This window comes from Carica papaya, chromosome 7 (assembly GCF_054855325.1).
Source record: "Carica papaya isolate Zhongbai chromosome 7, ASM5485532v1, whole genome shotgun sequence".
NCBI classification, from domain to species: Eukaryota; Viridiplantae; Streptophyta; class Magnoliopsida; order Brassicales; family Caricaceae; genus Carica; species Carica papaya.
This window is the reverse complement of record NC_142315.1, coordinates 21903998-21975374: the sequence shown is the minus strand read 5'-3', so window position 1 is coordinate 21975374 and position 71377 is coordinate 21903998. Positions and strand designations below refer to the sequence as shown.

Genomic DNA, 71377 nt, shown 5'->3' with positions numbered 1-71377 from the left:
AATGAAATTGCATCCATCACGGGAACAAAGAGGAGGATTTTGTTGCTCCTGATGTGATCTTCCGAATTTATTATCATCCTTTTTCCACCTTCAACCCACGAAAATACTTACGAACATTATTTAATTACTTAAAATTCAGAGGAATCTGCCCTCTTGATCACTTTGTGAACTGAATATATATATATATATATATGTGTGTGTGTGTGGGTAATTAAAACAACGTCCTTGCTCCTTCCTTCTTTTGAAATTTTAGAACTAACGCATTTCTGTATAAGCTCTAAATTTTTTTCCTACATTTTCTGGATTTGTCTTCTGTAACCAGGTTTTGCTCTGCGGACGCCATAGATAATGTTCTGCCAGAAGAAAACAATGAAAAGAATTTGTCGAATTATATTTGTTTTTACGTTTAATTCCTCTCATTTTTCTGGATTTCAAAATAAAATTTGTGAAATTTTCAATCCTTGGATTCTTTTCCGGCTTTAATAATTATAATCTACGAAAGCTACTCCCTTTTGAAACAACATAAAACTCTTTATTTTGCAAATTTAGTGCAATTAAAATAATTTTATCATTTTAAGAAGTGCAGAATAATTTTTCAAAAAAAAATCTATATATATATATATATATTTTTTTTTTTTTCTTTTCTCTTATAAATAATCTCGTTTGCAAACACAATTAGTTCTAATTTTATCCAATTATAAAAGAAATTTCTAGAAAACATAAGCTACATAAAATTCATATGCTGGATAAACAAGATACAATAAAGATTCAACTTTCGTGATGCATTCATTTGTTCATTTCAACTAGTGCACTATGCACATGCTTGATTTTGCGAAGGTTATATCGATTAAGCCTAAGGAAATTGCTCTAAGAAAGCACGGGTTACTGCATTAGGCAAAAACAAATAAAATATATATTGTAACGTCCACTAATTTTATAATAATAATTATTATTATTATTATTTTTTATTTATTTTATTTAATTTATTTTATAATTTTTGAATTTTAATTGATTTATTTAATTTAATTTAATTTAATTTAATAAAAATAAAATAATAATAATGATAAAATTGGGTAAAAATATTATTTGGATTTAATTGAAATTGATTTTGGGAAAAATGGGTGAAAATTTAGATTCTGGGGGTATTTTTGAAAAGAAAATCGGAAACCGGGAGTCAAAACGCAATTTAGAAAAATTACACCCCGTCAGCGCCACGTCAGCAGCCACGTCAGCGGCCCAGTCAGCAGTCCTGGCCAACCAGGACCTGTCGCGTGGCAAGACCACGTCGACCCAGGAACGGGCCACGTGGACGATCCGCGTGCGCGCGATCGGACAGCCCAGATGCGTCCCCGCGCGCACGGACGACCCAGATCAAGCATGCGCACGGACGGCCCAGATGCACGCGCACGGACGGCCCAGATTCAATCAAATACGAACGGCTCATATTTAATCAAGATGGACAGCTGTGATTAAAAGGCAAAATGGTATAAATAAAATCCCCACACATGACCACAAAAACCCTAGCCGCCTGCCCTCGCCGAAGAAGACGAACCAGACGCCGGAGGAGCCGGCCGCCGCCACCCGCCGCCGCACCAGGAGTTTTCCGACTGCCGATCGAGGTAAATTTCATACCCCTGGCTCGTTTTTTAATGTTGAGTTCCCCTGTGGCCAAATCGGAGCCAAAATCCTGGCCAAACAGCCGGAAAACACGGCCGAAACCCAGCGGCGCCGCCGCGCCCCTCCTCGATTTTTGCCTCCGATGAGCCCCTTCCCGGCCTCCGTTTGATCCAATTTTTATATCACCGTGATCACCATTCTTTTCTCTACAGGTTGATCGGAGCCAAATCACCAAAACACGAACCTCGCCGGAGAGCTGCTGCACCCGAGAACACCGCCGCCGGTAAGTTTCGGCTTTTCGTAAAATTTTTGGCCCCCCGAGGGCCCTAGGGTTGTTTTATCGCAGGGACTGATGCAAGTGTGGCCGAATTCGGCCAGAAACGGCAGAAAATGGCCAACCCGAGGCTAATCGCCGCCGCTTGCGGCGGCGCAGTCGCCAGAGCACGGCGAAGCCGCCGTGCCGGAATTTCGATATTGGCCGAAAGGGGCCCTGGGTCTAATTTGGAATTTTTGGGACACGTGCAGGTACTACTAGTGCGTTTCAGTTCCTCGGAAAAAATTCAGGAAAAATTAGGGACAGCCTGTAGGCGCACTGTAGAGCCGTATTCGGACCCCGAAACAAGTAAGGACCCCTCACCCTATTTCCTATCACGGTATTAAAGTTCAATAAATGATAAAACGGTATTTCATGAATCAATAGATGTGTGAAATTGTTTAAGGTCGCTAATGGAGCCCGAGTCTGGTGTGTTTATCGGTCAGCTGTTGTTTGGCCTATTTTATAGTTTTAAATGCAGTATGAGGTATGATATTTTCATTTCATAGTTTCGTGTACATATATCACTGTTTTATTGATTATAGGTTGAATGACTGAGAACCCGATGTTGTATGTTGTCTTGTTTGGCATAAATTACTGGTTTGCTTGTTTGTGTGTGATTTGATGATGCTGACTGAGGAAAAAGGGGAATAAAAAGTTATGTAAATTGATAATTATATAATGTGGTCAGCTTGACTAGATATCCTGGGAGATGGTGGACGGACCAGTCCGTAGGGAACCCTACCGGGATTGTAGTCTCTCATACCGGACGAGATATGGAGACCTTATGTGTTTTGGCGCCCATACCGGACGGGATATGGGGACGGCCCGTTTCACCCTCATATCGGACGGGGTATTGAGGTTTATAGTTTTGGCGCTCATACCGGACGGGGTATGGGGACGACCTTGGAATCTGATTACAAGTGTTAAGGGTTCACGGGTAGCGGGACCCTTATGGATCCCCATGGATACTAGTAGGCTGGTAAATGAGGAAAAATATGTTGTGTAATGATTGAAATGCAAAAGGCGTGATAAGTATTATGTTATACAGTTCATATGATTTCATGATGATGATAATGTTATTGTTTTCGTATATTGTTTTATGAATTTCACCGAGGTAAGTGGATAGTAAAGGATTTTATTATTGATAAAAAAATTTATTGTAAATTATGCTCCATTGGTTTTTTTGTGTTTTCTACCCACCTTTACCTCCGTGACGGTGAAATAGTGTGATGTCTTTACTGGGCTGGTGTAGCTCATTCCTTATTTAATCATTTCATATCAGGAAGACATTGTTTCCGAGCCCGTTCCGCAGGAAGATGGCGAAGGGGACACCTGAAGACTCCGTAGTTATATTTATACCTTTTATTTTCGAGTTTCTCTTTTAGTTAGTTTGTTCTTTTATATTTTGAGCACGTTTTTTATTTTAGTGTAAGGGATGTTAATCAAAAAATTTTATTACGCTTCCGCATTTAACCTTTTTAATACACATATTTCATTTTAAAATTCTAGAGCCGTTACATATATCATAGATCTTGTAATGAAATAGTAAACATTAAATTATAAAAAAAAAAAGTGCCAAATTTTCAAAAGACTTGACTTCAAAGTAGTATATTCCAACTTTAAAACAATTATCTCAGAGTGCTCGTGTATCAAGTTTAATCCGTCAGAACGAGCATCCTCTGCAACAAGAACGTATGATGGTAGAAATTGTACACTAAAATTTTCAACAAGGAAGCCAAATCCTAGAAAAGCCCAACAGGATCTGGGAGGACGAATTTGGACATATCCAAGGGGTTTAGAAACCAAGAAGGGCAAAGAGTTTGTCTCTTGACCAATTAATATTTTTCTATCAATATGAAGGGTGCCAAAATCAAACCAACACTCCATAATTAAATTTTTTTTTTTTGGTTCCAGTCGAAGCAAAAACTGAAGCTTCTTACCTTATGGGCTCTCAAGCAAACAAACAAAGATCAGTCATTATATATAATAATGTGGACAAATACCTCCCAGCTGACAGTTCTTGTTTTGCCTTTCTTTTTCTATGCATCGAAATCAACATTCGATGTATCTCAAAAACAGAGATTTCTTTTCTTCATTTTTTTAACCTTATGTGTTTTCTTTTTTCTTTTGGGCCCGTAGTCATTCTCAAAACCCACATGCAAGTTCACAGTTCAATTAAAAAAAAAAAAAGGGAACAAAAAACAAAGGCTTATATTATTACATAAAACATTAAGCGACTTTCCATAGGCGCTCATACAAGCAAATGGAAACAAACAGGTACATGCAATAAAAACGAAGGAACTGAGTAGGAATTTTTAGTTAGCACAAGCGTGGCTTCTTGGTGGCAGAACCATGGTCACGCCCGGCCAACAAAAGTTGTCAAAACAGTACTTTTCTCCCCTCTTTCATTGCTCTACCCTTAACACATCTTCATCACCCGTATTCACAAAAACAACACTTACCCACCTCCCTTGCCTTAAAACTCACATGGCAAACACACAGGTTTCAAAGCGTAATTTTGATTTTGACCCACAAAAGGAAACAATAAAAAGAGAGGGAAAAAGAATCTAATCAATCACCATGATGGAGATGTGCATGGAGTACCTGATGACGACGATGAAATGCCGTTGTTACTGTTAGAATCACTGCCAGAAGTTCCCAGGGAACCGGCGTCTCTAAGTGAAATAGAACAAGCCTCTGCCGGGAGCTTCTTCATTGGCGACAATGGAGGTGTTATTGGCAAACCGACAGCAGAGATTGGCTGAGCTATCTCTTCATCACCAGAAGAGCCGCTTTCTTCTTCTTCTGGTTCTTCTAAATGTGAAGGTGACGAGTCTGGGGTTTCAAAGGGTGTATCTGCCCTGCTCGGCCTGCACGCCTCATTATCGTAAATAGGATTAGATATGTAAACAACATGTTCCACGCCATCATCACCACCACCACCACTGCCACCACAAGCTTTCTCCTTGGTAGCACTGCTACTGCTGCAACCTTGAATTGGGATTTCCTGGATTAGTTGAGGTGAAGTTCCAAAGGACGTCGATGCAGATGAAGGAGATAGAATTCCAATCTGACGAGGGCTTGTGTTCAAACACTCTTTTGCATGGAATTGAAGGACTTGATGAAATTTGGAGCGTCCGTTTTTGGCTTCTCTGGGAGAAACTTGGGGGAACAGGAAGCTTCTTGGGGCATGAAGCACACCCTGTGCATAGAAGCTACTGAGAGGACTGGCTGCTTGATTGTCGGAGTCTTGAGGATGAAAAGAGGAACACAGAAAGGAGACTGGCGTTGTTGCAGCTGTAGCGGTGGTGGTTGAAGTGGAGTGGGACGTGGGGAGCCTGACCCTGCGCCTACGTAGTAAAAGAGAGCAGTATAGCTCAGCTAAAAGCACCAAGACCAGGCCCGACACTATGGCCAAGCTTATTACCATCATCAGAGTTGCCCCCATTATCACCTTGGACGAGCTCTTCATCTTTCTTGGCGTTTCGCCTGTGTGTGTGATGACTGTGGAGGAGAGTGAAGAAGACTGTGAAGTAAGAGGCAGTAAGAGGAGTGAGATGAAATAATAATATTAAAAATAAGAGGGTAAAAGGAACTTTTTTTTTTGGCGGGAAACAGTTTCTTACCTTTTGACAATGAAAGGAGATGGGAAGCGAATCTTTGAGTCGCATATGGAGCCTGGGGAATGGTCTGAGCTGCTGGTGGCTTTCTCTGACATTCAAGGCTATAGTCGTCATTTCATAGCAACATGGTAGTTAGTATGTTGAATGTGGTTTCCATCATTACCATCTCTACTCGAAACTGACAATAGAACTGGGATTCATAAGCCAACGGAAATATGACGTTTTAACATTTTATATACTCCGCCCTATAAAATCCTCGCTTCCAAGATATAACATCATCAGTCTAAATCAGGGCAAGATAAGATTTCAACTGAGTACAAAACCATAACCAAATAAATAAATAAGGAAACAGTAAGTAATCACTATTATAATGTGGAATTCTAATACAACAGCAGCAGTTCCAGCGTAGCTTGTATGTGTCAGCCAAACAGAGAACCTGAATAACATGCAATGATACAAATTACTACAATCAACGCTCTCTGGGATTGAATTGACGATATAGGCTACATACACCTGCCGTTATCCATAAATTGGAAAGCAGAATATATACTGATTACTGAATAACAACAATTTCTGGTGCAGGTCAACCTGTAAATCTCCCGCTCATCACTGTGATTAGCTGAAAACCCAACTAAAAGCTTGGTACCAGACCAGCTCCTTAAAACAAATGTGTGTAATAGATTACAATAGAACACAAGCCTGTTAATGTCTCGCTCATTGCTGCGATCGGCTGAAAGCCCAACTAAAAGCTTGGTCCAAGTAAGAACCAGACCAGCTCTTTAAAACAAATGTGTAACAGATTACAATAGAACACAAGCATATTGATGACGCAAATATATTGATCCTGGTCTCTCAGTGCCTTTACCTCCCTTTCAGTGCTGCAAATTGAGCAGCCAGATCATCATAATCTGGTAACTTGGGATGCACATGCCGCGCTGCATTTGACCTATCTGGCTGGAATGAAGCAGCACGAGCAAATACCTTTTTCACTTCAGATGGACCAGTTTGTTCACGAGGAAGGGAAATTGATCGGCCAGGGGGAGGAACTGTCTCCAGCATGTCATCTGACCCATTTCTGTTGCCATTCTGTGGGAATTCTCCACCTTCATGTGGGCCATGTGAATGATGACCTTTAGACTTATTTCTCATCTTCCCCTGTTCATATGATGAAGGTTTCTTACTGTAGTGCATCAACAACTTATCTATTATTCTTTCCTCTTCATCATTTTGATAATGCTCATCATCAAACAGGATTTGCAGGCCTCGCCTTGAGTTTTCCCTTCTCCTGCTTCGTGGCTTTCTCTTCATCAGTCCCATATCTTCACCGTTGCCAATATCGTCATGATTAGATGATGATTTTGAGTGTCTTCTTCTCATAGATCTTGGTCTTGGTAGGGGGTTGCCAATGTCACCACCTGGATAGCTAGGATCTTTCTCATAACCATGGCTGTCTACTTTTACAGGTCCAGTGACCTGTCTATCATTACCAGAATGACTGGATCCAACTTCAACCCTCTCACACCTACCAGCATAAGGTCTGTTTTGGCTTGGAGTATCTTCGGGTGGCACATTACCTTCAAAAGTGGAACTTGAATGAGCAAATGCTCCATCTTTGCTGTCTCTCGCCTTCACACTAGGCTTAACATAAGGAGGAGGGAGGGCATTATTAACTTTGGGCTTTAGTTTAGTTATATCCTCCTGATCTTTTCTCATTAAATCTGCATTGTTGTATTTGACAGCACTGTTATCACCACCATAATGGTTTCCAAAGTTGCTCTTTAGCTGGAGTCCTGCAGGATGAGTAATATCTGGCTTTCCATGAGGTAGAAGTTCCTGGCCGTGTTTTACAAGGACTGCATTGTCCCTTTTATCCCTACCATCAGGCAGCTTAGATTCAGCATCATTTCTTTCCCTCCTCCTCGAGGAGCTTGATCTAGTCGGTTGTAAGGAAGCATCCTCCACATTCCAAGCTTCATGCTTTCTAACATTGACTTGCCGCGCTCCTTGGAACAAAACATCATGGTTGTCCTTTATCAGAAGGTTTTCTTCTGGGTCATAAACTGGCCGATGCCAATCATTTGAGACTTCCTGCCTCGATTGAGAAACAACTTCACTTCTTTTTAAGACATTGTCCTCTTTGCTATTCCACAACCTTTGCCCATCAATAGCATGCTCTGGCCTTCCTTTGGATGAAACATTGTGTTTATTTCCTTTTGAAATGATATCCTTCACATTAATTGATTTATTTTCATCTTCATTGCCACTAAGAGAGCCATAATGTTTATGTTCGTTCTGCAAAATGATCACAGAAAATTATGAGTTTGAATGTGGAAGGGGCCCGATAAAATGGAGGCTCAACAAGAGGCAACAAGAATATCCAAGTATTTCACAAGAAAAGGAAAAAGGACCTATTTCATGATCTGGTACAGGGGCAAAATAGAGAAAGCATTAAATTGAATTAAATAAGAACCATCAAGAGCTCTTGATTTATCCTGTATTTCAGTCCCTAATAAAAACATTCATAATGAACAAAGCATGAAGAGAGTCATACCTGCATGAACGCATTAGGTCTGGACATCCTCAGCTCAAACGCCTTGGAGTCCCATGCTATGGAGAACTCTGCCGCTATATCCTCCATTAACTTTACTTTCTTCTCCATTGAGAAAGTCTTTGATGATAAATTATCAACAAACTGCCAATAAAGAAAATAGCTGGTTAACCATAGATTTTACAATTATATAGAACTATGATTTTTCAGCTGCAGTGAATATTTTGACAATACCTCTTGATTCACAAACAATTCCAGTGAATCTCCATATTTTTCTTGAAATATATGCCTTAGATCACGCAGCTCCGGTAAATCAGAAAATCCAGCAGCTGCAGACATTAAGGACGATATGGCCTCCCGACATTCTTCAGGGCATTCACTACAAAGATGACAGTTCTTTTAGAGAGAATATAAGGATATAATTAATAGACGAATCAATTAGTTTTATTTTCAATAAAGAGAATAATCAAGCCAGAGTCGTGCCAATTTACAGTAAAAAAACTGCTGATACTCCAAACAACTGCAACTAACTCACTGAAATGCATAGCTTGGAAGCATGCATCTTTATTATTACTGTTAAGGCAACTTTCCAAGGAAAAAGAATCCATATTTCTTGTTTATCCGTGAGTTAAGTGATGGTATATTAATAGCACATATTGCAGGTATAAAGTAAACATATGAACAATATAAGATTTAAGCACAAATTTCATAAGAAATTAGAGAACACAATAGATAACTTCCTTTCTAAATACTGAATATTTGAGCATGGCATCTGATGCCACAGAATTCGCAATGCATTGAAGAAGGTAGTCCAGAGGACAGAAAATTGTTTCATTGTTGACTAACCTCTCTCCCTTCTATCATCCATTTTGTACAATAATGATATTCTACCAATATATCACGATAGCAATGGACATAGATGAGCTTAAGAGCTCAAGAAAACAATACTCATATATTTCTGTTTAACACCATAAGCAAATATATAGCCTTAACTACTAGTTTGTTTTGGGCATCTTACAGTCCTAGTGTGTGAGAAACAACAATTTCTTGATGGATCCGGAGAGAAATCCTTACTTCTGTTTTTGCATGACTGATAGATGCTTCAATACAACATCGCAACATTTTTCAACAAAATCAATGTTCCACGAAAGCCTCAATTCGTCTAGAAGTCCTCCAGCCTGTTTCACCAACTCGCAAAACAACAGCCGTTTGCAATGCTTATTTAAGACACAGAAACAAGAGAAGGAAAAGACACAAGAAGAACAAAACTGAATTGCTAGAATCTGTGAAGATCGGAATCTTGACAGAACAAAGCTATGTATTCTGCTTCGGTTTAAAATCTTGATTCATTTTCTTGAGATGATCTTTCTAGAACAAAAAAACTACATAAATCAAAATGAGTAAAAATTCCAATTCAAAATTCAAAGTTGAAAAACTGCCATTATTTTACTCTTGCCACTTTTTCTGATAAACCAAAAGGAAAAAACGAAATGGCAAATTAAAAAAAAAAACAAATAGAATCCAAAAGAAGGGAACGGATGACAGACAAACTTAGATTGATAAAATTTACAATAGAAAAAATAGAAGAAAAATTACCCTCCCGTAAGCATTGATGTCCAGTCCATTAGACATCAGATCAGCTATGTCTTTCTTTAGAAACTTGAGCGTAGCGTTCCTCTTCCTCCGCAGCATATCGATCCTGCTTTTCGTCGGTTTAATCAACGATTTGCTACAACGACAGAAAAAAAAAAGTAGAAATCAAATTATATAACTAAACAAATGAAGACACAATTATATGTAACATGAATGTGTGAATATGAATGTATATGAACGTATATCGACAAAAAAGAGAGACAAGGAGAGAGCATAAACCATTTGGAGGAGAAACCACGGCCTAAGAGTCCGTCCAGCATTTTCAATGCCTATCTTCAGCGTTCTCCGATGAATTCGATTCGGTAGCTTAAGGATATGAGCTCTAAAAGGAAATTATGAAATCGTGAGATCGGCCATTGTAGAAAGAAACTCGCAGAGTGTGTGTCTGTGTGTGTGTCTGTGTGTGAGACAGAGAGAGAGAAAGAGAGCGATGACTAAGCTCGCATGGATATAGAGAGAGAGAGAGAGAGCACCACAGAGTGCGTTTTTAGACCCTATTTCGAATACCACTGACTCCTGCGTTGATGACTGAACCAAAGGCACATGCTCTTTACTTACGATAATGACCTTGACCTTTTATTCAAAGACGAGGAATCAAAGTGAAATGATAGTTCCTTAAATTTAACGTTATAAGGGTAATATCGGAAATAAAGATATTTTGATAGGATGCGAAAGTGACGCCGAATATGTATGATAATGGGGAAGGGTAGCCGTTGGATGCGATGACTTGTTCGGCAGATGGGTTGAGTCGTGACTCCTGATCGATGGAATCTGGTGAGCTGGAAAACAACTTGTTCAGCCGCAGTGGCAGGTTATTACCTACTATTTGTCTTTTTCTGCGAGTTCGCGGACGGTTATTGCTTGGCCTCTGTTGGTTTTGGTCAAGACAGTGAAGATTGGGTTCACTGGCTCAGCACCGTTGTGGCAGTAACTAAATACATGTTCCTAACATTCTATCTATCATTAAGTTTAATCTTATATTTCTTTTATATCACCGGATTCAATTCAGTTTATGTCACAATAATTAAATTCCTTTTTTTCTGATTATATACTAAAGTTTATTATTTAACTAAAAAAATTAACTATAATAATTTGATTAGACAGTATTAATATTATATTTAAAAAATAATCAAATTTACATTTAGTCTTTCGTATGATAATAATATAAACAATATTACAATAAAATTATAACTGTATCATAATATCTCATCAATTATTATATTCTTTTATTGATATAATTAATGGTTATAATATAATCTATAATTATAATGAAAAAAATATGTAAATATGCTTAAGAATATGTTGAAATATGTTAAAAGAGTCCAAGTACCTATAGTTGATAAAAACATGATTAAATACTTGTAACGTAGTTGGATATTCAAAACTTATAAAAACCTATTTCGGTTATTTAGAACAATAAAAATATAATTAAGTGTTTGGAAGATTAAAAATAGCTCAAATACATTAACACACATTTGAGTATCTAAAATGTTTTTTTCTAAAAAAACACATAGTAGAGTACTTACAATATCCAAAAATGGGACACACACTTAGAACATATAAAAATATATTTGAGTACTTATAGTACGTGAAAAGATATTTGAATGCATTAATCCCGATAAATATTTACTATTGAGAACATAAATATGTTTAAATAACTAAAATACACTTAAATATAAAAAAATGTATAAAAGTATAATTGAATATTTTAAAATTTATGAAAAACCTAAAATATATATTAATATTTAGTTAACACACCAGAACTTAAAAATATGTATCAGCATACTCAAAGTGCATTTGAACAAGTTGAAAAATATTTCTAAACATTGAACTACATTTATATCTTGACATGCTTCAAATGTATGCTAGATACATGAGTATATTTTTTTGCTTATTCTACTCATACAAAGGCATTTTATGGGTTGTATTTTTGTGTATTGGAGGTATGCAATCTTAGTTTTATCTTTATGCATACTAGCACAAATTCTATTATATTCTTGGTTCCTAGATGCTTTCAAATTTTGCATGTGCATTTTACTATCATATGAGTATTAAGTTACATTTTGGTATGTTTCAAGTATTGATTTCTTTTCCATCGTATTTTTGTGTGCTTGGATTTTTTTTTTCCTTTTAGAGCTCATTACCTTAGTAAATTTATTAGACAACAATTATATTCACATATAATTTATAACAAATTGATTTTCGAAGAATTATTGAATAAAAAAAATTATAAGATCTAAATCCTAAATTGTAATATTCTTATAATAATAAATTAAACAATAATTTCAAAAAAAATTATTAGAAGATTGAATTTAAAAAATACAACTCTTCACGTTCAAAAAGTTGTAAAATTTATAAGTTTATTAAACTAAATACTGTAATTTTTCGTGTTCAATGAATTAGAACTTCTTTTATGAATTAATCGAGAGTAAAGAATAATTGAAAAAAAAAATTACAAAAAGAAAACTTTGAATTTTTCTCTTTTCTCTATTATTTAAAAACAAAAATTTTTATTAATTAGAGTTTTGAGAAAAAAAAATAATTTGGATTACAGTCTTATTGTTTATAGAATATATACATTATTATGTCATTTGAATAAACTTTCGAAATACTATATTTGACATAGTAGAAAGATAGTTATTATGTCATATGAATAAACATACACGTTATTATGTCAAATATACAATTTGAATTGTTTTGTTATTTCATCAAATCTAATAGCTGCATTTACATATTAAGTGTAAGATACCTACAACAATACTAAGAAATAGTTAAGAATTAAAATACAATATAAATTACATAAAAATTTGCATGAAAAAATATTCAAACTTTATGTTAATTCTATATTTGGTTCCAAGAAGATGCTCTGTGATTTCTCCATTAAAACAATCTTGAATACCCATTTCCTCTAATGAAATTAAATACATAGAGTAAAATTAGTTTAAAATTTTATGAAATATATATTATATATTATGAATAAATTTAATAATACCCGACAACAATAAAAGTTAATTTACAATCTTTTGCATAATTTATGAACTAAATATAAATAGAAAGTGAAAGAAAGAAAGAAGGAAAGAGAAAGGAGGCCGTTGAAGCTGGTGATGACCTTGTAATCCATCCAAGCTTCCCATCATTTTTCTCCTCGAGTGAACTTTAGATTCAAGGAACCGTTGAACAAGTAGTGAGTTAGGGGGTTACCCATATTATTATTATAAAGTAATTGTCACTCAAAATCAATCATACAAAAACAAGACACCATTATTGTGCAATTCCATGTCAACTTCATGGAATGGACATAACACCAATTTCTTCAAAAGATTTTAAAATGGGATATATACAAAATATTAAATAAATGGTTATACTAAAAACAAAAGTTACTTGCATATATATATATATATATATATATATAGATATAGATATATGTGTTTGTTGTGGATAAACTGAAAATTGGTTATTAGGATAAGACTAATAAAATCTAAGGAATATATATATGTCAGAAATCAAGTAATTAAAATTTGAATTTCAGTCACGCCTTAATAACTAAGGAGTCAAAGAAAAAGGCATTTCCGCATACGGTAGGATAGACGACCACGCAACTCACGTGCTTCCCAACTGGGAGTCTCTTTTATCTTTATATTACAGCTCATTAATACCAAATAATAACGACTTTTTTTCTTTTTTTTTTTTTTAATTTTTTTTAAAAATAATATTTACAAATTTATTTCTTTTAGTTTTTTTTTTTTTATCACTTCAATCATTTATTTTTGCGATAATTCAATCATTTCAGTTTTATTATTTTAATTTCATTGATAATTTTATTTTTTAGTTTTAATTTTTTTAAACATTTACGTAAAATTCTTCAAATTATTATCTTATGATTGTTTTACTTTTTTACTTTTGTTATTTATTTTTATTTTTTTACAATTTTATAATGCAAATTTAGCATAAAAAAGTTTTAAAAGTAAATTATTAAATCTGAGCTAAAATAAAGCTAGCCTAGATATTTAGTCTATATTGTCTACATGATATAATTTTAGAAGAATTATATAAGAAATAACATGAAATATAATTTTACCTAAATATAAGAATAATATTTTTAATAAAAATATAAAAAATTATTATATTTTATTTTTTAGAAAAATATTATATGATATGTAGACTAAGTTAGCAAAATTATATAGTGTAGAGTTTCAGAGTTTGTAGTTAACTAAAAATTTAAACATATAAATATATAATCAAAACAAAATTAAATACTGTTTTTATATTTAAATTTTTTTAATAGATAACTATTACTAATTAAATATTATATTTACCTTAATACTCAAATCTTAAAATTCTTATAAATCCTTAATTGTGGAGTTCAACTATCATCATAATTCTTGTTTTAAGATTTTTTAAATTTTTAATCAATTAATGTTTTAAAATTATTTCAAAAAATTAAAAAATCAATACATACTAATTCTCAATATTGTTTTTTTATATATTTAGATTATACGATAGAAACACTACGTTATTTTTATTGTGAATAAGATAATTTTTAGTTTATTTTTAATTGTAAATGCCCAAAACCTTAAGAAAGAGAATATATATTGAAATAACATAAATAAATAGTAATTTATGATTTATATTTCTTACACAATAAATTAGAGTACCCATTAAAATTACGAAAATGTTCTTTTTAAAAAAAATTAAAATAACATAAATAGAAATGAAACTAAAATCCTATGGGATTAACCTCCATTGACAACTTTGATGGGGTTCGAGAGGTAACATTTACTCGCAACCCTCTTGTTGTTCAGAATTTAGATTTTGGTATTCTTGATCTGAAATGGTTAAATAAGGGGATGAACTATATTAGTTCAGTAAGAATATCACACTAATCACTAATATGAAAAATCGAATGTTAGTAAAAATTATAAAGCAACTAATGAAACCATTAGTTTAGGCAAATTCATTTAATATAAAATATTTCATTCCATAATTACCGTTATGAATTTTCAAAATCAACATGTAAAAACAATAACTCAAATAGCATTGTGATTTCATATCCAGTTAGTAAGAATAACAACTTACCTTTTTACCTGTTTATCGGTACCTCTGAGGGTCTATAGGGATGTCCCCCTACACGTGAACCCAATAACCAATTTATCATTTAACCGGCCATTTTCATACCCTGTCTGGTAATGGGCGCCAAACATACCATCGTCTCGATACCCTGTCCAGTGTGAGGGTGAATCATATCTCCCAAACCTTTCTGGCATGGGTCTTTTCAGCCCTATTCGACTGAGGTAATGTCCACGATAGGATTTTTCTATATACCATATCCGTCCACCCCTTTCCCAGTGTACCTAGTAAGCATTTCATACATAGATTCACACCATTAATCAATCACCAATTATATATCAACATACCATATTTACAAATTAGCAATAAGTCATGCAAAGAGATGGTACGTAAATCAAGAGAACATAATTGAGACATTTATTACAAAACGAACTAATAAATGAGGGCTATGTAGTTAGACAAACTAAATAACCGAGAAAGCAATTAAAACTAGCAATTTAACGCACACAATATAATAGTAAGCATTTTAGGCAGTATAAGAGAAAATAAGTAGTAAAGTAGGACAATTATGCACTGACCAGTTCCAGCTCCACTAGTGACCTGTAATTAATTTTAAGATTTTTTAATTTTCACAAAATATAGCATTATTGATTATTAAACTTCAATTTACTATAACAGAGAAAATGGTGAGGGATTCTTACCCTGAATCAGTGTCCGAAATACCGTACTTTTCACTGCGCATCTTGGCGGTCCCCGGATTTTTTGAATGTTCTTTACAAAAATTAAAACACCTGTCACATATCCAAAAGTACTTAAAAAGGTCAAAATAGGTGTTTTAAAACCTTTACAGCTAATTTTAGAGTTTCGACATGGTGGCGCCGCCGTGCTTCGGTGCCGGTTCCGCTGCCCACGGTGGTAGTTCACCTTGGTCTGGCCGATTTAGGCCAGTTTAGGCCGATTGTGGCCGATTTTATACGTAATCCTGTGAAAAATCAAGTTAGGAGGCCTCCATTGGCCGAAAAATACAAACAAACGGAACCCTACCGATGGAAGGCCTCTAGGTGTGGCAACTCCACCGGTCCTCCTTCACGGGCGAAGTTCCCTTTCAGTTAACCTACACAAAAAAGGATGGAGAACACAATGATCAAAAAATCATACGAAACAGAAAACGGGAAGGGGGTTATCAGAGAGGGTTTTAGGTTTTTTGCTGCGACGACTCAGTCGTGCCTCACTCGTGGCTGCTGGCTCTCTCGTTAGCCCTTTAGCTCTGATATGGCCATAGGGAGACTCGGGATCAAATTTCGAATGGAAATGAAAAAATTTTACCTCTTTTGGCGGTCGGCAATGGCTCAAGTGCTGCGACGACAACATCCCTCTGGCTGCCCTCATTCTTCTTCTTCTCTGGTTGGGTGTCGGCTAGGATTTCAAGGCCGACTGAAGAGAGGTTTAAAACCTCTCTTCTCTCTGATACTGGTTGTTCATCCGAGTCGACGAGGAGCGAGGAAATTCGTCTGATCATTGTCTGTTTAGACTGATTACGTGGGAAAATCTAGACCATCCATCGCAATCAATCTCATATATCCGATCGTGCCTAAAGATAGAATGCATCTGGGCCATTCGTACGAGCAAGATGCGATCTAGGCCATCGGATCGCCCAGGCACACGGATCACCCGTGTGGAGCCGTTGTCAATGTGTCCGCCATGCGGCGCGTTCTGACTTGTCGAGGCTGCTAACTGGTCCGTCCCACGTGGTGAAACTTTTTTTTACGATTTTATCCCCTATTTTCAAATTTTCTTTCAAAAACACCCCTCGTATTTATAATTCACACTTTTTTCCCAAAATTATTTTCAATTTCGTCCATAATTTATTTTCAAAACCACCCCTCGTATTCATAATTTATTTTTTTTCAAAACTTTAACAAAAATTAAATTAAAATAAAGATTTAAGTATTTATATATATTTTTATAAATTAAAACATTATCTTGTGCTAAAGTTCCAAACCTGAGTGTTACAACTCTTTCCTCCTCAAAAAGAAATTTGATCCCTCAAATTTGTCACCCTCTCACTAGTCAAACAGTTGGGGTACTAGGCTTTGAAGTCCGATTCTAGCTCCCAAGTGGCCTCTTCCCTTGTGTGATTATGCCATAAGACTTTGACAAAGGAAATTTCTCTGTTGTGAAATACTCTGCTCTTTCGGTCCAAAATATCTATCGGCACCTCCTCATAGGATAAATCCTCATGGAGTGAAAGTGAATCATGAGACAGGATATGCGAGGGGTTTGGATTGTATTTGCATAGCATAAACACATGAAAAATTTTATGGACTCTGGATAACTCTGGAGGTAATACTAGTCTATAGACATACGTATCAATCCTGTCCAAGATCTCAAACGGTCCAATAAACTGAGAATTTAATTTTTCCCTCTTAAAAAATCTGCTGATACTCTTGAAAATGGTGACCTTAAGAAATACCCAATCATCCTTCTCAAATTCCAAATCTCTCATCTGAGTGTCCATATAATTCTTTTGTCTACTCTGAGCTGTCTAGATATTCTTGCTAATTTTAACTATCTTGGTTGTGATCTCCTCTACAAGATCAGGGTCAAATAACTTTCTATCATTCAACTCTTCCCAACAGATCGGCGACCTACATAGTCGGCCATACAATGTCTCATATAGAACCATATCGATACTTGCTTGGCAACTGTTATTGTAGTTGAACTCTATTAAGGGTAGGTGATTATCCTAATGGCCTACGAAGTTTAAGACACAAGCTCAAAGCATATCCTCCAGTGTATAAATTGTTTGTTCTGATTGTCCATCAGTTTGAGGGTGGAATGCAGTGCTGAGGGACAGTTTCGTTCCCATTATTTGTTGAAAACCATACTAAAATTGGGAAGTAAATCTGGGGTCTCTTTCAGATACAACTATCACCGGACCTCCATATAGTCTGACTATCTCTCGAATATAAATTCATGTTAACTTGTCTAAGAGATCAGTCATTTTGATAGTCAAAAAATGAGAGGACTTTGTGAGCCGATCAACAATTACTCAGATAGCATCATGTCTTAAGCATGTCTTAGGCAACCATGTTACAAAATCTATGGTGATATGTTCCCATTTCCACTCTAGGATCGGCAATAGTTGGAGTAACCCACATGGGCATTGGTGCTCTGCCTTAACCTGTTGACATACAAGGCACTTGGAGACGAAATCGATGATTTTTCTTTTCATCTCGGTCCACCAAAAAACGGGATCGTATACTTTGATATATCTTAGTACTTCTGAGATGGAGTAGCCCATCTGTCACCGGACCTTCATGTAGCCTGACTATCTCCCATATATAAATTTTTACTAACTTGTCTAAGAGATCAGTCATTTTGATAGCTAAAAAATGAGAGGACTTGGTGAGCCGATCAACAATTACCCAGATATTATCATGCCTCGAGCATGCCTTAGGCAACTCTGTTACAAAATCCATGGTGATATGTTCTCATTTCCACTCCAAGATTGACAATGGCTAGAGTAGCCCACCTGGGTATTGGTGTTTCGCCTTAACCTGTTGACATACGAGGCACTTAGAGACGAAATCGACGATTTCTCTTTTCATCCCCTTCCACCAAAAACAGAGTTTCATACTTTGATACATCTTAGTACTTCTGGGATACATGGTGAACTTTGAGCTATGGGCCTCTGTCATGAGTTTCTTTTCAGTTTACTATTATCTAGGACACACACCCTATCCTGAAACTTGAGCAACCCATCAACAGAGACTCGGAATTTTGAATTCACTCCATGTTCTATATCCTTCCTAAGAGTTGATAGGCTAGAATCTATCAATCAGGCCTCCTTTATTCTCTAAATTAGTTCGAGTTAGACAGTTAGATGAGTCAAGTATGTAACTTTTTTCAAGTCCTGAAGTCGTATCTGTTGTGCAGTCCCTATTACCCTGCATTCAAAAACCAGTAGGTGAGCCAACATACCTGCATTTTTTCTACTGAGCACGTTAGCTACCACATTGTCCTTATCCAGGTGATACAAAATATTACAATCGTAGTTCTTGAGAAGTTTTATCCAACACCTCTGATGCATATCGAGATCCTTCTGAGTGAATATATGCTTCAAGCTTTTATGGTCTGTATAAATCTCAAAAGTCTCCACATACAAGTAGTGGCGTCAAGTCTTCAAGGCGTAAATAATAATGGCAAGTTCTAAGTCGTGGGTAGGATAATTTTTTTCATGACTCTTCAACTGCTTGGACTTATAAGCTATAACCTTCTCATGCAGCATTAGAATACAACCAACCCAACCCCAAGTAGGAGACATCATTATACACTGTGTATCCACTTGTCCCACTCAGTAGAGCCAACATGGGTATGGTAGTTAACCGTTTTTTGAGTTCTATAAAACTTTTTTTGCAATCTTTGTTCCACTCAAACTTGACGTTCTTCTTTGTAAGTCGGGTCAATGGAGTAGTTAAGCTAGAAAACTCTTCCACAAACTTCTAGTAATATCCTGTCATTCCTAAAAAGCTATGGATCTCCTTAATCGAAGTCAATTTTTCCCAACTAAGTACTGTTTCAACCTTCTCGGGGTTCACTAACACCTCATCCTTTGATATTATGTGCCCTAGAAAGGTATTCTGCTCAAGGCAGAACCCAAACTTGCTCAATTTTACATACAACTTCTTTTTCCTGAGAACTTATAAAACTTGAATTAGATGATGGGTGTGTTCTTCTCCACTCTTTGAATAGACCAAGATATCATCAACAAACACAATGACGAACTGATTCTGAAATTGTCTAAAAACTCTGTTCATCAAGTCTACAAAAATAATTGGCATATTGGTTAGCCCAAAAGGCATGACCAGGAACTCATAGTATTCGTACCTGGTTCTGAAGGCTGTCTTGAGAATGTCCTCTACCCTGATCTTTACTTGATGGTAACTTGAATGTAAGTCTATCTTAAAGAAAACCTGAGCACCCTTTAACTGATCGAAAATGTCATCAATTATGGGGATGGGGTACTTGTTCTTGATTGTGACTCTATTCAATCCCCTATAGTCAATACATAACCTCAAAGACATATCCCCTTTCCTTACAAACATGACTCTAGCGCCCTAAGGAGATATACTGTGTCAGATGAACCTACTATTCTGTAATTTTTTAATCTGTTTCCTCAGCTCTTCCATCCCTACACGACTCCTGCGGTAAGGGGCAATTGAGATGGGCTAGGTATCAGACTGAAAATCTATGGTGAACTCAACTTCCCTGTCCACTGGCAGTCCGAGTAGTTTATCAGGGAATATATCCGAAAATTCTAGGACCATAGGGATCTTTTGAATGTAAATTTCTTTCTTAGGTTTACCTAATGTAGAAAAGACAATTGAGTTAAAGTGTCATATAAACAGTGCAATTTCCATAACGGAATAATATCTAAAAATTTTTGTTAATTTGTGAATGATTCTTTATTAGAAAGATTGAATACAAACTTTTTATGGAAACAGTTTATGGTGGCGTGATACGTCGCTAACTAGTTCATCCCCAGAATTACATCAAAATCCTCCGTATCTATTTCTATCAGATCTATACTCAGTTTTCTATCTATTATCTCTACGATACAAACTTTGTATATGACCTCCCCTAATAGTGTTTTATTCCCAATAGTAGACACAAATAGCACAGAATCAAGATTCTTATATAACACATTTAATTTTTTTACAAAGCATGTGAGACAAAAGAATGTGAAGCATCAGTATCAATCAAAATATGTATAAGGTGATTACAGATAGTGTACGTACCATGTATCAAGTCCAGGTTAGCTTCAGCATTCTGCTGGGTGAGGGTGTAAACTCTGCCCTGGATGAGAGTTTTGGCCTGATTCTGATTTCAGGAGTACTCTCTCGCGTATTGTTGGGCACTCCCACATATGCGGCAAGTATTATTGAGGTGATAACAGGGTCGATCTCCATGATCTTTGCCACAGTACTGGCAAGTCCTACTGCGTCCTGTTTTCGGAGCCTGAGAAGAAGTTTGAGTCACCAACCTATGTCTCATGTTTTGCTGACTTGCTGTAGTAGGCGCTGGTATGCGGGGTGGGATTGAGGGTCTGGAATTTTTCACTATTTAAGGAAAAATATGGAGGTTCCTCTCTATTAACTGTGTCTTTGCCAAGAATACTGAATAGGTACTAAGCTCGAATACATACAGTTGTTGTCTGATCTTAATACAGAGACCCCACTCAAACTTTCTTGTCATCTTGTCTTCATTCATCATATTCTTTGGAGAATACCAACCCAACTCCAAAAACTTTCGGGCATACTCGGACACCGTCATCTCCCCTTGGATTAGGTGTGCAAACTTTATTTTCTTCAAATGTCGAAGGTGCTCTAGAAGATACTATGTATTGAAGGCTAACAGAAACTGTTTTCAAGTGATTGGGATGGATAGGGTGGCATTTTTCGACTGTCACCATCGACCTGCTTTACCCACGAGCATGTAGGTGGTGAGTACAATTTTCTGTTTGGAAACCACCACAAGAATTGCGAAGGCTTTCTCTATCTTTGCTAACCAATACTCGGCCCCTTCGAATGAGGATATCCCTACAAAGGTAGATGAGTTTAGTCTCTTATATCTCTCAATGTAGTCTGCGTCCATCATGGGTGGAATCGGGTCCCATTGAAGAGGGATTGGATTGTGCTGGGGAGGGACTGAGTGGCCTGTGGCAGCACCTAGTTGTATGAGGGAGGGCACCAAATTGTACCGTGGTAGTACCGAATGATATGGTGGAGGAACAAGGTTGTACCGAGGTGGCACTAGATCTTCTCATTGTAAGGGTGGCTCAAACTATGGTAGTGATGGAGGGTCAGACAACTCTCTCCTTTCTTCCCGGCCTACTGGGCGGAGATAAATCTCTCCAACATCTCAAAGAGTCGATCGACATCCTCTCAAAGCTACCCATCCTGGGCTGTTCGGCCTTCTTCTCCTCATATCTTTGTACCTGCATTTCACAAAAAAAGGTTGAGTGACGGGTTATATTCTTGTGATTTAATCACTGTGTAAGGAATGGTTCTGAGGAACACAGCTTTGATACCAACTGTAAAGGTCCAAAACCTTAAGAAAAAGACTATATATTGAAATAGCAAAAGTAAATAGTAATTTAAGATTACATTCTTTACATAGTAAATTATAATATCCAATAGAGCTACGAAAATGTCCATTTCAAAAAAGATTAAAATAACATAAATAAAAATAAAACTAAAATCCTATGGGCTTAACCTCCATTGGAAATTTTGATGGAGTTTGAGATGTAACTTTTACTCGCAATCCTCCTGCTGTTAAAGATCTGGATCTTAGTCTTTTTTATCTGAAATGGTTAATAGGGGATGAGTTACACTAGCTCAGTAAAAATATCATACTAATCACTTATACAAAAAATCGAAGATTTGTAAAAATTATAAAACAACTAATTAAGCCATTAGTTTAGATAAATTCATGTAACATAAAACCTTACATTCTATACTTACCGTTATAAATTTTCAAAATCGACCTATGAAGACAATAATTCAAATAACATTGTGATTTCATATTCAGTGAGCAAGAATAGCAATTTATTTTTTTTCTTGCTTACCAGTACCTCTTGGGGTCCATAAGGATGTCCTCCTACACGTGAACCCAAAAATTAATTTATCATTTAACCAGTCGTCCCCATACTCCGTCCGATAATGGGCACCAAACATACCATCGCCTCGCGACCCGTCTGATATGATGGTGGACTATATCTCTCAAACTCTTCTAGCATGAGACTTCTCAGTCTTGTCCGATTGAGGTAATGTCCATGGTAAGGTTTTTTCTATGTACCATATCCGTCCACCCCTTTCCCAGTGTACCTAGTAAGCATTTCATACATAGATTCACACCATTAATCAATCACCAATTATATATCAACATACCATATTTACAAATTAGCAATAAGTCATGCAAAAAGACGGTACGTAAATCAAGAGAACATAATTGAGACATTTATTGCAAAACGAACCAATAAATGAGGGCTATGTAGTTAGACAAACTAAATAACCGAGAAAGCATGTTTATGCTGATTGCGTGAACGAATCTGAACCGTCCATCGCGATCAATCTCATATGTCCAATCGCGATCAATCTCATACATCCGATCGCGCTTGAAGAGGGAATGCATATGGGGTGTTCGTGCACGCGGGATGCAATCTGGGCCGTTGGATCACCAAGGCACGTGGATTACTTACGTGGCCTCCCGCATGGAGTTGTTGTCAGTGTGTCCGCCACGTTGCGCATTTTGACTCGTCGAGTCTGCTAACGGTGCCGTCCCACGTGGTAAAACTTTTTTTTTTTTGTGATTTTACTACCTATTTTCAAATTTTCTTTCAAAAACACCCCGCTTATTCATAATTTTACATTTTTTTTTCTAGAATTATTTTCAATTTCGTCCATAATTTATTTTTTTTTAAGTTAACAAAAATTAAATTAAATTAAAGATTTACTATATATATATATATATATATTTATAAATTAAAAAATTATCAGGTGCCAAATTTTTGGATCCTGATGTTACACTAATAAAATAAAATAAAATTCATATTTATTTATGATTTCTGATAAAGATTTTTTTCAAATTAATTATTTAATTTTTCTAAAGTAACATTTATTTTCATGAGTAATTAAAATATTTTTAATAAAAATTTTATAACTAAACCCTTTGATTGTTTTGCCTTTATTACATATGACAAAAACGTTTTCCCATTATATTGTTATTTTTTTTCATTATATGTACATAATATATCACATCTCACGTAGAAGAAATTAATTTCCACAATTTAAACTAGTTAATTTTCATTAAAAATTCAGATTTTAAATTTATAAAAAAATAATTTCACTATTTATGTATATCCTTTCATACACGAAGAGAACTATAATACACAAATTAATTTAATTGCAATTTAAATTAATTTATAAATATAATTCTTGAATTTTTTTTGAATTTTAATTTAATGTAAAAATGAAAAAAAATATGAGGGGATGAAATTGAAAATAATTTTGGAAAAAAATAGTAAAAATTTGAGTTTTAAGGGCATTTTTAAAAAAAAAATCAAAAACTGAGAGTTAAACGTAATTTTAAAAAGTTGTGTCACGTAGGATGCCCAGTCAGCAGTCTCGATAAACTAGAACGCGTCGTGTGGCAATGGACGCTGATGTGGTGCCACACTGGCGATCTGCGTATCCGCGATTGGACGGCCCACATTCACTCCCGTGCGTACGGACGGTCCGAATGCGTTCTCTCCTCAAATGCGATCGAACGGTCCAGAATAGATCGCGATGAACGGTTCAGATTCACTCCCTATTTAATCGTGATCGAACACTTCAGATCAAACGCGATGGACAATGCAGATTAAAAAGAGACGGATATAAATAACCCCCTTCACACTAAACCCTAACCCTAGCCCTAGCCGCTAGACACTCTCGTCGGAGAAGAAGACCCAGCTACCGGGAAGGAGAGTTGTCGCCACCTGCCGCTGCGCCAGAGCCACTTCAAACCGCCAAAGGAGATTGACTGAAGCAAAACACCCAACTGCAAAGGTGAGCCAGTGGAGCCGCCGCACCGGAGAACCCCGCCGTTTCGGTGAGTTTCAATTTTTCGTATTTTTTCAACCAACCGAGGCCCCTTAACGTATTTTTTCACAGGGATTGATGCAAAATCAGCTGAATTTGACCGAAAACAGCTGACCCGAGGCAAACTGCCGTCGCTGGAGCACGGTGGAGCTGCCATGCCAGAATTCCAGAATTGGCTAAAAAAGAGGTCCTGACACCGATTTTAAATTTTTGGGATATTTGTAAGTACTTGTAGCGCACTTTAATCCCCAAAGAAAAATTTAGAGAACCCGGAGACCGTCAGTAAGTACAGTTAACAAGTTTAGTTTTTCGAGTATCGATTTGAGTAAGAATCCATCACCCTATTCTTTGTTATAGAATTAAAGTCAAATTAACAATAATACGGTATTTTTGTACAATTTAGAAAATATCTATAATTAATTATAGGTTACTAATGGAGCCAGAATCGAAAATTATTCCCTATTAATTTCTGTTGATTTATTTTACAGTTTGAGTGTATGATAATATCTTATTGATCGATTTTATGATTTTGAATGCATGTATTGGTGCCTTATGTGACTACTATTAAATTGAAAAACTGAGATGTGATTGCATTCCTTGATGCATGTTTTGTTTGTTTTATGTGATTACGGTTGAATTGAAAAACTGGAGATTAAAGGTAAATGGAAACTATGTGATTTAGTGAATGGATAAAATGGCAACCTTACTGGATATTCTGGAGATGGTGGATGAACCGGGTGTATAGGAAACCCTACCGTGAACGTTGCCTCATACTGGACAGGGTATCAAGACTTTGTAATTTGGTGCTCATACTGGACGGGGTATGGGGACGACCCGTTTTACCTTCATACCAGACGGGATATTGAGGTTTTGTAATTTGGCACTCATATCGGACGGAGTATGAGGACGGTCCATTAATTAGAAATATTAAAAGAAATGATTCATGTGTTGTAGAGACATCCCTATGAACCCCCATAGATACTAGTAGGCTGATAAAAAATGAAAGTTGGTTTTCTGGTTAATTGAATATGAGATCGTGATATGTGTTATGTTATTGATTCTACAGGTTGTATTTGTAAATCTCGCTACGGTAAGTAGGCGGTAAACGATTTTGTTCATAATAAATGAATTTGCTTAATTAAGAGCTCCATTAGTTGTTTTGATTTTTCTACCAACCTTCATTTCTGTATCGGTGAGTAGTGTGATATTCTTACTATACTAGTGTAGCTCATTCCTTTATTAATCATTTTAGATCAAGAGGATCAGGATCCAGAGCCCGATCCACAAGAGGGTTGCGAATAGGATGCCAACTTTATTTATTTTTCGTTTATTTCCTTAATTTTTTGTATTTCCTTCAAAGGGTAATTCCCGTAACACTATTTGGAACTTTAGATTTTGTGTAAGGAATGTAAACCTTAACTATTTATTTTACTTCTGCACTAAATTTATAATTTATTTCTTTTAGAATTTCCGGAGTTGTTACAAGAACTCTAAGCATTATGAATATTGTGTCTTATTTGTTTTGGTATGTAATATAAACGTGTAAGTATGGATCCACACACATTGTGCTTGGTTTTCTCTCTCGAGTAATTGCTGTCTATTTACCGGTTCCAATCACAATGTTGTATATTTTTGTTTATTATTAGTCAAATAAATCATACCAATGTAGTGAGACCATATATGAATCTCTATAAATTACACACGTCTTTAGGTGTTCTTTGCTATATTTTTATTTAATTTCTAATTACTATTTCTAATCTTTGTAGTATTTTTTATATAATTAAAAATGACTTACTATTTTTGAATATTAGCTTTTAAACCTTTTATGTTAAAATTTTAATTTTAATACAATAATTATTTGCTAAAAGAAGAGAATGAAGAACGTAGAGTTAAAAAGAGCTTAAAAATGAGAAATGTTTTTTTTTTCAATCTTTATTCAAAGAACTGAAGCTATTTAAATAGACAAGTATACAATAGAAATAAATCATCAGTTCTTTATACTAAATAAAATAACTAAAAATTACTCACTCTCTATAAGAAATAAGATAATTAAAAAAGTAACCACTTTTTGCACTAAATTCCTAAAGATTAAGATAAACTAAATAAAATTAATGTGCAAAAGAAATTTATATGTATTTTTTAACAATCCCTCCCTTTAACTAAAACCTCTTAAGCTTCAACTTACTTGTGAAGCTCACAAACTCCCATTAACCTTTTTGAATTTTAAAAGGAGGAAAATTTAAGAGGTTTAGTAAATAGATCAGTCGATTGTTCTTCACTTGTGCAGTATTATAAATCAATTGTTCCCTTGTTGTTGAGATCTTTCAAAAAATAATATTTCACACGTATTACTTCTACCATGTAGCACATAATTTTTCGAGAGCTTGATAGTTGATTTGATATCATAAAAAATTATAGTAGTTTCATCTTACTTGAAGTATTTCTTCACGAATTTTTCTCAACTAAATAGCATGACAAGCACAAGTTACTACAACAACAATTTCTATTTTTGTCATTAATAAAGTGACAATTGACTACTTCTTATATGATAATGAAATAATGCTCGTACCCATCATAAAAACATAATATGAAATGTTATTTCTATCGTCTTGATCTCGTGCAATATCATATCAGTAAATACAAACAAACTCAATTCTTTTCCTTTTTATAGAACAATCCAAAATTTTTAGCTCATTATAAATAACAAAAGATTTTCTTAGCAGCAAACAAATGCATCTCCATTAGGTTCTCCATGTATATGCTTATTGTACTCATAAAATGCATTATGCCTTGTCTTGTTACACTCAAATACATCAAATTGCCAATAATTTACTTGTAAAATATGTTGTCCACCTTCTTTACTTCATGATCTTTGTTTAGTTTTAAGTCAGATTATGTGGGGTTGTTTAGAGGGTTGCAATGTAACGACCCCGGAATTTTAAAATGAAATATGTGTATTAAAAAGGTCAAATGCGGAAGCGAAATAAAAATTTCGATTAACATCCCTTACACTAAAACCAAAAACGTGCTCGAAGTATAAAAGAACAAACTAACTAAAAGAGAAACTCGAAAGTAAAAGCTATAAATATAACTTCGATTAACATCCCGTACCTGGATGGTATAGGATATCATAATCATAGTCCTTGAGGAGTTCCATCCACCTTCTCTGACGCATGTTGAGATCCTTCTGAGTGAAGATGTGCTTCAAACTCTTATGATCGGTATAGATCTGAAAGGTCTCTCCATACAAATAATGGCACCAAGTTTTCAAGGCGTGTATGATTGCGGCAAGCTCCAAGTCATGGGTAGGATAGTTCTTCTCGTGATTCTTTAGCTGTCTGGACCCATATGCTATAACCTTTCCATGCTGCATCAAGACACAACCCAGGCCCAGATAAGAGGCATCACTATAAACTGTATACCCTCCTGATCCACTCGGTAGAGCCAGCATGGGTGCAGTAGTCAGTCACTTCTTCAATTCTGAAAAACTCCTTTTGCAGTCCTCGTTCCATTCAAACTTTGCATTCTTCTTTGTGAGTCGGGTTAGAGGAGCTGCTAGACTAGAGAACCCTTCGACGAACCGGCGGTAATAACCTGCCATCCCCAGAAAACTGCGAATTTCCTTAACCGTTGTCAGCTTTTCCCAACCAAGTACTGCTTCAACCTTTTCGGGGTTCACTGATACCCCTTCCTTCGATATAACATGTCCTAGGAAGGCGATTTGCTCAAGCCAGAATCCACACTTGCTCAACTTTGCATACAACTTCTTTTCCTTGAGGACCTGTAGGACTTGGGCAAGATGATGAGCATGTTCTTCTCTACTTTTTGAGTAGACTAAGATATTATCAATGAACACGATGAAAAATTGATCCAAGAACTCTCTGAAGATCCTGTTCATTAGATCCATAAAGATGGTCGGGGCGTTGGTTAACCCGAATGGCATGACTAGGAACTTATAGTGTCCGTACCTGGTTCGAAAGGCCGTCTTGGGGATGTCTTTTGTTCTTATCTTTACCTGATAGTAACCTGATCGTAGATCTATTTTAGAAAATACCTGTGCACCCTGCAACTGATCGAAAAGGTCATCAATCTAGGGAAGAGGATATTTATTCTTAATTGTTACCTTGTTTATCCCTCTGTAATCAATGTACAGTCTCAACGTTCCATCTCTCTTCCTTGTAAAAGTAACTCCGGCACCCCAAGGGGAAACGCTGTGTCTAATGAAACCACTGTCTTGTAACTCAGTGATCTGTTTCCTTAGTTCTTCCATCTCAATGCGGCTCATTCGGTAAGGAGCAACCGAGATGGGCTGGGTACCTGGCTGTAAGTCTATGGTGAACTCGACCTCTCTGTCCACTGGTAGACCGGGCAGTTTATCCGGAAATACATCTGAAAAGTCTCGGACTACTGGAATCTCTTGGATACAAACTCCTTCTTGGGCTTACCTAGTTAGAGAAAATACAAGATTGAGGCACTGGGAATTAAGAAAATTGCCATCAGGGAAAATCAGTACTGAATGATTTTATTAACTTGTAAATAGCTCCTCGTTGGGAGGATTAAATACAACCTTTTTGTTAAAGCAGTCTATGGGGGCGTGATACGCCGCTAGCCAATCCATTCCTAGGATTACATCAAAATCCCCCGTGTCTAACCCTATCAGGTCTACCCTCAGTTTCTTATCTGCTATCTCCACGGCACATGCCCTGTAGATAACCTCTCCTAGCAATGTCTCCCCCCCAGCAATAGATACAAGCAACAATGAATCAAGTCTATCAGGTGATACACAAATTTTGGAAGCAAGAACATGTGAAACAAAAGAATGTGATGCACCAGTGTCAGATAAAATATGAGCAATGTGGCCAAATATAGTATACATACCATATACCACGTCCGGGTCTGCGTCGGCATCCTTCTGGGTAAGGTTGTAAACTCTGTCCTGGATTGGAGGCCTTCTTTGATTCTGGTTCCTCGGGCATTCCCTTGCATAGTGCTGGGCACTGCCGCATATGCGACAGGTGTTGCTGAGGCGGTAGCAGGGTCGGTCCCCGTGATCCCTGCCGCAGTGCTGGCAGATCTTCCCACGTGCTGCCCCTGTAGCCTGAGGAGGGGCCTGGATGGCGGGTCTAGGCCTCTTACTGGGTTGGACAGGCGCGGTAGGTACTGGCCTGTGGAGCGGGGTTGAGGTTCGGGAACTCCCCGCCAGCTGAGGGTGGGTGTCGAAGCTCCTTTCTATGATATGCGCCTTTGCTAGGACTGCTGAATATGTCTCGAGCTCCATTACCAGTAAGTGCTGTCTGATCTCCGGGCGGAGACCCCACTGGAATTTCCTGGCCTTTCGGCCCTCATCCATCAATGTCTCTGGGGCATATCGGCCCAGCTCCAGGAACTTACGGACATACTCCGACACTGTCATGTTTCCCTAGACCAATTGAGCAAACTCCATTTCCTTCAGGTGTTGGATGTGTTTAGGGAGATACTCCGCGTGGAAGGCCGCTAAGAACTGCTCCCAAGTAGCTGGTGTAGGTAGGGTGATCCGCTTGAGCTCCCACCAGCGTACTGCTTCCCCTACCAGCATGTAGGAGGCAATGGCAGCTCTCTGCTCAGGAACTACTCCCAAGGTCTCGAAAGCTCTCTCGGTCTCTGCCAGCCAGTACTGGGCCTCTTTAAAAGAGGATCCCCCTGCAAAAGTAGAAGGATTTAGTCTTCTGTACCTCTCTATGAAGCCGGGGTCGATCAAGGAATGAGCGGGATCCTGGGGTAGAGGGACTGGGGCCGGCTGAGGGTGAACTGGGGGGCCCTGTGGTGGCACTTGCTGATGTGGTGGGGGTACTGGAATGTGCTGTGGCGGTGCCTGGTGGTACTGTGGCTGTGGTACCGGGTCGTACCGCGGCTGTGGTGCTGGGTGGTACTGTGGAGGAGCAGGCTCCTGCCGGGGTGGCTCGGGATCAGACTACTGTAGCGGGGGCTCAACCTGCGATAGCAGAGGAGGTCCGGGTAACTCCCTTCTCTCCTCTCGCCTTTGCTGGGCAGCTACGAGAGCTTCCACCATCTCAAATAGTCTGTCTAAATCCTCCCGAAGCGAATTATCTTGTGCCGCTCGGTTTAGTGGGGGTCTTCCTCTCCTCATTTTCGTGTACCTGCATTCACAAGGAATGGTTGAGTAACAATCTATCGGTGAGTATTTCTCTAAGGCACTATTGTGTAAGGGATGGGTCCGAGGAAACGCGGCTCTGATACCAACTATAACGACCCCAGAATTTTAAAATGAAATATGTGTATTAAAAAGGTCAAATGCGGAAGCGAAATAAAAATTTCGATTAACATCCCTTACACTAAAACCAAAAACGTACTCGAAGTATAAAAGAACAAACTAACTAAAAGAGAAACTCGAAAGTAAAAGCTATAAATATAACTACGGAGTCTTTAGGCGTCCCCTTCGCCTTCTTCCTGCGGAACGGGCTCAGGAACAATGTCTTCTTGATATGAAATGATTAAATAAGGTGGGTAAAAAAGAGATCACACTATCTCACCGTCACGGAGGTAAAGGTGGGTAGAAAACACAAAAAGACCAATGGAGCATAATTTATAACAAATTCTTTTATCAGTAATAAAATTCTTTACTGTCCACTTACCTCGGTGAGATCCATAAAACAACATACGAAAACAATAACATTATCATCATCATGAAATCATATGAACTGTATAACATAATACTTATCATGCCTTTTGCATTTCAATCATTACACAACATATTTTTCCTCATTTACCAGCCTACTAGTATCCATTGGGATCCATAAGGGTCCCGCTACCCGTGAACCCTTAACACTTGTAATCAGATTCCAAGGCCGTCCCCATACCCCGTCCGGTATGGGCGCCAAAACTATAAACCTCATTACCTCGTCCGGTATGAGGGTGAAACGGGCCATCCTCATACCCCGTCCGGTATGGGCGCCAAAACACATAAGGTCTCCATACCCCGTCCGGTATGAGAGACCACAGTCCCGGTAGGGTTCCCTACGGACCCGGTCCGTCCACCATCTCCCAGGATATTTAGTCAGGCTGACCACATTATACAATTATCAATTTACATAACCTTTCATCCACATTTTTCCTCAGTCAGCATCATTAAATCACACACAAACATGCAAACCGGTAGTTCACGCCAACAAGACAACACACAACATCGGGTTCTCAGTCATTCAGTCTATAATCAATGAAACAGTAATACATGCACACGAAACTATGAAATAAAAACATCAGACATCATACTGCATTTAAAACTGTAAAATAGAACAAACAACAACTGACCGACAAATATACCAGACTCGGGCTCCATTAGCAACCTCAAACAATTTCACACAACTATTGATTCATGAAATACCATTTTATCATTTATTGCACTTTAATACCGTAATAGGAAATAGAGTGAGGAATCCTTACTTGTTTCGGGGTCCGAATACGGCTCTAAAGTGCGCTTATAGGCTGTCCCTAATTTTCCCTGAATTTTTTTCAGGGAACTGAAACGCACTACTGGTACCTGCACGTGTCCCAAAAATCCCAAATTAGACCCAGGGCCCCTTTCGGCCAATATCGCAATTCCGGCACGGCGGCTCCGCCGTGCTCCGGCGATGGCGATTCACCTCGGGTTGGCCGTTTTCAGCCGTTTCTGGCCGAATTCGTCCACACTTGCATCGGTCCCTGAGATAAAACAACCCTAGGGCCCTCGGGGGGCCAAAAAATTACGAAAAATCGAAGCTTACCGGCGGCGGTGCTTCAGGTGCGGCAGCTCTCCGGCGAAGTTCGTGTTTTGGTGATTTGGCTCTGATCAACCTGTAGAGAAAAGAATGGTGATCACGGTGATATAAAAATTGTATCAAACGGAGGCCGGGAAGGGCATCATTGGAGGCAAAAATCGAGGAGGGGCGCAGCGGCGCCGCTGGGTTTCGGCCATATTTTTCGGCCTTTTGGCCGGGATTTTGGCTCCGATTTGGCCACATGGGAACTCAGCATTGAAAAACGAGCCAGGGGTATGCAATTTACCTCGATCGGCGGTCAGAAAACTCCCCGGTGCGGAGGCAGGTGGCGGCGACCGGCTCCTCCGACGTCTGGTTCGTCTTCTCCGGCAAGGGCAGGTGGCTAGGGTTTTTGTGGTAAGGTGTGGGGGTTTTATTTATACCATTTTGTCTTTTGATCACAGCCGTCTATTTTGATTAAATTTGGGCCGTCCGTACTTGATTAAATCTGGGCCGTCCGTGCACGTGCATCTGGGCCGTCCGTGCGCTTGCATCTGGGCCGTCCGTGCGCACGCTTGATCTGGGCCGTCCGTGCGCGCGGGAACGCATCTGGACCGTCCGATCGCGCGCACACGGATCGCCCACGTGGCCCGTTCCCGGGTCGACGTGGTCTTGCCACGCGGCAGGTCCTGGTTGGCTAGGGCTGCTGACTAGGCCGCTGACGTGGCTGCTGACGTGGTGCTGACGGGGCGTAATTTTTCTAAATTGCGTTTTGACCCCCGGTTTCCGATTTTCTTTTCAAAAGTACCCCCATAATCCTAATTTTCATCCCTTTTTCTCAAAATCAATTTCAATTAAATCCAAATAATATTTTTACCCAATTTTACAATTATTGTTGTTTTTATTTTTATTAACTTAAATTAAAATAAACTAAATAAAAAATAAAATTAATGATAATAACAATAAAATTCTAAAATTGTTGGGCGTTACATGCAATCCTTCATTTGAAACCTGTCGAGAATTTCTCATACATATCGCTTTTGTGAAATAAAAATTTCATTAGCAACACTATTTCTATGCCAAGAAAATAATGCATCATACCAATATTATATATGTCGAACTCTACCATCATAAACTTCTTGAATTCTTCAAATATAACACTTTGGTTTTGAGTAAATATAAGATAATATACATATAGGCAGATAATGGGCATTTTTCTTTTATTGGGCATTTTTCCTTCATTTCCAATTTTAACAAAAAGTTTGTGTTTATGACATTTTTAAAACCTCTTTCAGAGAACAAGTCTTAATGCAATTATTCTAAGCCAATGAGGTTTGTTTTAATTCATAAAGTATTTTCTTCAATTTGTAAACTTTAAGTTCATTTCCAATCTTAATATAGCCAGGAGGTTTGACCAATAAATATATGTTCTTTTAAATTTTCATGCAAAAATACATATTTGACATCCAACTAAAGAAAGAGGCCAAGAACTATGTGCAACCAATGCAATCCCTAATTTGATGGTATCGTGCCTTGCTACTAGAGCGAAAACTTCCTTTTAACCAATTTTAAACTCTTGCTCATACCCTTTGGCCATAAGTCACACCTCGTTCTTATCAACTTTACCATTTACTTTCAACTTTGTTTTATAGACAAATATGATGTTGATTATCTTATGGCTTTTTAGAAGATCACAATGCTCCTAAATACTATTTTTTTATTCTTTTAATTTCATGTTTATTGCCTTTTGTTATTTCGATTCTTTGACAATACTCTTAAAAGTTGTAGAATCATAATTTTAAAAAAGAAAAACCAAGTAATTGAATCTTTAGTTTCATCAATCCCAATTATCTTATACTCTTTCATTTATGTGGGCCCATTTCGAATACGTTGAGATTTGTTACTACATTTTTCGTTGTTGTTGTTGAAGTTTCAACAACTTTTGAGTAATGACGAGTTGTCCAATATAGTAAGTGCTAGAATTTCTTAGTATGGTGTATGTTGCTTTTTTTTCTTCAAGTTTGTTGTCAAAAATAATTATTATCAGTTTCTGTTCATTGCAATTCCAAAGTTCTCTCTTTATTAAAAATGATATATTTGTTGGTTATAATTTTCGTTATTAGTTATACTGAACAATTTATATATTTTAGATGTGTCACTTACACCAAGAAATACACATTTTTACTATCTTAATCAAGTTTTTTCTTTTTACTATCTTAATCAAGTTTTTTCTTTTCTGGTTTGGGGCATACGCATAGGCAATGTGATCAAAATTTTTGAAGTGATCTATGGTTGGTTTCCACATATTCCAAGCATCTTCTGATGTCATATGTTGGACAACCAAAGTAAGACTTTTGTTCAAGATATGAATACTCTAATTTGCTCCTTTCAACCAAAAACTTTTGGGAACACTTCCTCTTGCCAACAACAAAAATAAGATTTCTCCTTGAATACCATAAGCATTATAAAAATTTTCAAACTTTTTTGAACAATATTCTCAACCATGATTAATGCAAATAGTTTAATGGTTTTTCTTGCTTTATTTTTTGAAGCTTCTAAATATACTAAAAGCTTTTAATTTTTCTTGCAAAAAAATTTAACTCAAATTTTTTAAGAATAATCATCAATGAAAGTAATTAAATATTTTTCACCTCCATTAAAATATGAATTTATAGGTCCATTAATATTAAAGTGAACAATATTGAGGCATGTTTATTCTTTATGACTTTCTTTTAGGGAATTGAGAATGGTGTTGTTTGCTAACACCATATTCTTCATAAATTTGGGAAGAAATGATGATTTAAGGAAGACTAGTCACCATATTTTTTTGTTGTAAGCTCTCCAACCCATAGAAATTCAAGTGGTCATAACAAAAGTGTCAAAGCCATGATGGATCTTTCACTTCAGTCATCAAGCAAGGTTGAGTACTTTCAATCTCAATACCTATTGAGCTCATTTGAACAATTGTAATAGCTCCTCTAATAGGGTCATAGATTTCACAAGCACCCTTTTTGTGTAGTTATTATATAACCTTTTTCTAGCAATTCAGCAACACTTAAAAAACTAATGTTCAAGTTAGGAATAAAAGGACATTGAAAATTGTTTCTACAAAATCATTATTGGTTCTTATATTAATATCACCATTTTTCGTTACTTTCACATAAGAACAACCATCAAAGCTCACTGTAGAAAAGAACCTTCATTTTAAGTAAGAGAATGACGACTTACTTCCGCGCATATGATTGTTACAACTTGTATCCATATATTGTACATTTGGCCTAGGTTCTTCATTCACTTAAACTACCATCAATAAGGTTTTTACTTCTTTTTTTCTGTAAAATTTAAGTTCTCTCTTTTTTTTTGTCATTAGACAACTTAGTATAACATTTAAAACGACAATAACTAAGTTTATGACATCTAGAGCACTCTATCTTGAGTTTATCGAAATGCTTTTTTAGCCTCTGCCTTTGCTTTGAAGTTTATCATCATTAGCTTTGAAAAATTTATTGCCATCTATGTTGTTTTCAGCTCCTTTGCCTTTGCCTCAACCTTTCATTTTTCCTTTAGAATTTAGAGAGTGAATAAAGCATAAGCTTTTAGAGTTTGCTCCTCTGAAGTAGAACTTTTGTTCATCTTTACTCATGGACCAATAAATAACTTTGTAGTTCATCAAGGAAGAATGCATCTATATTTGGATTCTTCTATTGAATAGGCAACATAATTGAATTTTGGGCCAAAGGGTGTGATATCTTCTCCATAATAACAACATCTTTTATTTTTTCACCATGGAATTGCATGTTGTTAGGTATCCCCATGGTCCTTGCATAATAGTTGGTGAAAGTTTCTCTATCTTTTATTTGTAAGTCTCAAAGATCTTTCTCAAGGTTTAAAGTTGTCCACATTTTACTCTCGAAGAGGCTTAGTATTTTTTATTGATTGAATCCCGAATATCATTAGAAATTTCTTTTTTAAGAATAGTTTTAAGAAAAAATCAATTAATTAATTGGAACAAATAATTTTTTACCTTCAAATCTTTTAAGTTTAACCCTCAAACTTTGTTTTTGCTCATCCGTTAATACCACACTGTGTGTTGGTTATGTCACATCATTTTCTACAACATGTCAATACTCATTCGACCTCAAAAATACTCCATCGAAATGCTCCAATGATTATAATGATCATCAAACCATGGAATACCTGACTGCACAAAATTTTTAGAAGTTATTTATATACAGTTGTGCTTTCTTTTAATTTAAATTTTGACCAACACTTGTATCATTATTAAGTAAAAGAAGGAAGAACGTAGTACAGTAGAAAGAAAAAGCTTGAAAATGAAAAAAATATTTTTCTCTATCTTTATTCAAATAATTGACAATATTTAAATAGACAAATATACCATAGAAATACATCAACTCCTCTTACTCTTTTTTTTTTTTTTTTTTTTTTTTTTTTCTTATTACAATGCAAAGTTGGATGGCCGAATATTAAGCCCATTTGAACTTTTCCTAAACACTGGATGGTATTTAATTCGTGTAGAATAAATTTATAATTCTATATTCTGTTTGTTTTAAACTTATTTGTTTTCATTAAATTTTAATTATTTAATAAATAGAAATTAATTATAAATTAATAAATTTGATTATAAATTATAAATTTATAATTTTATTACGTAAGCACCTATTTGAATATAAAAATGGCTTCAAACTGGAACTGTGTATATGTATATATGTATTCAAATTTCCATCATATTCATTGTATATTTATTCATTCGTCCATATACTTTGTGAAATTTGAAATTTGAAACTACTACAATGAGTTTGTGGCTCAAGTATACATAGAGAGACAGAGAGGATTTCTGGGCGGTGATTGGTTGGGGACAGCCACTAATCATCTTTAATTTTCAAATAAATTAAATAAAGCATATACATATCAATCCTATGACACTATATAAGCGGTCAACAAATAATTTTAATAACATAATATTTTTGTAAAAAAAAAAAAAAAAGTAAAAGACTCAAATTTTTGTAAAAATGTAAAAGATTTAAATCAGGCCCTTCATTTCGCCTCTATCTTACATAGAAGAAAATGAAAAAGAAAAAAATTGAACTGAAGATGAATTAGCAAAGATAATTTTATACAAGAAGAAGATATAAAATAGAAACAGGTAAAAATCTACCAGAAACATCTCAAGAGATTAACTAGAAAGTGAAAAAGATAATTATTGTCAAGGTAAAGCAATCTGTGTTGAACCAATCTCTCCAACATCATATTTTGAGGCAGAAGTTGGCTGTAGTACAAGACGGTTGTCACCGACACAGCAGGTTCGCATACCACACAACTCACTAGCCTCGCTAGAGACCGGAACATCACAGCCGCAACAGACTCCATTAACACCCACCAAAGAAGAAAAGACATACAAAGAAACAAATGTTAATCTTAAATTGTTTAAATTAAATTAAAGGAGCTGGGAGAAATATGTAACTACCATGGCTTGAGTGTAGGAGAAGAGCAGGAAAATTAAAGAAAATGAAATATAGAGGAGATTGTGAATTTGTATAATGTAACTAACAGCGCGAGAATCTTCAGCAGACCTTCACACCTAACAGACTTTTTTTTTTTTTTTTTTATGGGATCTTAAAGTATTAAACTTTTCAATATTGTAAGTTGATATTTTCCTAAACAAAATCTCAACTTAACCAGATGCACTTTAAATTTGTGAAGGTTTCAAGCTAAGGAAAACATTAAAATTTTTCTTCATTACAATTAATTAGTTTGGTAATTTTAAAATAATAATAATAATAATAATTTTACACTTGATATAATTTATTTATTAATTTTTTTTTTTTGTTACAATTCACACTTACTACCAATTTTTCTTCTATTTTCTAGGAAAAAAATTAAAAAAATAATCAAAAAATAACTTTAATTAAATTACTGAACGAAAACTAAATATTTTTTAAAAAAAAAAAATAAGAATCAAATTCTAATAAGTGTCAAAAGTTAAAAAAATAATTTAATGCATTTAACCTAAAAAGATACGTTCAGGACCGTCAATTATCCTCCGAAAAGATGATCAAGCTCTTTCTTAATCTTGGGTCAAACCAATTTTTGTTTCCAAACATACATACTATTTCCAAATACTTTTTAAAAGGCTAACCTAAAGACAAACTTATTAATTAGGTTAATCCCGTAGGTGTAGAGACTAACGGACTAACTAACCACAACTTTAAACAAAAAATAAATAAATAAATAAGACTCACAAACCACCACAAAGGGGGTGGTTGTTGGTACTCCACCCCTCTTCCTCCCTCAACACACTTCTGCGCATCCAAATCTATTTTAGTTTTTTGCTTTGGGTCAAAATGTTGGCTAAAAACGAAATATCCTATCAGAGAAAAAATGACTACAATTCTACTCAATTTCAGGATCACTCGTTAACAGATATTCATTAACACCTGTTACAAAAACATCGACCTTCCATCTCATTAAAACTATCAAATTATAACTAATCCAAAGCGTACCAAATACTACAAAAACTTGAATAGAGGTCCAATACCCGCAATTAATCTTTCACATTACTGCTGTTTATCTGGTTTCTCCTCTTCCTCCTTCTCCGGATCTTCCTCCTCTTCCTCTTTCTTCTCTTCCTCCTCTTCATCTTCCTCGGGAGGATCACAAGGCAATGGAGGCGGTAATGGTGTTTTCATAGGGCTAAACTGCGGAAATATATCAGGTCTTCGCCCAGGCTTCGGTCTCTCCCATTCCTACCATGCAATGCAACACATTAATGATTACAACAATCCTATAACTGGAAAAAATTTGGAATTCAACATAACTTACACTTGATAATCGATGGAGATTGTATCCAAAAATAATTACCAAACTCAACCACACTAAGAAAATCTAGTAGCGAACTGACTGCATCAAATTCAACTAGTCCTCCATTCAAGAGATCGAGCACACTTAATGTGTGATGCATGCTTCCATGGGTTTCAACTCACACCTCAACAACTAAAGAATCAATTAACTAAACTTTGCCAAATCCAAGCACTTGTGTTTCATCAAAATCAAAGCAACAAAGTTACGGCCATTACTCAAATCGTAACTGTTATATAGGCCTGCCTCTCCCCACATTTTCTTCCTCTTATGACCATCTCTATCACTCTCTCTCATAAAACCGAACAATTGATTGTTTGAAATTGATAACAATCTAATTATACACGCAGAAGCAATTAAGAACCTTTGAGAAGAAAGGCTCTTTCAAACTACATTTGTAAATGTAAGTTATAGAGGTTGAAAAAACATCGTTTCACCATAAGCAAAGGTAGTAATCACATATTTTACTATTGTCAGGAAATACTAGACCTAGGAGCACCATGTTGCACCACACACGCTCAAATTGACACAAGTAATGTCAGTTGAATAGGAAGGTCAAAATATGCTAAAATGTTTAAACTCAAAATATATGGCAAATTGACAAGTTTAGCATATACCTGTACAGACAGGATTCCAACCGTAAACAGTAAACATTACAATGCAAACCGAAATTGAGGGTATGGACGGAGATGAATTGAAAACTAACCCAGAAAGGAAAAAGGTTCAAAATTAAAAGAAGTCTGACTACTCATCAATGATTCGCATATCTAGTAGAGCATGCAGTATTCAGTCAGAAAAAGTTCAACCAAATTATATAATGCATCTATTGCTAAATCCAAATGGATAGCAAGTGAAAATTTTTATGCAAAACATTATTGTTTTTGTCATCACTCTAGTATATGTATATTATATAAATACAAATATATGTATGAATATAATATATTTGTATATAAGATGTGTACACATTCTCAATACCTAACTCCCCTGAAATGGGAAATTATCTATCTGAATTCTGGAACCGACCAGAATACATCCTAGCTAAAGATTTTTTCTTCCAATGAATATGTAACAGATTATAACTAGGGACGCCCAAATGAATCATTCTAGCTAAAAGCAGTCAATATGATGGACATGGGAGTATAAACTATGAAGTGAAGCACTATCATTCATCACCTAGTAATCATCATTTTTTTGCAGCAGCACCAGTTTTGAGCCAAGCTAACAAATCTATATCCAGTTATGTTTCCCTGAACTAAAGTATTTAATTTATGCAACGCCGAGAAAAGCGCGGCCAAATTCCATTTCCAACAAATTCTAGTTCTAAAGATTAAGCACACATTTGCATATCTGAAAAGTGAAATTTAATCCCTAAGCAAACATTCATTTAGGCACAAATCTTTCCCCTACAGTTAATGGCACCAAGAGTTCAATTAACTGAGGGCACGCTGTCAATTTCACCAAAAAAAACGAGCTTAATTAATGTAAACTTGCTAAGAAGTAAAAGTACCATATAACTCAATCAACAGAAGAAACTCCCAAAATTCAACAGAACAAATTAATCAAGCTGAGTCAATTCCAAAGAATCACTTAAACAATTCACATAAACAGAACAAAGAAAGAGGGATTAAACCGACGTACGATAGGAAAATCTAGAGGATTGCGGCGAGTGAGCTTCTCTTCTTCGGGAGCCATACAGACCAGGAACTGCTTCTTTGCCCTCCTCATCATCCGTTGACTAGCAATCACAGGGCGAGGAGGCAAAAGCGGGAAAGAGACGAAAGAGCATCTGCAACTGCAATGGGGCAGCGAAGAGGAACACGGAGAAGAGGAGGAGGTCGTCTGATGTGCCACAAACGAGGAATAGGAGGCCATTGGTAGGGTTTTCGATGGCGATGATATTGAGAGGCAAATTGATGCCATGGTATCCCTCCCGTGACTTGCCAAATCACAAAGGGTTATCAGCAAACCCCAAGAGACACCTAACCGCCTCTCTATTCTCTATGCCAGTACCTATATATCCTCCAGAAATTTTTTTTTTTTTTTTTCGTTTTTTCTGGGTGCCAAATTGCAAATGTAAGAAGATGATCATCATTAGCTGTTCCTAGTCGGTATACTTGAAAAACTGGCCGAAACCCAATTGAATTGGGCCTCAAGTTCATACCATTAGCTTATTTTTTTTAGAAATATAATATTAATTTTTCACAGCAATTACAGAATTGCAGAGAATTACCGGGTGGTGTGTTCTGATGCATTTTATTTAATATCTATTTATTTGAAGAAATCTGTTAAAATTTCTTAACACCATTCAATTTCCCAAATACTATTATGATTATATTATAAAATTAAAAACTCAAATTTATAAAAAAATGTTATTACCTATTTTAATTTTTATTTTATAAGATAAAAATAGGAATTAGTGCTGCATCCAAAAGTCATTACCTATTCAAAATCATTGAAGCATGAAACAGTTTTTTTTTTCTATGATGTACGGCAGTCCTAAATATCCCATATATGCAATTGGAGATCACACTATATGCAGCAAACAAGAACAAAATCCTTCAGCTGGAAACTTTGGCTGTCTATTAAGCTATAGCCGTTCTCTTCCATATTCGTCTTCATGCTAGAGACAACTCGGACCTGCAACACCCATTTCCTTATTCACTATCTTCACTATCCAGCACAACTACAGCCTCAGATATCATTGATTCTTCTGCGACATCCTGACTTATCTGCTGCTTCTCAGCATCTCTTGATTGCCATGGCAATGGTAAGGGTTCAGCTGCATTCATGAAGTGGCTCCGCAAGTGACAGACCAGCTGGCTATTATGATGATGATCAACATCAGTACTCCCTTTCAGTTGGCTCAGAGGTTCAAGGGACAATTTGCGGCTAATAGCAACCTTTGTAGAATCAATTTGCGAGTTTGAAACTGACAACTCGTTAACTGGCATCACATTTTCTTTTTTGTCTTCTGCCTGTTTCTGTGATGAGCCTTTAAATCCTAATGAAAGCTTCTTACAAGCCAATTGTTGCTCCTTAAATTTTGTAGCACTAGAGCCAATTCCAGTTCCATCTGTGTAATCCTTATGAGATGGAAGTACATTGTGGTTTTTGGAGAGTAAGTCACCATCAAATGTTTTCTGATTATTCCCAGAATTTGTTTTGGAGCTGTCCGTGGATTCAACTTGCTCCTTTTGCTTGCTTTGACATAGCAATCTATTCAAGTTTATGCCACCAGTTACTGGTTTATTTGCTAGACTCTGATGAACTTGGTACCTGTGGCCTATGCTTTCATATAGTGTTGACATCCCTGAATAAGCTACTGGAATAGATTGAGGTTCACATGGTAGAGACTCATTTAGCACATTTTCCGTGTCCAAATCTCTCTTCTGAACTTGACCAGAACATGGCAATGACAACTTTCTCTTCGTACCTTGTGGTTTTTCATGACTCAGATTGCAGCCATAATGCATGCCTTCAACCTCTTTCCTTTTATGGTTTACCTCTGCCTCATTCTGAAAGTCAAGGAGAAAATGTTGGTCAGTAGGCACATCTCTTGCTTGTCCATCAGTTTCCCTCTTTTGCTTTAAGGTTGGTGATTCCAATGACATCTTCTGCCTGAACCCAGATGGCTTCTTATGACTACAAACAAATTCATTCACTTCAAAGTTGGCGTCACTCTTCAATCCCTGAAACTGCAGAACCAAGTCATAAAACGGCCAAGGATTGACTTTGAAGAGAAAGTACCAAATAAATCACAGACCAATACCTTGTTTGTATCTGAGTTGACTTGAATGCACTTGGACTTGGAGCTGCTAGTACCACTGTTCCCACTAGTTCCAGCCTTGGCATACTTCTCAGTCATGGACCGTGCCTTTTGGTCAAACACTTGTCTGTTGTACTTGTACTCTTTGCTCTGCATATTCACCCAACCATATCTACAAATCAAATAAACTTCTTCATTTACAAGTACGGTTTGATTTGATCCTCAAACATATGCACTTACTGCTTCACACATTAAGCCATCATCTGGGTTTGGTTCGCTTAGTAGTAACCCTATGCTCGTTAGAACAGTTGAAATGTTCAATGATGGTTGCCAAGCCCCCTGTTTAGATCAGAATCTAGCCTCATTATGCATTAGACATATTGAAGAGAGAGGAAAAACTTCAATTCAGTACAGACCACTCTTGGCATGTGAGTAAGGAAATTATGGATCTTCGACAAATCTTGCAAAAACTTAAGAAAACCTAGTGAGAAAAAAAAGGGAAAGCGAGCAAATTGCCTACCATTATCTTTTGAGAGAAAATAAAGCCACAACATAAATTCTCGATACTTTCTGTTGAAATGCTGATCTAATGAAGTGGGGACCAAAGGAAATATGTTTGGTAGATGAAAATATTTTCTAACTTTCATTTCTTAAATTCATGCATGTTTATGAATATGTCTACTACTCATGGAAGAAAGTATTTGATGTTTTTGTGAAGCAATTAAGTTAAAAAGAAGAGTAGATTTTTAGAAAACTCAATAACATTTTTATGTTCAAACTAGCCTTAAAAAAAATTCAAACTATATCTTCATTTTCACTTTCATTTTTTGACTATGTTACATGTCGCGAAAAAAAAAAGGAAACTAAGTGTGTAACAAACTGGAGCTTCTTACAAGAAAAAAAAAAATCCAGCAATTTATATTGAATCTTCAGGTTGTAGAAACAGAAGCCTAGCTTAAAAGTGGCTTTATATTAACTTTCGGAGACCATAAGGAACTCTGGCAATCCATGGCAGGGCATACGGTCAATCTTTACAACCAAACATAAATCTAGACCATAAAACTGAGAACTTCAAGCATATGCGAGCAGCTCTGGTAAACAGAAGCATTCATTCGTTAAAAGTCAAACTAGAACAAATATGCAGCATTAAGGGCTTTGAGTTTGTATAAGATTTTATCCAAGCGGACCTTAACCCATTGAGATATCTATAAGCAGCTCCTAATTACTGGATTACAAGTAATTATATTCCCAAAACTGGCTCAAGCTGTACCTTTACCGAGCATCCCAGAATTATATATCATCTATAAACATTCAACTGGGGCAAAATTGAAGTACAAATCAATTGAGGGGTCAATTAGAAAAGAGAAAGAAAAAACCCAGGTACGCGACTTACCTTGGGAGGAAGATTAAGAATGTCAAGGCAAATCCGGCCACCATTGTCAATATTCGGGTGGTAAATTGGCGTAGCGAAGGTCACTATTGGGGGCTGAAATGGGTACCTAAATCACCCCACAATCCAACCCAAAAATAAATAAATAAATAAATAAGCATTTGAAATTCCCTCAATATTTGACGACAGGAACGCAGAATCTCAGATAAGTCATGTTAATTAAATGAACAATCTCTTTAAAATGAGAAGAAGAAACTGTAATACCTTTCTGGTATCTGAATCTTAATGTTAAAGATTCCGTTGGCATATACAGTACCTTCAGGCCCTTCGATCTCTGTAAACACGACATGTAAAGAAAGAAGGTAATGAACGTGAATCAAGTGAATATACTTTAAAAAATGAATTATAAGGGAAAAAAGGTTCAGGTGGAAGGGAAGACTACGGGCGTCAATGGAGGACAAAGAAGAGACGTCAAAGTCGGACGTGAGGAACGGAAACAACGCGCCTGGAGGCGGGTCAGTAAGAAGGAGCTTCAACTCCTTCTGCATCCTGAGAGAGAGCCTCGCCGCTTGAACCATTTTCTCCGTCCTCTTTGAAGATCGAAGTGAACAAAAAAAAAAAATTGTGGGTTTGGGTTTGGGTTTGATTCTTATGGTCTTTCAAAATTCTCTCTCTCTCAATTTAGCGCGGGCGGTAGGGAATTTCCGCGAATTGTTGAAGGAATTGGAGATCTGAGGGGAAAAATTAAAAACAAGTGAAATGTTGAGAGTGGGATTTGAACCCACGCCCTTTCGGACCAGAACCTTAATCTGGCGCCTTAGACCAACTCGGCCATCTCAACGTTATGATAGAGCGCATTTACTATCTAATAAGTATTATTGTCAATACACAAAAATAATTAAAACTCTTGTAACACAATAAATATAATTAAATATAGTTAAATTGTTATAATAACAACAAACACAATAAATATTAATATATTAACATTTATATATTTATTAAATAAAAAAATACTAGTTTTTTATGACTTTAAATAAATTTGGTATTTGAAGGAATTAAAAAAAATAAGAATTGCTATTTCACCTATTATTACTTTACTAGTTATAATTTAAAGTTTATTTTTTCATGACAACTTAGTGATAGATAATAAATTATATAACAATGAATATTACTTGGCAGAATATCACTAAATATTACTTGAAGAATTATCCAATAATTACATAATATTATATACTTTTTTGTAAGGTGTAAGATAAAATTAAATACTTTTATTGCAATGATGCATAATAATGAAATAACATCAAGTATTACTTTAATGTTTAAATCGTCATATTTAAATAGTAAAATAACATCATATATGATTTATATTTACCTAGCAAATAACATCATATCTAACTTCTATTTTGTAAAGAATAATTACTTACTTTATATATAAATGTTGGTCTTACCACAAGAATTTAGTTAATATAAATAATTGATTTGATTACATTATTTTTAATATTAACCGTGTTATATCAATTATTATCTGACTATTCAAAATATATTATTTTTTATTATCTCAATACAATTTTTAAAAATAAAATATTGAGAAATAAAACCTTCATTTTAAATTTTATTAGTAACCCCATAAATCACGGAGGGTTGGTTAATTCATGCGTTATGGGTTAGTGGTCTTTGCATATTAAATAAATACACGACGATGGTATTATTATATAAAAATTAAAATAAAATAAAATATCACATATTAGCACTTATTGTTCAAAATAAATTTTATTTTTTTAATATATTTTTATAAAATTGACTTTCATAATATCAATTCAATAGAAAAACATTAAAATAATTATTACAAAGTCGTCTCAATACATTGAAATGTTTATAAATGATAAGAATATTAGCCTTAAAGTTTAATTAGTTTCAACTCTTGTTATTAAGATCTTATCATTTACATTTCAAATTTACATATGAACTTTAAAGTAAGAAAACAAATATCGTAAGTGATTTGCAATATATTATGAATCATAAAATAATTTTAAAAAAATTGTAGAAAACCACACAATTTAATTCAATGGTATAATTCAATTAAATATGGTCAAAACTAATTGCAAACGAATATTTAAATAATTTAGTCAGTTAAGTGTAAAATATAATATTTTAAACCATCCATTTTGGAAATAAATATTTTTTAATTGTTTATAATATTAACATAAAATACGAATTATATATAAATAACAATAAATTTTAATTAGTAAACCTATATCATAAATCTTACAAATTGGTTTGACTCACAATTTTTTCATTTAAAAAATTAAGTTATAATTAATGATTCAAACCATATTTTAAGGCTTATAAATTAAGAAGCATTAGAGTGCAAATTTTTGGTTTTAAATTAAGGTAAAGGCATCATATGTTATAATTTAAACGAATTATGTAACATAACATTGAGTACTTCTTCTATACATCGTCCTTCTTGTTTTCAGACTCGAAGGGGAGCCATTTGTTGGGTGTAACCATGACAAGCATCTCTCACGTGATTCGGAAACTTCTAATTCAAATTTAATTTTCCCTCCCTATCGAGTCTAAGGAGGTCCGAAGGAGCTTAATCAACCACGTGTCAAATTAATATACAAGCAAATAATCATATAATGCCACGTAGGAAGCTTTATATTTGCTATTCAGTCCCTCATTTAAGATTTGGTTTGCAAATTGAGCTTAAAAGAATTTTTGAGACGGTTAACAAATATATCGACGGTTCGGGAGTCAACATCGAGGACAGTATTTAAAATAAGTGGCCACGATTCACTCAAGTGGGTCCTTCTCAATGCGCCCCGACGTGAGTTCCAAAAACGTCAAAACTCCACCGCTTCTACGTTCTTGGTGACCCACACGCGCCGCTTCCTGTCCCACCGTAGTCTTTTCAAAAAGTTACCTGCAAATGAATTTCTAAATTCGGTTTAATTGAAGATTATTTTTGATAATGGTTCAGAGTTTGATTTGGATTGTTATAAAAATATCAAAATTTAAAGTTTACGAGTTTTAATTTAAATATTACTAGTTTATGCTTACTCTTTAAACAAAAGTTTTATAAATACAATTAGAATTAGTTTGAAATTTAATAAAATCAAATTCAAATTTGGATTATAAAAAAGTAATTTAATTTGGTATGTTTAAATCGTGCAAATAATTAATTAAATTTTTACTTAAAAAAATTCGAAAGTAATAAAAAAAAGGGGAAAGTAAAACAAATGAAATAATTCAAAAGTGTTATCTCCAACTAGTCCAACAACCACTCCGCTTCATTCCTGCTTGTCTTAAAAACTCCGATCTCTGTTTCTCTCTCTATACGTACAGGTATACGTATATCTACAGTGATTAGTATCGTTTTGGTGTATTTAAGATTTGAAGCTTTTGAAAATCTGTTTGGTTACCGTACGGTCGGCATGTTTAATATTTGTTGAACAGATACAGACTCAGAATTGATTTCTAGTGAGAGAAAGAGAAGATGAATGCGGTGGGGGGACAGATTTCGAGATCCAATCCGACGGCGCATAATCAGCGACAGTACTCCGATAACTTTCTAGAACCACAGGTTACTGGAAAATGGCTGCAATCAGCCAATCTTCCTTCCTCACAGGTCTTGCTTCTTCCATCTCTTTCTCTCTTTACAGTTTCATGCTCACAATCAACTCTGCGGGTGTATCGTACATATCTTATATGCTTTTAGAACGACGTCGTTTTTTTTCTGCGTATAGGACTTCGGGTTCTACGGTGGAGGAGGCTGTGCAAGGTCGTCAAGCCTCAGGAAGAACGGCGACGAACGCTTGTCACCCGGTGAGCTCAGCCCTGGCTTGCTCGATCTTTATTCTTTCGACACCGAGCTGTTACCCGAGGTTTGCTTCCGAAATTTTCCGTTTCTAAATGCAAATTTGGAAACCTAAAGGGATTTCCTTTTATTTTAACCAGTGTTTTTTTTTTTTTTTTGCCTTTTCATCTGTAGTTTTGTTTTCTGATTACTTCATTTCTAAACTGCTTAGATACTGTCTATGAAGCTGCTAGTCGGCATGACAGTGGATTGTAGGTAGTTCCATTGTTGTTTTGATGGATCATTTTTGCAATAAAACTGTGTGAGCCATTTAGCAGAATCTCGTCGAAGTGACTTCACCAATATACGGGAAAGGAATTACGGCAGCTCCTTAATACTGAGGACCATCAACTTCTCAAAAAATATTGAGGACCCATAAAAAAATTCAATAACTTTGTACAGCGTTATCTGGACTGACTAATCTGCCAAAAAAAAATTGATTATCTGCTTAGAGCTTTAGGGTTTCTGTGGGAGGAGAGAAAAGAAGGGAAAGGGAGAGTAGAGAATAGGATAACTTAGTCTTTCCTGAAAATTTATCGTTTTTGTTGCTGAAAAGTTTTTATTCAATACATTATTCCCAATAATTTATATTCAATACATTATTCCGAATTAATATTTTGTTGCAAGTAGCAGATAATACTTATTCACTCTCTTCCCTCACATTCATTCCCTCCCCTCACCAAATGGATCCTTGAGGGGAGCCTTGCTGATAAGGACTCTCATGCTGCATCTGTAAGACAGCATTATCAAAAGATGTAAGAGGTGCTAGCAAGCGGAAGGGTGGATGTATATGTGGGAATTCTAAAACTTGTGGTTCCATCAGAAACATGGATGATAATTAGTCTTTTGAATATTGTCAGTTTTCCAATTTTCAGGATCTGCCACCATCTGCCAGGAAACATAGTGTTCTAGAATTGGATGGACCTACTTGTAACTGAAAAAACTCTCTTCAAACTTTGACGAAAAATGTGGAAACGGAGGAATTTTGGTGTAAAATGATTGTTGCTGATAATTTCTCTGCAGTATTTTAAACGTGCTTTCATTTCACAAGCAACATAATATTATAACAAAAAAAGAAGTCACTTCACTAGCAAGTCAAAATTACTCTTTAACTGTGTAACATGATGGTTCTATCAAACTCTCTTTGAAATCATAACCCTATCGCTTTTATTTTAATTGCACTTTTCTTTGAAATCATATGACATCAAGTTTTGAGAAACCTCCTTTTGTTTTGAAAAGTTTTTACGACCCTTTATGTTAATTAACTGCCAGCTGATGTTAATTATGTGTTTCAAATACATCTTGAGATGTAGGTTCCTAGTCAATATGACTCCTATTCATTTCAGCAACAACTTCGAGGTAAGAGTTTTGACGATTATGAATCCAATCTTGCAACAAACAAAGCTACCAACAAAGCCCAAGGTTTGCCAGAGAACAACATTCTCAAAAGCTTTTCAGTGGATAAAGACAGATCTAACAATGTTGCTAAGATCAAAGTTGTGGTATGTTTCTTTGACATTGTCTAGGGACACTGATGCTTCTGATACTGTGATTTTGTAACAAATGTTAGGTTTTGGTTTGGTTTGTGGAAGTTTGAGGTCTTAAAAATGTGGGAAGAATATGTTTTCCTGATAAAAGAATACTCTAAATAGGAAAGTCATAGGATCCTAAGATTCTTCAATCTTTCGCTACATCTTTTGTATGGTTGGTGTAATTGTCGGTGGTGATTTCTTGTAGGATCCTAAGATTCTTCAATCTTTCGCTACATCTTTTGTATGGTTGGTGTAATTGTCGGTGGTGATTTCTTGTGTAGGTGCGGAAGAGACCTTTAAATAAAAAGGAAATAGCAAAGAAAGAAGAAGACATTATTACCATAGAACCTAACTCCAATTATCTCACAGTTCATGAAACTAAACTAAAGGTAAGCATATAGTGTTGATAGACTTTATGCATCAATCATGCCAGTAAAAACTTTCCTGCTATCTGGAAACAGTTATTACTGGTTTTTATACTTTTTAGCAACTACATTTACTGTATGAAAAAGTATCTGGTTAACAGTCATCTTCCACTATGTTTGATCATTTTCTGCAGGTTGACTTGACAGAATATGTTGAGAAACATGAATTTGTTTTTGATGCTGTCTTGAATGAAGATGTTTCAAATGAAGAAGTGCGTGCATGACATGACCTGATCTTATTACATTATCATTCCGTTTTAGTTGGTTTGAGTTACTTATTTTATCCCTATATTCTTCTCAAAAAAATAATATATATATCACTGTAGGTATACTCGGAAACTGTGGAGCCCATAGTTCCACTAATTTTTCATCGAACAAAAGCAACCTGCTTTGCTTATGGGCAAACAGGTAAGTGCATTATGTCTCACCTATCATAAATTATACTTAGATGTATAAAATGTTACTGCTGGATGTTAGGATCGGCATCCAGATTATTTTTTAACTTTTGAACTTACGCAATGCCTTTTACCAAGTTGTTCTAAGATTCTTACTAGAAGTGAGAACCTTAATTTGTCTCTCTTCCTCTTCAAATGTCAAATCCTCATTATTATATCAAACTGCTGGGACTACCAGATGCTTTGTTTGCAGTTCACTACTTGAGTGCATTTTGTTTCCTGGGTGTTAATTTTCTTATTTTTTCTGGAACCAATTCATTTACTCCATATGGTTCCGAGGTTAAGCATCAACGTGCTAACCTGGATACCAAATCTTTAGCAGCACATCAACTTTTAGTGCAATTTGTTCGATGAGCTTTCTTGTCTGTTTACTCTCGCGTGTGCACAATTGCAGTGATGATGTCATGTTTCCTTGTTCTTTCCAAACTGACCTTGCTGTCTATGTTGGATTGTCAATTATCATTGTTTCTTCCTTCCATATAGAAGTAAATATATAGTTTATTGTTGTTCAGGGAGCGGAAAAACGTACACGATGCAACCACTGCCCCTCAAGGCATCCCAAGATATTCTAAGATTGATGCATTTCACATACCGAAATCAAGGTTTTCATTTGTTTGTCAGTTTCTTTGAGATATATGGAGGGAAGCTTTTTGATCTCCTCAATGATCGCAAGTAAGTTACTTTGGCTAGTAGTTACTGAATTATGTAGTTCCATGATTGAAATCTTACTTTTCAGGAAACTTTGCATGAGAGAGGATGGGAAACAACAGGTTTGCATTGTGGGTTTGCAAGAATATAAGGTTTCAGATGTTGAGGCAATTAAAGAGTTCATTGAGAAAGGAAATGCTACAAGAAGCACAGGTACAACTGGTGCAAATGAGGAGTCCTCTCGGTCGCATGCTATTCTTCAGCTTGCTATCAAGAGGTCGTCTGATGGCAGTGAATCAAAGCCATTTCGCATGGTAGGGAAGCTGTCTTTCATAGATCTTGCTGGAAGTGAACGTGGGGCAGATACTACCGATAATGATAAACAAACAAGGTAATGACCGTTTTGAGTTCATTTTCTTTCTGGAAATTACACCAAACTGGCAGTTTGCTTCTCCTGCTATGGTGCTGTTGGATGATCCGAGGAGATCTTCAGGGCCATAAGTGCACCAGTTGATTATCTAACCTATTTTCTTTTCTTTTTAACCGGGAGCTTATCCAAGTGGTAGGGTTGAAAACTTGTGGAACCTGATGAACATTTAGGTGATTTTGGAATTTTGCAGAATGGAAGGTGCTGAAATTAATAAAAGCTTACTGGCTTTGAAAGAGTGCATTAGGGCTCTTGATAATGACCAGGGTCACATCCCTTTCAGAGGGAGTAAGCTGACTGAAGTTCTTAGAGATTCATTTGTAGGGGATTCGCGCACTGTCATGATATCATGCATTTCTCCGAGCTCGGGATCATGTGAACATACACTCAACACTCTAAGATATGCCGACAGGTTAGTTGTTTTTGCAACAAGTATTGAAGCAGGGAAGTGATACTCCTCCCGTTTGCTAATATTGATGCAAGTTTAATTTTCAGGGTGAAGAGTCTCTCAAAAGGGAGTACCTTGAAGAGGGATCCACTATCTTCATCAAACCTTAGAGATTCAACAGCATTGCCCCTCTCTTCTACTTTGCCAACGGAACCAACTTTTGAGGATAAGGTAACTAACTTCAACAGTGAAAAGAACAGATTCGGGTGGTCCAGACAGATTGAAAGGGAACCATCTCCGCCTTTTAGAGTGGATCATGTTCCTAGTGGAAGGGCTGAGGAAAATCCGGTTTATTCCAAATATTTAGATTATTGCCAGGGTGAGAGAGGTGGTAAAACTGACATGTTGGAGGATGATTTTGTTTATCCTGAGGAGGTCTATGAACGGGATAAACCATCACGGGTGAACAGTAAATGGAGTGAAACCTACCGAAACTTGGCCTTGGAAGAGAGGCAGAAAAGTGAGGTACCTATGAAGCAGAAGGATCCCTTAGCATTTGAGGCTAAGAACTCTCATTTGGATGATGATCTAGATGCCTTGTTGAAGGTAAACTTCATTTAACTGTGAAAACTCAGTTTCCTACTGTCATCCAATTGGCAATTTTTATTTCTATTTTCAGGAAGAAGAAGACCTTATATCTGCTCACCGAAGACAAGTAGAAGAGACAATAGACATTGTTCGGGAGGTCTGTGATAATCCCCTTATAACTGTTTGTTTTTGTTTTGCCCCAGTTAAGACTTTTCGACTGGCTAACTGGTTGTGTTGTTTGTACAGGAGATGAATCTGTTAATTGATGCGGATCAACCAGGCAATCAGCTGGATGATTATATATCCAAGTTAAATGCCATTCTGTCTCAGAAAGCTGCGGGAATTCTACAGCTGCAGACTCGATTAGCTCTGTTTCAGAGACGTCTGAATGAGCAAAATGTTCTGATGTCTTCTGGTAACTAAACAACTGGGTGAGAGCATATGATGAAAGCCATAAATTTGTTTAGGCTTTTGTCCGATCAACAGGTACATTGTGGTTTTCATTTTGCTGGTTAGTCGATATTACGTTTATAGAATAGTAGGACTGAAGTTGCATTTCCTTGGTATGATTTTCTTAATGCTCATTGGCATGACAGCCTTGTGAAAGTTTTCCCAAGTGTTTACTTACGATCTATAATGAAGCGCCCTTCTCGGGTTGTTTTATCATATGATTTTAGAAACTGTATATGTGGAGGATATCTTATGAAATTGAATTTTAAATGACGGAAGATTTGTTGATTATGTAGAGTTCTCATATAATTTATGATGTCTGACGGAAATTTGAGATTTGTGTTTTGAGTAAATTACAATTTCACTGAATATGATTTGTTTATTTTAAGATAAAATTGACAAAACAAATAATTTCATGATTTTAGTATGATGAATCTTGCATGATTCAAATACTTATTTCTTACAAGATTTGTGTGTGTGTGTGTAATTCTAACAAACAATGATGTCCCTGTAAGTTAAATTAGCTTTTGATTATATTTGGAATAAATTTACAATTTTTGTGGAGTTTATTTGGAAAATTGTGCTTATTTTAATTAAAGAAGAATAATTTCACATATAAAAATTGAACTCTATATTGAATTTAATGAAAAATATGAAAGATATCTTAAATATTTTTAAAAATTATTTTATTTATTTTTGAATACCACTAATAAATATGATCATAAATATTTATACATATGAACCAAAAAAAATAAACTAAAAAAAGTTTAAATGTAGCAAAGAGAGCCCAAAATTGATGGTGCCCTAACTAAACGTGCTTAGGGAAAAAAGAATGGGCCCATAATGGCAAATACATGATTTAATTTTTTATATACAAATGGGAATATCCATTTTTTAATTTAAAAATGAGATATGGAAATGATTTTTTTTTAATTAATTAATTAATTATCTTATTATAAAGAGAATACTACAGTTGACGACTTGAACTCACATTTTTTTAAAAGAGAGTGAATATATTAACCATTCGAATAAAAAAATAGTTTTAAAATATAAGTCGTTTATGCTAAATTCATTTTAATTAATTAAGTCAGAATCAAGTATATGACCCACTAAAGATCCTTGTAAATCATGATTGCCCAACTTCAAGGGCATTGGATTTTGAAAGATCTTGCACAGATTTAAGTCGGTTATTTATAACAATAAATTATCAATCAAGTTATTAAGTAAGTATTTACTACCTTAGATTTAGAGTTTAATTTTTTTTAAGGATGATCTTATATCATAAAGGTTTACATTAATAAGAATACTAATTAATCGTCCATGCACTGCGTAATTTGGAAGGTATAGTTTTTCAGTTGATCAAACTTGGACACTAAGGAAGCAATATGTATGTATGTGTGCGTGTGTATATATATATATATTTGATTTGACTTACGATTATTGATTATAAACCAAAATTTATTGACTATTAAACCCACTTTCTTCTTTGAATTGACTTGAGGGACTGGAAAGTTAAATCTTATAATAGTCAACTCACGTAAACATCATTTATAATACATGAGCTAGAAACACGGGTAATTTAATTGACAGGTTGATTTTGATTTTTGAAATTGCATATACACTAGGCAAACCTATCTTTCTGTACAAAACAAAAATATTTTTATTAAAATTTACTTTAATTTAATTATTATAATTTTATAAATACATTAATAAATTAAATTTTTATCAGCTTCATTTAAATATTTTAATTATCCGATCACTATTTAAATATAGAGGCTTTTAATGATCAAAAAATGCTTAGAATATATTGCTTTTAATTTTAAAAGAAAACAAGAAGCACAAGAACGTTTTTGCTCAAAAACAAATCTTACTAAGTAGCTTCAATGATATTTGCTTATATTCTTAACCAGTATCCCTATCCTCAAAACACTACATTTCAATCTAATCTAATCTAATAAATATTTCTTCAATCTTCCTCTTAAAAACATATTCTAAAAAAGAAATTTAAAATAACTTTTAAATTGACAGTCAAATTTAAGATTTTTTTAAAAAAAAAAAAATGAAAAAAGTGGCAGACCCCTTTTGCTTTTGCACCTGCTCATCGACAGAGATTTATTTTTTTTTTTTTTGGGTTTAGTTATTTATTTATGTAATTAAAATTTTAAATTTATATTTTGATAACATTTATCGAATTTAATTAAATATTTTCATAATAACTTTAAATAAATGTTCTAATAAACTAAACACTAGAATTTTAAATTTGACAAAAATCAGGTCTTGAGTTTTTCTGTTGTAATAATTTAAATATATTTTGAATTTAAATCGGTTAAAACAAAATTATATGATCTTAAAGCACACAAAAAAACCGGATCAACTCAGACCGCCTTTCTACCCTATTGATGTTAGTCAATTTTTGTAAGTATCCAAAAAATATGTTTGTCATGGGGTTAGGGTGCATGAGACTGACGTTGTGTATAGAGAAAAGACAAAGTTTTTTGTTTGTTTCTTTTTTTTTTTTTTTCTTTAAAAACAAAAAACAAAACAAAAGAAAGCGATTCCAATGGATAATACCAACCCATTACATATGTACCTAATTAATTCTTTAAAAAATATTTAATAAATTAAAAATAATTAATTCTCTAACAACTATCAATATAATGATTTAATGATTAAATCATACAATTCTATTTAAATATTATAAGTTTGAACTTTATTAAAAATGTAGTATTTACTAGTTTATAGATGCACTATGAGCTAATAATAATTAACCAATAATATTTAACTCAATATGACATAGGATTTTAACTTAAATGTATTGATAAACTTACGATGACCGAGTTAGATTTTATCCCAATAAATTATTTTCATTCTAAGTAAAGGAACATTATGTAAGATCAAAATTTCCTAAGTTAAAGTCTGAACATATTGTTATCTAGTATTTTTTTTTTCTTCTAAAAAAGTTCTCTAACCTAATGCAATTAAATTCATGTTTTTTTATGTAGTTAAATATTTCGAACAGATTCACACTAAAAATTTATAACAAAAACGATGTGACTTAAATTATGATGATTTTAACCATGAAAATATTTTTGTAATTATTCTAAGGATTAATTTTATGTATATTTTGTGGATGTAAAGAATTCTAGTGGTCTCTCTCTCTTTATAAGTTTGCTAACCTATGAGTGATGTATTCTCTTTTAATCATAGTAAAATATATTTTTCCTAATATTACCTATAGATGTAGGCACCATGCCAAACCATATAAAATTCTGTGTTGTTCTATTTTCTGCTTTTGCTTTATTTGTGATTGTACATGATTTATGAATCAATTTCCCACAAAGTGATATCAGAGCTCAAGTTTGAGTTGAGTTAGAGATAAAAAACATATTAGTTAAGTGAGAGAAAACAAAAAAAAAATTAAGAAGATAGAATACAAAAAAATGTAGTTGGGGTCTCCCTTCAAGACCAAAGACGAACAATGTGGCCTAAAGAGGAAGGAGTGGCTTCATGCATGGTGCTATTGGAAGATCAATCATTCCTGCATTCTACTTGAAACCAAAAGCCAAGCGATGGTTGTTGACAGAACCTGACGAGCTTCTGTGACCAACAAGGAGAAGTGAGTCATGCAAAATTCGGTCAGTCTGCAGAGGCTGCAAAGAAACTCGATCTGTACACGAATCGTCCTTTCAGCGAAATCTGTGTGGTTTAAGGCCAGAAAGTCAAAGAAAAGAGATGTTGATAAATCGGAGAAGACGAACCAACACGGGGGACCTCAAATCATGTGAGGCTCAATTTGCGACATTTTCACTGGCTTTTCGGCACGTTTTCAACATACTCATGTTAGATCAGAAGGGTTGCGAATTTCTGTGGTGTTTTTGGTGTTTTTCGATAGCGGTGAGCAGATCAGCGATGATTCATGATAGCTCTGGCGACAGCACCTGTGACGATGTATGAAGGCACGTGGAGGCGCATGGAGGCACATGCAGTGGTTTTCTGTGCAATAGTGATTTTCTGTGAGTGATTTTTTATTTTATGATAATGTTATTTATTTCTATTTATTTGTTTTTGGTACACAGTCTATGATTCGAAATGACATCCACGAAGTATAAGATAAAAAAATTTGATGGTAAAATGAGTTTTTGTTTATTAAAAATTAGAACGAGATCATTATTTGTACTACAGGGTTTGTGAAATACAATTTAAAAAAGATTTCCAGATGGTATAAGAGAGATAGAAAAGACAAATTTGTAAGATAAAACCTTATGTGCGATTTTTATGAGTGTAATTGATAATATTCTACAGGAAATTGCTTAGGAATTTTCCTCTTCAATTGCGTGAAAGAAATTAGAAGGACTATACTATACAAGATCGTTGACAAATAGTCTTTATATGAAGAAAAGACTGTATATTCTAAAAATGAGTGAATGTATGTCCATCCAATAGTATCTTGGTGTATTTAATTCTATCATTATGAACTTAAATAATACAAACATCAAGATTGATAATGAGCATCATGCCCTAATTGTATTGTGTTCATGTAGCGCCCGGGGAAATTGAAGAAATTGAAGGAAAAAAAAAAACGCGCGTGCCACGTCAGCAGACCCAGTCAGCAGGCTTGGCCAACCAGGACCTGCCACGTGGCAAAACCACGTCGACCGGGGACGGGCCACGTTGGCGATCCGCGTGCGCGCGATCGGACGGCCCAGATCAATCGCGCGCACGGACGGTCCAGATTTAATCGCACAGACGGCCCAGATTTAATAAAAAACGGACGGCCCAGATTAAATCAAAATGGACGGCTGAGATCAAAAGGCAAAAGGGTATAAATAAGACTCCCACACCAGACCCCAAACCCTAGCCGCCTGCCCTCGCCGGAGAAAACGAACCAGAAGCCGGCCGCCGCCACTCGTCGCCGCACCGGAGGGATTTCCGACCACCGATCGAGGTAAATTTCATACCCCCAACTCGTTTTTCCACGCTGATTTCCCCAGTGGCAAAATCGGAGCCAAAATCCCGGCCAAACGGCCGAAAAACACGGCTGAAAGCTAGCGCCGCCGCCGCGTCCCTTCTCGGTTTTTGCCTCCGATGAGGCCCTTCACGGCCTCCGTTTAATGCAATTTTTATATCACCGTAATCACCATTCTTTTCTCTACAGGTTGATCGGAGCCGAATCACCAAAACATGAACTTCATCGGAGAGCCGCCGCACCCGAGAGCACCGCCGCCGGTAAGCTTCGGTTTTTCGTAAATTTTCGGCCCCCCGAGGGTCGTAGGGTTGTTTTATCGCAGGAACCAATGCGAGTGTGGCCGAATTCGGCCGGAAACGGCCAACCCGAGGCAAACCGCCGCCGCAAGCGGCGGCGCCGTCGCTGGAGCACGGCGAAGCCGCTGTGTCGGAGTTGCGATATTGGTCGAAAGGGGCCCTGGGCCTAATTTGGGATTTTTTGGAACACGTGCAGGTACCAGTAGTGCATTTCAGTTCTCCGAGAAAAATTCAGAAAAAATTAGGGACAGCCTGTAGACGCACTGTGAAGCCGTGTTCGGACCCCGAAACGTGTAAGGACCCCTCACCCTATTTCTTATCACGGTTTTAAAGTTCAATAAATGATAAAACGGTATTTTATGAATCAACGAATGTGTGAAATTGCTTAAGGTTGCTAATGGAGCCCGAGTCTAGTGTGTTTGTCGGTTAACTGTTATTTGGCCTGTTTTACAGTTTTAAATGCAGCATGAGGTTCGATGTTTTCATTTTATAGTTTCGTGTGCATATTTTACTGTTTTATTGATTATGGATTGAATGACCGGGATATTGATGTTGTATGTTGTCTGTTTGGCATAAATTATCGTTTTGCTTGTTTGTATGTGATTGATAATGCTGACTGAAGGAAAAGGAGAATGAAAGATTATGTAAATGGAAATTGTATAATGTGTTCAGGCTGACTAGATATCCTGCGAGATGGTGGACGGACCGGGTCCGTAGGGAACCCTACCGGGATTGTAGTCTCCCATACCGGACGGGGTATGGAGATCTTATGTGTTTTGGCGCCCATACCGGACGGGGTATGGGGACGGCCCGTTTCACCCTCATACCGGACGGGGTAATGAGGTCTATGGTTTGGCGCCCATACTGGACGGGGTATGGGGACGACCCTGGAATGGATTTCAAGTGTTAAGGATTAACGGGTAGCGGGACCCCTATGGATCCCCATAGATACTAGTGGGCTAGTGAATTAGGAAAATATGTTATGTAACGATGGAATTACGAAAAGTTTGATAGGTATTATGTTATACAGTTCATATATATGTTTTCATGATGATGATGATGTTATTGCTTTCGTATATTGTTCTATGAATTTCACCGAGGTAAGTGAATGGTTTAGGTTTTATTATTAATAAAAGGATTTGTTGTAAATTATGCTCCATTGGTCTTTTTGTGTTTTCTACCCACCTTTACCTCCGTGACGGTGAGATATCGTGATGTCTTTACTGGGCTAGTGTAGCTCATTCCTTATTTAATCATTTCAGATCAAGAGGACATCGTTCCCGAGCCGGTTCCGCAGGAGGATGACGAAGGGGACGCCTAAAGACTCCATAGTCACATTCGTAGTTTTTACTTTCAAGTTTCTCCTTTAGGTAGTTTAATCTTTTATATTTTGTGAGCACGTTTTTGGTTTTAGTGTAAGGGATGTTATTCAAATTTTGACTTCGCTTCCGCATTTGATATTTATAATATAAATTCCATTTTAAATTTCCGGGGCTGCTACAGTTGGTATAAGAGCCAGGTTTCCTCGGACCCATCCCTTACACAATAGTGCCTTAGAGAAATACTCACCGATATATCGTTACTCAATCATTCCTTGTAAATGCAGGTACACGAGAATGAGGAGAGGAAGGCCCCCACTAAAACGAACGGCCCCAGATAATTCACTTCGGGAGGATTTAGATAGACTATTCGAGATGGTGGAGGCTCTCATAGCTGCCCAGCGAAGGCAAGAGGAGAGAAGGGAGTTACCGGGACCTCCTCCGCTAGTGCAGGTTGAGCCCCCGCTATAGCAGGCTGATCCCGAGCCACCCCAGCAGGAGCCTGTTCCTCCACGGTACCACCCGGCACCACAGCCGCGGTACGACCTGGTACCACAACCACAGTACCAACAGGTGCCGCCACAGCACATTCCAGTGCCCCCACCACATCAGAAGGCGCCACCACAGGGTCCCCCAGTTCACCCTCAGCCGGCCCCAGTCCCTCTACCTCGGGACCCCGCTCCCTCCTTGATCGACCCCGGTTTCATAGAGAGGTACAGAAGACTGAACCCTTCTACTTTTTCAGGGGGATCCTCTTTCGAAGAGGCCCAATACTGGCTGTCAGAGACTGAGAGAGCTTTCGAGACCTTGGGAGTAGTTCCTGAGCAGAGGGCTGCCATTGCCTCCTACATGCTGGTAGGGGAAGCAGTACGCTGGTGGGAGCTCAAACGGGCCACCCTGCCTGTACCAGTTACTTGGGAGCAGTTCCTAGCGGCCTTCCATGCGGAGTATCTCCCTAAACACATCCAACATTTAAAGGAAATGGAATTTGCTCAATTGGTCCAGGGAAATATGATAGCGTCGAAGTATGCCCGCAAGTTCCTGGAGCTGGGCCGACATGCCCCAGAGACATTGTTGGATGAGGGCCGAAAGGCCAGGAAATTCCAGTGGGGTCTCCGCCCGGCGATCAGACAGCACTTATTGGTGATAGAGCTCGAGACATATTCGGCAGTCTTGGCAAAGGCGCAGATCATAGAAAGGAGCTTCGACACCCGCCCTCAACTAGCAGGAAGTTCCCGACCCTCAGCCCCGCTCCGCAGGCCAGCGCCTACCATGCCTGTCCAACCCAGTAAGAGGCCCAGACCTGCCGTCCAGGCCCCTCCTTAGGCTTTGGGGGCAGCACGTGGGAAGATCTGCCAGTACTTCGGCAGGGATCATGGGGACCGACCCTGCTACCGCCTCAACAACACCTGTCGCATATGCGGCAGTGCCCAACACTATGCGAGGGAGTGCCCTAGGAACCAGAATCAAGGGAGGCCTCCAATCCAGGGTAGAGTTTACAACCTTACCCAGAAGGATGCCGACGCAGACCCGGACGTGGTACATGGTATGTATACTATCTCTGGCCACATTGCTCATGTTTTGTTTGATACTGGTGCATCACATTCTTTTATTTCACATGTTCTTGCTTCCAAAATTTGTGTATCACCTGATAGACTTGATTCATTATTGCTTGTATCTACCGCTGGGGGGAGGCATTGCTAGGAGAGGTTGTCTACAGGGCATGTGTCGTGGAGATAGCAGATAGGAAATTGAGGATAGACCTGATAGGGTTAGACACAGAGGATTTTGATGTAATCCTAGGAATGGATTGGCTAGCGGCGTATCACGCCACTATAGACTACTTTAACAAAAAGATTGTATTTAATCATCCCAACGAGGAGCCATTTACAAGTTAATAAAATTATTCGGTACTGATTTCCCCTAATGGCAAATTCTTTTCTTCTTAATTCCCAGTGTCTTAATATTGTATTTTCTCTAACTAGGTAAACCCAAGAAAGAAGTTTGTATCCAAGAGATTCCAGTAGTCCGAGACTTTTTAGACGTATTTCCGGATGAACTGCCCGGTCTACCAGGGGACAGAGAGGTCGAGTTCACCATAGACTTACAGCCAGGAACCCAGCCCATCTTGGTAGCTCCTTACCGAATGAGCCGCATCGAGATGGAAGAGCTAAGGAAATAAATCACTGAGCTACAAAACAGTGGCTTCATTAGACACAGCATTTCCCCATAGAGTGCCGGGGTTACTTTTGCAAAGAAAGGGGATGGAACGTTGAGACTGTGCATTGATTATAGAATGATAAATAAGATAACAATTAAGAACAATTACCCTCTTCCCCGGATTGATGACCTTTTCGATCAGTTGCAGGGTGCACAGGTCTTTTCCAAAATAGATCTACGATCAGGTTACCATCAGGTAAAAGTGAGAGCCGAAGACATCCCCAAGACGGCATTCTGAACCAGGTACGGACACTGTGAGTTCCTGGTTATGCCGTTTGGGTTAACCAACGCCCCGGCCATCTTTATGGATCTAATGAACAGAATCTTCAGAGAATTCTTGGATCAATTTGTCATCGTGTTCATCGATGATATCTTAGTCTACTCAAAAAGTAGGGAAGAACATGCTCATCATCTTGCCCAAGTCCTACAGGTACTCAGGGAAAAGAAGTTGTATGCGAAGTTGAGCAAGTGTGGATTTTGGCTCGAACAAACCGCCTTCCTAGGACATGTTATATCGAAGGAAGGGGTGTCGGTGAACCCCGAAAAGGTTGAAGCGGTACTTGGTTGGGAAAGGCTGACGACAGTTAAGGAAATTCGCAGTTTCCTAGGGATGGCAGGTTATTACCGCCGGTTTGTCGAAGGGTTCTCTAGTCTAGCAGCTCCTCTGACCCGACTCACAAAGAAGAATACAAGGTTTGAATGGAATGAGAACTACGAGAGGAGTTTTTCAGAGTTGAAGAAGCGACTGACTACTGCACCAGTGCTGGCTCTACCGAGTGGATCAGGAGGGTACACAGTTTATAGTGATGCCTCCTATCTGGGTCTGGGTTGTGTCCTAATGCAGCATGGAAAGGTTATAGCATATGGGTCTAGACAACTAAAGAATCATGAGAAGAACTATCCTACCCATGACTTGGAGCTTGCCGTAATCATACACGCCTTGAAAACCTGGCGCCATTATTTGTATGGAGAGACCTTTCAGATCTACACCGATCATAAAAGTTTGAAGCATATCTTCACTAAGAAGGATCTCAACATGCGTCAGAGAAGGTGGATGGAACTCCTCAAGGACTATGATTGTGACATCCTATACCATCCAGGTAAGGGCAACGTGGTGGCTGATGCCCTCAGCAGGAAAAGTGCAGGCACCCTAGCCCATCTGATGGTTTCAGAATGTAGGTCCATTGGGGCTACACAGCAGGTTCGCCTGCGAGACCTGAAGAGAGTCACATGTTTGGGCCACCTAGCAGTCCAACCCGAGTTAATCCAAAGAATAAAGGAAGCCCAGTCAGTCGACCCCGCCCTAGTAACCCGCAAGAAGAATGCAGAACAGGGAGTGAGCTCAGAATTTCAGATCTCTGCCGACGGATTGATTCGTTTCAAGGACAGAGTGTGTGTCCCAGACGACAGTGAGTTAAAAAGAGACATCATGACAGAGTCCCATAGTTCAAGGTTCGCCATGCATCCAGGAAGTACGAAAATGTACCAAACTATGCGACCTCGGTTCTGGTGGAATGGGATGAAGAGAGATATAGCCGACTTTGTATTTAAGTGCTTGGTATGTCAGCAGGTCAAAGCAGAACATCAACGCCCGGGCGGGTTACTTCAGCCTTTACCGATTCCAGAGTGGAAGTGGGAACACATCACCATGGACTTCGTATCGGGACTACCCAAGGCACGATCGGGACATGATGCTATATGGGTAATTGTTGACCGACTCACTAAGTCTTCCCACTTCCTGGCCATCAGAATGACTGATCCTTTGGACAAGTTGGCAAGAATGTATATCCGGGAGGTAGTCAGACTGCATGGAGTTCCAGTAAAAGTAGTATCCGGCAGGGATCCCAAGTTCACTTCTCGGTTTTGGAATAGTTTCCAGCAAGCTATGGGAACAAAGCTGTCTCTTAGTACTGCTTTTCACCCCCAAACCGATGGACAATCAGAGAGGACAATTCGTACGCTGGAGGATATGCTCCGAGTTTGTGTCCTTGACTCCGGGGGCCTTTGGGACGATCACCTACCCCTGATAGAGTTTGCTTACAACAACAGTTACCAAGCAAGCATCGGCATGGCCCCATACGAGGCGCTATACGGGCGTCCGTGCAGGTCACCGATCTGTTGGGAAGAAGTGGGTGATAGAAGATTGTTTAGCCCGGATTTAGTAGAAGAAACCACGTCCAAGATAGTTAAGATCAAGAAGAACATCCAGACAGCTCAGAGTAGGCAGAAGAGTTATGTTGATACCCGGAGGAGAGACCTGGCCTTTGAGAAAGGTGACCGAGTGTTTCTTAAAGTCACCCCCTTCAAGGGGATTAGTAGGTTCGGCAGGAGGGGAAAATTAAACCCCAGATATATTGGACCCTTTGAAATCTTAGACAAGATTGGTACCACTGCCTACAGACTTGCACTGCCTCCTGAGCTCTCCCGGGTTCATAATGTGTTTCAGGTATCTATGCTACGTAAGTACAATCCGGACCCTTCTCATGTCTTGGCTCATGAACCGCTTCCACTCCGAGAGGACTTGTCTTATGAAGAAGTACCGGTCGGTATCACGGACCAAGAGAGCAGAATACTCCGCAACCGGGAAATATCATTTGTAAAAATCGTGTGGCAGAACCACACGCCCAGGGAGGCCACCTGGGAACTGGAATCAGAATTTAGGGCCCAATATCCCCATTTGTTCGATCAAGAGTAACGAGGCAAATTTGGGGACCAAATTTCTTTAAGAGGGGGAGAGTTGTAGCGCCCGGGGAAATTGAAGAAATTGAAGGGAAAAAAAAAACGCGCGTGCCACGTCAGTAGACCCAGTCAGCAGGCCTGGCCAACCAGGACCTGCCACGTGGCAAAACCACGTCGACCGGGGACGGGCCACGTTGGCGATCCGCGTGCGCGCGATCGGACGTCACAGATCAATCGCGCGCACGGACGGCCCATATTTAATCGCACAGACGGCCCAGATTTAATCAAAAACAGACGGCCCAGATTAAATCAAAATGGACGGCTGAGATAAAAAGGTAAAAGGGTATAAATAAGACCCCCACACCAGACCCCAAACCCTAGCCGCCTGCTCTCGCCGGAGAAGACGAACCAGAAGCCGGCCGCCGCCACCCGCCGCAGCACCGGAGGGATTTTCGACTGCTGATCGAGGTAAATTTCATACCCCCAACTCGTTTTTCTACGCTGATTTCCCCAGTGGCCAAATTGGAGCCAAAATCCCAGCCAAACGGCCGGAAAACACGGCCGAAAGCCAGCGCCGCCGCCGTGCCCCTTCTCGGTTTTTGCCTCCGATGAGGCCCTTCCCAGCCTCCGTTTAATGCAATTTTTATATCACCGTAATCACCATTCTTTTCTCTACAGGTTGATCAGAGCCGAATCACCAAAACACGAACTTCACCGGAGAGCCGCCGCACCCGAGAGCACCACCGCCGGTAAGCTTCGGTTTTCCGTAAATTTTCGGCCCCCCGAGGGTCGTAGGGTTATTTTATCGCAGGAACCAATGCGAGTGTGGCCGAATTCGGCCGGAAACGGCCGAAAACGGCCAAGCCGAGGAAAACCGCCGTCGCCGGAGCACGGCGGAGCCGCCGTGCCGGAGTTGCGATATTGGCCGAAAAGGGCCCTGGGCCTAATTTGGGATTTTTTGGAACACGTGCAGGTACCAGTAGTGCATTTCAGTTCCCCGAGAAAAATTCAGTGAAAATTAGGGGCAGCCTGTAGGCGCACTGTGAGGCCGTGTTCGGACCCCGAAACGTGTAAGGACCCCTCACCCTATTTCCTATCACGGTTTTAAAGTTCAATAAATGATAAAACGGTATTTCATGAATCAACGAATGTGTAAAATTGCTTAAGGTTTCTAATAGAGCCCGAGTCTAGTGTGTTTGTCGGTTAACTGTTATTTGGCCTGTTTTACAGTTTTAAATGCAGCATGAGGTTCGATGTTTTCATTTTATAGTTTCATGTGCATATTTTACTGTTTTATTGATTATGGATTGAATGACCGGGATATTGATGCTGTATGTTGTCTGTTTGGCATAAATTATCGTTTTGCTTGTTTGTATGTGATTGATAATGCTGACTGAAGGAAAAGGAGAATGAAAGATTATGTAAATGGAAATTGTATAATGTGTTCAGCCTGACTAGATATCCTGGGAGATGATGGACGGACCGGGTCCGTAGGGAACCCTACCGGGATTGTGGTCTCCCATACCGGACGGGGTATGGAGATCTTATGTGTTTTGGCACCCATACCGGACGGGGTATGGGGACGGCCCGTTTCACCCTCATACCGGACGGGGTAATGAGGTCTATGGTTTGGCGCCCATACCGGACGGGGTATGGGGACGGCCCTGGAATGGATTTCAAGTGTTAAGGATTAACGGGTAGCGGGACCCCTATGGATCCCCATGGATACTAGTGGGCTGGTGAATTAGGAAAATATGTTGTGTAACGATGGAATTACGAAAAGTTTGATAGGTATTATGTTATACAGTTCATATATATGTTTTCATAATGATGATGATGTTATTGCTTTCGTATATTGTTCTATGAATTTCACCGAGGTAAGTGAATGGTTTAGGTTTTATTATTAATAAAAGGATTTGTTGTAAATTATGCTCCATTGGTCTTTTTGTGTTTTCTACCCACAATTATCAAAATTTGATTTCAAGCCTCCCTGTGGCCATATTGGAGTAAGAGGGACGGGGAGTGAGTCGAAAATTATGGGCAAAGTTTAATGGAGCTGCCGCGGCCAAAACTTAAAAATTTCTCAAATGAGCCCCTTCCTGCTTTCCATTTCACGCAATTTTTTGATAATTGTATTCACCGTCCTTTTATGTGCAAGTTAGCCAAAGAAAGAACCCCAACTGCGAAGGAGGACCAGTGGAGTTGTCACACCCGGAGACCCCCCTCGCCGGTAGGTTTGACTTTTTTTTGTGATTTTTCAACTAACCAACGCCCCATAACGTGTTTTTCTGTAGGGATATGTGTAAAGCCAGCTAAAACTAGCCAAAACTGGCAAAAACTGGCCAGGTTGGGCGAACCACCACCCTGGGCGGCGGAGCCGGCGCCGTACTGGAACTCCAAAATTGGCCAGAAAGAGTTTTAGACACCAATTTTTTATTTTTGGACTATTTTTAGGTACGTGACGAGTGTTTTGATTTTTACAGAAAAAATTCAAAAAATTCAAGATCCATTAGGAGGCGTAGTAGATAGTGCAGCGTCTCAAAATACCGATTCGGATAAAGATCTCTCACCCTATTTCCCATTACGGTAAAATGAGGCTTAACGATGTATAATTTCGAATTTTTATGAAAATTTAGAAATTTTTTAAAAATAATTACAGGTCACTAATGGAGTTGAAACCGTTTAGTTCACAACTATCCTGATTCCTTGTTTATTTTCTTGTACTATCCTACATGCTTGTTATCATATTATGCATGTTTTTAATTTATAGTTTTTATGGTCTTATTGATTTATCTGGTTATCTGGTTACTCGATCCCTTGTTATGATAAACTATATCGTCTGTATAAATATCGTTTAATTGATTTGCAAATATAATATGAAATATTGGTATGCGTTTGTTAGTTGTTTTGTTGATGAGAATCTTTATGTGAAAGACTTACTGGGTATCCAGGGAAAGAGCGGATGACCCTGGTACATAAGGATTCCTACATAAACGTTATCTCAGTTGAACGGGGCTAGAAAGTTCTTACCGAAAAGATTTGGAAGATATGGTTCACCCTCATACTGGACAGAGTATTGAGGCGATGGAATGTTTGACGCCCATTACTGGACGGGTTATTAGGACGGTTAGTTAATTATTAAAATTGGATATTGGGTTCATGAGTAGGGAGACATCCCTATAGACCCCCAGGGGTACCAGTAAGCAAATAAAAAAGAAAAATTGTCGTCTCTTGTTCTCTTGTATATAAAAATGAAAAGTGGCATGGATTTGGGTCTTCGCATGTTGTTTTTTGAAAAACTTGTAATGATAAGTATCAAAAAAATATTTTTAAGTTAAATGTATTTAATTATAGCAAGAGCTCCATTAGTTGTCTATTCCGTATCAGTGAGTAGTATAATATTCTTATTCGGTTAGTGTAGCTTATCATTTCATTAACCATTTAAGATCAAGAGGATCAGGATCTAGACCCTAATTAATAAGAAGGCTATGAGTAGTTTACCTTTTGGACCCCTTCAAGAACTAGTAGGTTAACCCTAGGATATTTATATATTTATTTTAAATTATTTATTTGCTTCTTTTTTTTACGAGCCATTGTAGTAGGGACATTCCCGTAGCCCTATTGGGTATTCTAAATTACTATGTAAAAAATGTAAATCCTAACATATTATTCACTTCCACATTTAAATTATAAATCATTTCCATTAAGTTCTGAGTCTTTACATCTTAGGACTGATAATAGGTTAGAATTTTACAATCATATATTTAATGATTTTTGTAGTACAGAAGGAATAGTGAAATATCATACTTATGTTAGGTCACCACAATAGAATGGTATTGCAGAACGCATAAATAAAATGCTTTATAATAAAACACGAATCATATTGTCTCATTTAGGCCTGGGACAAGAATTTTAGGCTGAGGCTATGAACACTGCTGGTTTCTTGGTTAATAGATCTTTGTTTATAACTATAGAAGGTAAAACTCCTTCTGAAATATGGTCTGGTTCACCTGCTGATTACTCTTAGTTGAAAGTGTTCGGTTGTCCTACTTATGCTCATGTTAGTGATGGTAAACTTGAGCCGAGGGTAAAGAAATGCATATTTCTGAGGTATACATCTGGTGTGAAAGACTACAGGTTGTTGTGTAGTGATTTCAAGTCTCAATTGTTGATTATCAGCAGAGATGTGATATTTAATGAGTCTGTTTCACTAGACAGTCAGAATGAGAAGATAATAGCAAAATTAGATCATGATGTCAAAGAATAATTAGAGTTAGAAGTTCAGTCCAATAGTTCAGGAAATCAAGTGCAAGAAATTAATCAAAAAAGTAATTGTGCACCTAATCAATAACAACTATATAGTATTGCAACAGACAAGAAGAGAAGATAGATTAAACGACCACAGAGGTATGTGAATCTGGTTACATATAACTAGTTAGTTGTAGGGATAGTTAATTTGTAGGAACTTAGGAGTTTAGATGCAGATAAGGTGATTAATGTTGTGTGTGAAGAACTTAATGACAGATGTCACTTTATTCAAGGATCAGATAACAAGTTTAGGCATGGCCTGGACTTGGTTGGAGTATGTAATACTCAATAGCGTCCCCGAGCAGGCATCATGGAAAGATAGAACAAGAAGAAGGTCATTTCCTTTGATGTTGAAGATAATTCATGCAAAGGGAAAAATTTGTTAATGTGGCTTAAATTTTGATAATTTTAATTATGAGAGTATTTTTGTAATTATCTTAGGAATTAATTTTATGTATATTATGAGGCATAAAAAATCCTATTTATCTCTCTATATATAGATTTTTTAACTTATAAGTGATGTACTTTTTTTTTTATCATATTGAAATATTTTTTTACTAGTCTTTCTCATAGATATAGGTACCTTGTTGAACCATGTAAAATTCTATATTGTTCTTTTTTTTTTTTACTTTTATTTGTTTGTGATTGTGCGTGGTTTAGAAATTGATTTCCTAATAGTAAGGAACTAAGAATTTCAGCTTTTCATTGTTTTTTAGGTACCAAAATTTTTAACTATAATTTATTTTTAAAATTTAAAATTGATTTTTAGAACTTATTTATGATAAAAATGATAAAATCTTTCTTTTAAATATATTTTATTTTTAACAGAGTATAAAAATTCTAGTAATTAAATGATTAATTTTCATATGCTTATTAAATATAATTAATTGATTTATTTTATCAATTCATATGATAATAGTAAATATCATTAAAGAAGAAGAGATTTTCAATAACTAATTTTAGAAATTTTCTAATTTATAGTTCTCTTAATTAAGTTAATAAAAATATTGTATCTTAAAGTCATTTCCATTAAAAAACATAAATAATTTTCTCAAATAAAAAAGACATTGAGAAACTTATGTTGTTTCTATAAAAAAATTTTATTGAAACATTATGCACTTAAATAATTCTATAAATAGAGAGATCAAACTATAACAAAAAAGTTAAAAATTTAATTTTAACATTAGTCACGAGCACTACATTAGTAATTTACTCAAAAAATAATAAACACTTGTTAAGTTTTTTTTTCTTGAAAAGTAAAATTTTACTAGACAACAGATTTACAACCATAAACATCCATGTCCAAGCGACCCCATTAAATGCAAAACATCTAAAAGTATAATGCAATCAACAATCTAAAGATAAACAACCTAGAAGCTAAATATAACATAGTTGAGAATACATAGGGTGCCCCCCTTCACCTTGCTCTTTAATAAATACACATGCCCCAATAAGTAAACATAAGGTTTATGCTTTCAAGTTCCACTAGATGAAGCCCTTAGACAATTTTGCGTTATAATGGGAACACAAAAGATTATCATGTGTTTATGAGTGCATATGTAAGTCTCCAATAAACATCACTTGTATGCTTCAAAGGAATGCATAGGAAAGAAGTAAATCCAATATGATTAGTTCATTTAATCATAATAAATAAGACATGTAGCAAACTTGGTTTAAACAAATTATTCCATCAAATCTTCTAAAACTATACACCACATATATAAATTCCTAAATCAACAACTCAAATAAGCCAAGATGCATAATTGACATCATAAGTGTATCTGAAATAAAAAGTCCCACTTAATATTTATGACTCATATAAGACATCAAATGTAAGATAGCCAACAAAATCAAAGCTCGAAAAACATAAATGTAACCTAAGATGTCATGAACAACACCCAAATTATACTTCCCAAATACCGTGCCCACAAGATGTGTAATACCATATGTAGTCTCCATGTAACTCATAAGGTCCTATTTCAGACTCATCACACACAACTTACCCATATAAACCTCCTTTAGATTAATACTACCCATAACTTAATAGCCATACATTCGAATACCTACCACTACAAGTGTCCCTTTATTGAACTTTAGTTATCATTTAATAGCAGGTACACCTTTATTTGATAACAATATATAACATTCCATCAATTTAAAAACCTATCAACCATTTAAACCACCTCCAAATTGATTCTACCTAAGTCCCAATAACCTACCACCCAAAACCCACATCCACAACAGTCCCCACTCCAAGCTCTAGTCATAGCTTGTAATAAACACAACCCGCATAACTATAATCCCTACTTTCACACCATCCCTTTATATTTAGTTTATTGCAGTAATCCCTTTCAAGAATCCCCATTATATCGATTGGCTCATTGCTGGTAACTCTTAAAAACCTACATGAATATTTAGAAACCTATACTAACGCATAAGTTAATACAACAATAATTATTTTAACTTGTTAAAAATCACTTTAACTACTAATTAGATTATCCATACAAATACTATGTTTGTTTGATCGTTTGATTGGAGACACGCAGGCCGTTCGATCAAGCCTATTCGAAAAATTGATCTTGGT

General features: G+C 36.8%; 6 protein-coding genes and 1 non-coding gene across 12 annotated transcripts in view; 2 read left to right on the top strand and 5 right to left on the bottom strand.

The window, feature by feature from the left end:
* The window catches only part of LOC110816637 (ras-related protein Rab5-like), a 7817-nt gene extending 7455 nt beyond the window's left edge, over positions 1-362 (top strand). For both annotated transcript variants that reach the window (XM_088207108.1, XM_088207107.1), the window contains exon 7: positions 1-362. This exon is cut by the window's left edge and continues 40 nt beyond it. In XM_088207108.1, the coding sequence (XP_088063234.1) occupies positions 1-52 (52 nt within the window). In that variant the 3' untranslated portion in view covers positions 53-362.
* Positions 363-4123: 3761 nt separating this feature from the next.
* Positions 4124-5808, bottom strand: LOC110816628 (uncharacterized). The gene is made up of 2 exons (XM_022044893.2): positions 5560-5808; positions 4124-5459 (listed from the first exon to the last, which is right to left on the bottom strand). The coding sequence occupies exons 1-2, from the start codon at positions 5668-5670 to the stop codon at positions 4509-4511; spliced, it is 1062 nt and encodes a 353-aa protein (XP_021900585.1). The 5' UTR covers positions 5671-5808; the 3' UTR covers positions 4124-4508.
* Positions 5809-5889: 81 nt separating this feature from the next.
* Positions 5890-10272, bottom strand: LOC110816643 (Regulator of Vps4 activity in the MVB pathway protein). The gene is made up of 6 exons (XM_088207106.1): positions 9977-10272; positions 9701-9833; positions 9179-9282; positions 8339-8483; positions 8108-8248; positions 5890-7848 (listed from the first exon to the last, which is right to left on the bottom strand). The coding sequence occupies exons 1-6, from the start codon at positions 10015-10017 to the stop codon at positions 6418-6420; spliced, it is 1995 nt and encodes a 664-aa protein (XP_088063232.1). The 5' UTR covers positions 10018-10272; the 3' UTR covers positions 5890-6417.
* A 27015-nt stretch (positions 10273-37287) lies between these two features.
* On the bottom strand, positions 37288-41139 carry LOC110818647 (uncharacterized). Of its 2 annotated transcripts, XM_022047593.2 has the most exons (3): positions 40716-41139; positions 38758-38965; positions 37288-37583 (listed from the first exon to the last, which is right to left on the bottom strand). In XM_022047593.2, the coding sequence occupies exons 1-2, from the start codon at positions 40995-40997 to the stop codon at positions 38777-38779; spliced, it is 471 nt and encodes a 156-aa protein (XP_021903285.1). In that variant the 5' UTR covers positions 40998-41139; the 3' UTR covers positions 37288-37583; positions 38758-38776. The 2 variants fall into 2 exon arrangements, with proteins under 2 accessions (XP_021903285.1, XP_021903283.1); XM_022047591.2 differs by lacking the exon at positions 37288-37583 and having other exon boundaries at positions 38602-38965; positions 40716-41138.
* Positions 41140-41432: 293 nt separating this feature from the next.
* On the bottom strand, positions 41433-44952 carry UBC37 (ubiquitin-conjugating enzyme 37). 3 transcript variants are annotated; one of them, XM_022047590.2, is made up of 6 exons: positions 44676-44946; positions 44498-44567; positions 44237-44342; positions 43084-43182; positions 42847-42993; positions 41433-42772 (listed from the first exon to the last, which is right to left on the bottom strand). In XM_022047590.2, the coding sequence occupies exons 1-6, from the start codon at positions 44809-44811 to the stop codon at positions 41732-41734; spliced, it is 1599 nt and encodes a 532-aa protein (XP_021903282.1). In that variant the 5' UTR covers positions 44812-44946; the 3' UTR covers positions 41433-41731. The 3 variants fall into 3 exon arrangements, with proteins under 3 accessions (XP_021903282.1, XP_021903281.1, XP_021903280.1); XM_022047589.2 differs by having other exon boundaries at positions 41433-42766; positions 44498-44952; XM_022047588.2 differs by having other exon boundaries at positions 44498-44949.
* A 41-nt stretch (positions 44953-44993) lies between these two features.
* TRNAL-AAG (transfer RNA leucine (anticodon AAG)) lies at positions 44994-45074 on the bottom strand. Its single transcript has one exon. It is a non-coding gene; the product is annotated as a tRNA-Leu (tRNA).
* A 2386-nt stretch (positions 45075-47460) lies between these two features.
* LOC110818615 (kinesin-like protein KIN-13B) lies at positions 47461-53296 on the top strand. Of its 2 annotated transcripts, none has more exons than XM_088207615.1 (13): positions 47461-47581; positions 47693-47864; positions 47983-48120; positions 49439-49594; positions 49906-50013; positions 50184-50261; positions 50376-50457; positions 51017-51176; positions 51241-51543; positions 51773-51991; positions 52075-52573; positions 52647-52712; positions 52802-53296. In XM_088207615.1, exons 2-13 carry the CDS (start codon positions 47733-47735, stop codon positions 52976-52978), a joined length of 2118 nt encoding a protein of 705 aa, XP_088063741.1. In that variant the 5' UTR covers positions 47461-47581; positions 47693-47732; the 3' UTR covers positions 52979-53296. The 2 variants fall into 2 exon arrangements, with proteins under 2 accessions (XP_088063741.1, XP_021903237.2); XM_022047545.2 differs by having other exon boundaries at positions 49406-49594.
* Positions 53297-71377: the final 18081 nt, after the last annotated feature.

Excerpts from the sequence above, each read along its gene's own strand:
- LOC110816628 (XM_022044893.2), bottom strand. The coding sequence starts at position 5,670 with ATGACGACTATAGCCTTGAATGTCAGAGAAAGCCACCAGCAGCTCAGA. Across the intron at positions 5,460-5,559 it reads TCTCCTTTCATTGTCAAAAG|TCTTCTTCACTCTCCTCCAC; the intron begins GTAAGAAACTGT and ends CTTACTTCACAG.
- LOC110816643 (XM_088207106.1), bottom strand. The coding sequence starts at position 10,017 with ATGCTGGACGGACTCTTAGGCCGTGGTTTCTCCTCCAAATG. Across the intron at positions 9,834-9,976 it reads CGTGGTTTCTCCTCCAAATG|CAAATCGTTGATTAAACCGA; the intron begins GTTTATGCTCTC and ends CTGTCGTTGTAG. Across the intron at positions 7,849-8,107 it reads GACCTAATGCGTTCATGCAG|AACGAACATAAACATTATGG; the intron begins GTATGACTCTCT and ends ATCATTTTGCAG.
- LOC110818647 (XM_022047593.2), bottom strand. The coding sequence starts at position 40,997 with ATGGCATCAATTTGCCTCTCAATATCATCGCCATCGAAAACCCTACCA. Across the intron at positions 38,966-40,715 it reads ATCCTCTAGATTTTCCTATC|GAATGGGAGAGACCGAAGCC; the intron begins GTACGTCGGTTT and ends ATTGCATGGTAG.
- UBC37 (XM_022047588.2), bottom strand. The coding sequence starts at position 44,811 with ATGGTTCAAGCGGCGAGGCTCTCTCTCAGGATGCAGAAGGAGTTGAAG. Across the intron at positions 43,183-44,236 it reads TTCTTAATCTTCCTCCCAAG|GGGGCTTGGCAACCATCATT; the intron begins GTAAGTCGCGTA and ends TGATCTAAACAG. Across the intron at positions 42,994-43,083 it reads ATGGCTTAATGTGTGAAGCA|AGCAAAGAGTACAAGTACAA; the intron begins GTAAGTGCATAT and ends GTGAATATGCAG.
- LOC110818615 (XM_022047545.2), top strand. The coding sequence starts at position 47,733 with ATGAATGCGGTGGGGGGACAGATTTCGAGATCCAATCCGACGGCGCAT. Across the intron at positions 50,262-50,375 it reads AAGATGTTTCAAATGAAGAA|GTATACTCGGAAACTGTGGA; the intron begins GTGCGTGCATGA and ends ATATCACTGTAG. Across the intron at positions 51,544-51,772 it reads GATAATGATAAACAAACAAG|AATGGAAGGTGCTGAAATTA; the intron begins GTAATGACCGTT and ends GGAATTTTGCAG.